Genomic DNA, 70,779 nt, shown 5'->3' with positions numbered 1-70,779 from the left:
GAGAGAGAGAAAGAGAAGACAAAAAAAAATAAATAAAAGGTACAGCACCCATCGATGACAGCACCAGGGGACGGGGTCTGCCATCCTACACTGCCATAACATGCATGACCAAAGCCTGCCACCCGGGCTCCCCGGCAGATGAACAGACTACCCAGAGCACATTAATGAGCGGAGAGCATCCACCTCGGAGAGCAACGAGAGCAATCACACAGCTGAAGACAGACAAAATGGGAAAAACAGAGAGTTGAGACTGAGAGATTAGTTGATGGACCAGAGGAGAAAGTGAAGATGAACAAAGGGACTGTACCTTTCATAGCTCCTCTGCTGCCGGTCGTCCCTCGCAGAATATACTATCTCCAGTAAAAGTCAGTATCCGCAGTCAGGGCGCTTGAGAAACAGCAGGAAAAAGAGAGATAGCAAGGACACGGTAGAGAGCAGCAGGACAGAGAAAGAGTGAGACTGCCAGAGGGTAGGACTGGAAGGACTAGGAGTCACATGACTCCCCACCAGTAACCACGGCCCACAAAACCACAGGGTGGGTTTGGTGTTGACACAAGCGTCGGCCCGTTTAGGCAGCGACAGGCGCAGCTAGAGTCAGCCTGGCATCTGGGAGTGGGTCGCCGATTTATCGCGGACCGAGACGTACACCTGGAGTGTGTCTAACGGCGCTAACGGACATTATGACAGCGATGAATAGAAATGGGAATCTGGCCTAATGAGCTCCAGCGAGGAGTGAGGGTGAAGGGGGCGGGAGGGGGCTGGAGCATGTCACCCAGCAGAGATAGGAAAAGGGGGGAGGAATTCCTTTTTATTCCTTCCAGCGGCCCTGATGAGTCCAACAGAGGGGCCGTAAACCAGAAAAGGCTACAACTCAGACGCGGAGGGAACTACTTTCCCACGTGGCTGAAGACCAACGGCCGTAACTGACAAACATTAGTCCAGTTCCTGCGGGGGATCAGCGAGCTGCATCACTCCCTCTGACAGTTTGAAAGGTCGTTTTCCTGCAGGTCAGAGGTTAAGTAGACTGAACTGGTGCTGTGCTATATATATCAGACTGACTAACTGAAAACGGTTTCTTTTAAAATGCCTGCGAGCAACGTACGGTTGATTTCCAAAGGCCAATATGGACTCAAAAGAGATGACAGGTGACAGAGCACGAGCTTTATAATAATCAATATTATATCATATAATCCCACCTCCAGTGTAGACGGGAGGTTAAACGACAGAATAACGATAGTCGGAGCGCTTCCTTGTTGCTGAAATGCGTGAAGTCAATAGAGGAGAGCAGGGAGCTCAAATATGGCGGACTGGGTGATATCTGACATTTACCAACTGTAGCAGCAGAGAACCAAAATAAGAGTCCAACACTTTTAATCACTTGTCTGAATTGCTCTTGTTTGTGTTGGGAAAACATGCACACTGAGCAGTTTATCGCCTCAGTCGAACTAAGCCGACCAACGGTCCCAAGTGGAGAGAGGCCCAAAGGTAAGCCCTTCAAGAAAAGAGTAAAGTGAATGTGGGGAAAAAACACCATGTATTTACCTCAAACACTGGGCTTTTTCAGCTCTCTGGCAGCTTTGTATTGTCATGTCTATACGCCTTAGATATCGCAGCCTGATCAGGCTTTGACATGAGTCCCAGCAGCAGGAAATGCTTTGGCTGAATCCGATTAATAATAGATACATTGATATAGGTGATGTAATGAGAAGTATTCAGCAGCTCCAACATGCGTACACACCCACAGCCACGCACTCCTACCCTCCCAGGCATTCTGTATGAATGCTTTCCTATAAAAGGCAAGCTCCTAGCTCCAACATGGCATCCGACCAGGGACGATGATGAGCGGCACCAGGTGTAGGTGTGTGTGTGTGTGTGTGTGTGTGTGTGTTCCCGAACATCTGTCAACTCAACATCCAGTCAGACTTTGGCACTTCACAATGACTCCTCTTTAACTCATCACCAGCCTCTGATCAGTGCTAACTGGCTAGACATGAAGGGGAGGGGGGGGGGGGGGGGGTGAGGTGAGCAGCACCTGGAACCATCTGATAACATCCATCATCGTGACCTCACACACGTCGGCTGCAGCGGTGTGTCTGTTATTTGAATCAGACATGGGGTGAACGGTATGTTGCAGATATTCGTATTGGGTGACCAAACCCATGTGGAGTATCAGATGGGTGGGGCTTCCCTTCCCAGCACAGGACGAATAGCAATCGGGCCGTCAGTCAGATGCGACCGAGTAAACTGAATTTCAAATATTTGCACCCAAACAACTGGCACAGCCTATTCGCAACTTCTATTTGATCCAGTGGTGTCATTGGGAGTATCCTGTGTCCGCATGAGTCACGGCTATCTCATTCTGAGGGGCTTCATCAGGAGCCAACTGTGAAGCTGTCATTAGCATATCCACGGAGGGAGTGGTAGATGGATGGGTGAAAGACTGTTCGGTGGACACACAGCACACATATGATCCTAATTTATAGAGAAAAAGAATGCGGGTGGATTTGGCGACGGAGTATCTGTTTGTGTTGGGGGCGTGTCAGTGTGTGTATAGTCCAGAGGAGCTCAGGGGGCCGAGGAGTAAATTACAGTTTGAGAAAACAGAACCTATAGGAAAGTTGTAAATCTGATGTATATCTGGTTTAAGATGTGGGGAGGGGAACACAATGAAGTAACGAAATATATGGTTTTTCTTATATTTATGTACATTTATGTAAATCTAGTATATAAAACAGCTTATAAAAGCAGCTACTCTGCTGCAAGAGTGCAAAAGCTTATGTACATTTACATTTGCTTACATATGTTGTTCATACTTACAGCATTCTTACAATATTTAATAATCGTGACAAAGCAAGTATATAACAACAATTATGATGCAATTGGTTAAATGGCATTTCAATGCACTATGCACTATAAAACACTCATCCTGTCCTTCACTGCCTTATCTTCGATTCATCCCCAGCAAACCCTTATGAGAATATTAGCTGTATCAAAACATAGATTCAATCATTTGTTTTCCTGTCAGGCCACGTGGAGCCCAAACAACCTCAACCAATCAGAGAGTCGGGGCAGCCTGAATGTAGCCTGTGAGGCAAAAGCCAGGAGAAAAAGGTCCATACAGCACGCGATGCTGTTTATGAAGCTTATTGCTAAGAGCAAAATGGTAATAATTGAAGAACATGAGAAGCTTTCATGAGACAGTGGAAGGGTGCTGTTAACAGAGATTTCATTGCGGAAATCAAATTGGAAGTGTAACAGTGGTGGGGACAGAAGCGGGTTTGCCAGTTAGAATGACACCCTTTTGCTGAGATCTGGGAACATGGCAACATTACAAAAGTAGTCCACGGGCAAGAAACCATCAGACAGGTTGTAAATAAGCCAACTGTTCAGCCAGATTATATAAACCAGCAGAAATAATAGTAACAATCCCTCATTCTACAAGAATAAGTGTAAACTGTGATGGATATTTACGATGGACAGTTTTGGTAATCATTTCACTGTTCGCCTCCGTTTTCTCTTCCACACAAGTTTGACTAACCTTGGGGTTTGTTAATCAACCCTATCACCAGAAAAGAAGGCCGACATTGGAGAAGTGGACTGGACTTAAATCACGCGCTGTACAATGTACTTAACCCCCCCCCCCCTCCCCCTCCCCCCTTTAGCTTCTTGGTGTGAGATGTCAGAGTTAGTGAAGTGGGAATAAACATGTTGTCCATCAGTGTCTCCACTAAAGCACTCCACCACTCACTCCCTGCCCACTCAAGCCTTTGTGTGTGTGTGTGTGTGTGTGTGTGTGTGTGTGTGTGTGTGTGTGTGTGTGTGTGTGTGTGTGTGACTTGGGAACACACTGCCTATTGTGTCAACACAGCAGCTGCTGAGGTCTGATCTTGCATCTCGAAAGACATACAACACAAATCTCGGAAAGTCACATCAGTGCCACGGGGGGGGGTGTTGGATTATTAATATTAGAGGGCCGTTTTATCAGTGTTAACTGCCCAACGTCACTACTTCTGTTTTGGAGCAGAAGATACAAGCACACATTGGTCATACAGTTGCGCAGGTGCTCCATCAACCTACACCAAACCTGAAACAAGCCCATCCACACAACTAGCAGCAGGGGCGAGATAAGGCACTATAGGTTTTAACTGGCTAATGTGATTTACATCCATGTATCCATGTAGACACGACTGAATGTCAGCCCTGTAGTGGGAGGGGTTCTGTGTGTGTGTGTGTGTGTGTGTGTGTGTGTGTGTGTGTGTGTGGAAGAGGAAATTGACGGAGTAGACCGGCCAATGGCCAACAATAAAAAACAAAACAGGCTGCTGGGTCCAGTTCCTCCAAGACCACCACACCTTTAGCAAGCAGGGACAGAAATACGGAGGTCCTTTGGCAGGAGATTCCTCCCCACAGTAAACTCAGCTCCCCTCAGGCGGGGAGTTTTGCCTCAGATTCATCTTGTAACACTTTGTGTTACATAAATGTGGTTCCCTAGGTTGGGAACCACATTTATGCATCAGTATTAAAAAAAAATCTAATAATGTCATATATGATAATCGCCACAGGCAAAACCAGTATTTTCTGAAATATCCAGAAATGTCAAACTGTTCCTTTAAAAGACACTTGAAAAGGTATGTTGAGCATCTTGCTTCCATAATAATGAGCCAAAGTGCTTTGGAATAAAGCTAGCCAGTTCAATGAGTGAGTAAACCTGGGGGGTTTCTAGAACGTATAAAAACATAGGATATAATATCTTTGTAGGGACTAAAATAAAAATATATATGAACCATTCTGTCACTTTTTGCGTAAGCAGGGAAAAAAACCACAGAATGATGTGTGGACGGGACATTTCTGGCTATTTCACAAAACACTGAATGTGGAATTTATGTGGATAAAACTATTTTTAAAAAGACTTTTTTGACCTGAATTGCTTCCATTATATCATAAGAATAAAAACAAGACGCACAAACTAAACACGAAGCTGTTTCCATGGCGAGGAGTATAAAGTTTGGCATTGTCTGCAGTCAGGGTCTGTTGTTGATTCACCTCATCCTAGCTACACTGATGTAATTGACAAATGGTTACCACTGACTGGTGGATGTGAACCAGAAAAACAGAGAGAGAGAGAGAGAGAGAGAGAGAGGCCTTGTAGAGGTCAGCTCATGTCTGGCTGACCTCAGGAAAGGAAGGCTGATACCCCCCCCCCCCCCCCACCCCCCTTCCTCCTGTGATCAATGGGCCACGCAGTGTACTGTGTGTCCTCTCGGCTGCTGGCAGCTGACTTTCTGTCCCATGAAACATTCAGAAACTCCAAGAGAAGAATCTGTTTTTATGAGAGGAACAAATGGTCCCAAGCTGATGTACTTACAAGATGACCACCGAGACAGAAGAGTTCAACTTTCTTCCTCCAGTGTCCGGGTTCCTGAACGCCACCTGGTCCTGAAAACAAACGAACGTAGTCACCACAGCGTGTTGGGGATGTCAACATCATATTACAGCTGTGACAGAGTGTTCTTTTCCACTTAGATAGTGCAATGCCTGGGAAAAAATGAGCAAATTCAGACCAGTCCACCGGTATATTTTCTTAAAGGAATAAATCAACAAAACCTTCAAACTTTTGACTGCATGGAGACAAGTGAAAACGTGTTGGACAACAAGCTGCACACCTCCATATTTATTCACAAATCTGCAAGTATCTAGTTAATGTACACAACATAAACTGCTGGACTGGAACAACTACCGACAAAGAATATGAATGTGTGAACCAAACCTTTACAAAAGCTTTTCACATCCGTCCAATGGCCGGCAATTACCGGACAACACTGCAGCATTGTCTCGGTGACCTAAATCAGCCTATATTCACCCTACACACTGCCGACGCCACCGCATGCAAAGGCCCGTGGGCCCAGTGGCCCCCGCAGCCTGTGGTAATGAAGTGGTGACTAGAATGCACCTCGGACATCCCAAGAATGACAGGCGGTGGACGTGGCAACGTGTTCTTATCTGTGGCTCCAGAGAGAGCCGATGGATGTCCTCAAGTGATCGGTTGGTGGCTGAAGGCTACAAATCTGAAAATTAAAAAAAAAAAAAAAAAAAAAAAACTCTGTAGCCCGCTCCTCAGGCTCCAGGCTACATTAGCCGCTGCTAGCAGAACACACCTGAATGTCCAACCTACCAACCAAACCTATTCCAAAGACTGGGGGGCACATTTTTACCTGAAACTTGAAATATTCTAATATCAATAAATACTGCTACTTGTTACTCCAAATAGAGCCGTGGACACGGGCTTTAGGAACTTAAAATGGGCCTTTTTTTACATTTTTCGGACATTTTACAGATCAAAGAAAACAATCTGCACATTTATCCACAATAAAAATAATAGTTAGCTGAAGCCCTATTATATAATCAGTATCGCAAGATTCCATATACTGTGATCGAGGATTTCATTCATATTGCCCACTGAATTTTCACTTACACATAGCACGTAATTATTATAATCTGTTTGTGCACCGCTGCACTTTCCAGCCTGAACCCCCCCAATCCTTCATCCTCAGAAGCCCTCTGCAGTCTCACTCACTCGACAACTGAATCAGAATCCTGGTGCAGTTCCTTCCAACTGCCAATGGAGGCTGATAAAAGGGTTTTAATTACTTAAACCTGCTTTTTGCCTTTATTAGACAGGTCAAAGAAAAACCAACAAGATAGGGAGATAAAGTAGAAGCCTGATAACAAAGAACCTGCGTCACATTTAAGTCCAGTTGATTTTACACACCTTAGACTACTGAGCCTCACAGATGCTCTTACAATAGCAAACTGGGGGCTCTTTATGTGTAGGGAAGGGAGCAGCCACTAAAAAGCATGCCGTTCCAGGCTAATGGGTTTTATTATCTTCATGGTTTCTCCGTTGCTCCAGATCACAGAAGTACCAAAGCGCAAATGACATTTAGTGAATTTTACTTTTGGTTTTTCAAACAATTCTGTGTTTAACTCCAAATCAACCTTTGCCATTAAGTTTTTATTGAATATTTATGCGTTTTCTTCAGATTGATTTACTGGCGGTGAACAAAAGAGGTGGGGCTGTTTTGAGGATTATAGACCTATAAATCATTCCTGTTTTGCATGTTTTCCCTTTGATGTCATGGCAACCAAGCCCACCCAAACCATACTTCCAACAAACGTCAGCTAATGAGCCAACGCTGACCGACAAAAACCACACAACACACTCAAGGACAGTGTTACAGGTGGGACCTCGTCCCATCAACAGCGCCGAGCCACGTCTCCCGGCAGGAGGGACTCACTGAGCATCTGCTTCCAATAGCTTCCCTGCCTCCCCCTCCTCCTCCTCCTCCTCCTCCTCCGAGGGGGTCTTTGGGAGGAAGCGGACCCATCGGACCCATCTGAAGCCTGAGCCCCAGCTCTCCGGACCAGGGCCCCAAAAACAATGATGTAACACCCACCAGGCTTATGTAACTAACCTCTGCCGGCACTTTCTCACTCTGAAACAGAGACGGTGGAGACCCTGGGAACACTCACAACAACAAAAAGTGCACTGGACTGTCATTCAGAGTGTGCACACATGCACTCAGGCTGCACTTGCACACACACACATGTAAGACATTTTTCATCAACACCTAGTTCTATCTAGCCGTGTAGATACATTTCGGTTTTATTCGTCCAGGTTTTGGGTGAACCACCCTTATATAAGCATCAAACCGATGTACTGCAACAGCCCCTGTACGCTGTCTGACAACAGCAATCTTACAGATTCACTGCATGTCACACTGTGCGAGATGGGTATAATAAGATCTTGGTGATATATCGGCTGATATTAGCTCATAGCAGATCTATTGGTATCAGCTGTCGGGTGATAAGTAACAAAAAAACTGCAGTGAGGCAATGCCAAAGATACCTTTAAGGTAGTTTACATAGGCATACACCGTTTTTTCAACTGCAAAATGTACCATGCAGTACACATCTTGGTCACAGCTCTTTTTATGTTCGTAATATTGCTACGGGTGCTTACAATGTCGCTTTATTCTGACGTACACCAATCGGTTCTACACTGATATACTAGCATCTCAGCTTCAGCACAGTGGATGTTCCGGTCCTGAACAGGGATTTTTAGAACGTAATCTCCAACCCTTCATAATGACGTGCAACTACTCTGCTGATATGCCTCTTGCCTTTGGAAGGAACACTTCACATGTTGCTACTGGAGGCTCGTTTCCAGATGGCAACCCTAGATTCGTGAAACTCTCGCAAGATTCCTGCAAACACAGAAGCCGAGTAAACACCGACTTAAACTTAAACCTAACTGCATGCGAGAGTTTCACAAACGTAGGGTTACCATCTAGACACAACCCTGCTGGAGCTACCAGCATGGGTTAGGGCATAGCTGATAAATACTAGCTGACCTTTTTCATTTAGAACCACCACCACCACCACCATCATCATACACACACACACACACTAGAATAAGCCTCCTCACATGAAGACAAGACATCTTATTTACAGACAAGCTTTGTGGGCTAGCAGTTTTGCCAGAGTGGAGATAACGTGCAGCCACAGCTTAACGCCATCGCTACACAGCTAATCACCACAGACGATTACAAAGTCATACAACAGCAGACAGGTTGGAGGCTTAATCATCACTTTGATCATCCATTATTATTTCTTTGTCCTAAAAAGATACTGACACTAATCACCACCCCATCAGCACATCACTAGATACTGCCGTCTAAGGACAATGAGGTGGGGGGGGGGGGTTTTCTTGAAGAGGAATGTTTTAGAACGTTGCTCCTGGTTTTGCAGACTCGGGCTATGTAGGCCGCGAGGACCAGGCTGATAAATGGACCTTCAACTTGGAAAAGCAAATGTTTGGCAAAGGCAGACAAAAGCCATGAATGCACAACTTATGAGACTAAGACTTTCACGCAAGAGTCAAAAACTGTGCCACATTGTGATTGGATGTGGCTACAGCTTGAGTAACAGTATCCAAGAAGAAGAACGTTAACAAAAAGGGAAAGGTTTCCTGTTGATACCGGTTTAAAAGCAGTTTAAACGCATCATTGTCCTCAGCAGATCATATGATACGTGCTCTACCACGGGAAAACAAAGACAATATACCAAAAGTTGGCATAAGGAACGGATTGTCAAGTGTTGTTATCCCTCCAAATCCACTGACCTCATATTTTGAAGGTTTGGTCGAGGGGAATGGCTGCTCATTAACTTCCCTATGCACTTCCAAGTGTGGAGCAAAAACACAGAAGTAGCCCTCCTAATTACCCGCAGGTTATTTATTTTGGCAAATTATGAGCGCCAGACTACCTGCCAAATAGGAAGGCAGGAAAAACACTTGGACAGTGCACTGTGTGTGTGTGTGTGCATGTGAGTGTTTGTTTGTATAAAATTTATAATATATATATATAATTTGGCAAAATGTGCATTTACCCAACTTTTCAGCTGTAGGCATGTTCTACATGGGCTGCAACAGGCACACTTACTGTACACACTTGCAGTGCAATGCTGCGTTTGCCATGCACCGCTGCAAATCATAGCAAAAGACAGTTTGCTTTAAAGACAAAGAAAGACTTAATTATAAAAACATCCATATATTGTAGCAGGGCGTTTGAATTTACCAAGCCAAACAGTATTGTAAAAAAACAGTAAAAACTAAGCTTTTTAAGCTGCTTTGCTCATCATCAATGGCACAGTACAAGCAGGAGATCACTTAAGGAGTCATCAGCACCCTACGGTGAATTCGGCTGTCAGATCATCCTCCAAGCAGCACTTCACTTTAGAATATTCTCAATCTTAACATTTGTTTAGCTGCTGCTGGTAGCCCATCCTTGAGTCATAATTTGACTCCAATAAATGCTGCATGGTGCCTACGATGCATGTCGAAACACAGACAATATTGTACCGAGTCATGCAAGACCTTATGTCATATTCTACTGGCTATGCATCTTTTCCGACAAGCATGGCAACTTTTCAATCACCAGATTTCTCAACGCAGTTCGGCGTTGCGTTCTCTCCCCAACTAGATGCGCAAAGTCCCGACGCAGACCAGCGTCCTCTCCTCTCTGCTGTAGTGTTGGATGTCATGCACAGCGTAACATAATACGGCTATATCTGGCGCCGTGGCCCGCGTTCGGAGACAATGCAACAGTCTATTGTGGCCTTGGGTTAGGGTTAGGGTTGCAGAAGCGCACACTCATAACTCCACCTTTTACTTTTCTGGTGGTTGATGCGATGTTAAACCAGTGCGGATGGTGCCGCCTAATAGTCTCCACCTGTCGGGAGGATGGGCTCACCTGCACGAACGCTTGAATGTTTCGCGGGACAAAACGGCACGCTATGTCTCAGTATCTGAAGAATTCAACAGCAGACAACGCGTCCGTGAAGGCACCACCTGAGCGCCGCAGAGGAGGCTGGGGGGGTGCGATCCGTTAGCGGCGCCTTTTGTTGCAGGTTAGAAGTTCCGCACACTTCTCCCCTGTTGCTCCTGCCGTTGACAAGATGTTTACGTCCTCGCCCGCGTTAGAAAACACACACGGACCTGAAGTTTCATTCACAAACATTGAGGCAAGTGAACTTACCGACGCTGTAACTGCAGGACGCAGCTTCTCTCTCTCCCCCCCCCCCCTCACGATGGCTGTGAAACCACCTCCAGGACAAACTGTTGTAATATCCCGAGGACGCACGCACACCCGACTGTCATTCACACTGATCCGCGGACTGCTGTGAACTTCTTCACTTCTGTCAAATCAGCTGGAGCAACGCAACGAATTACCGACTGGGATTTTCAAAATTAAAGCCTAGTAGAATTTGGGCTTTGGGCTGATCTTTGAGGGCAGTGCAGGTCTGTATTCTAGTGGATTTGTACAGTAATGCTGATTAGAAAGCAATGCTGTACCTGACCTTCTTTTATCTGTGCATTCCTACAGAGTATCCCATCTCATCTTATCTTATCTTGTCCGATTGGTCGATCTTAATTGCAATATTTAAGCTCAGTAAAATAAAGTAACAAAAACGGAAATCAGTACCCGAGTGCTTGCACAACCACAGAACAATGAGTCAATGTCATTTAAGAACAAGCTACACATTTATCTTATCTTATCTTGCACCTTTAAAGAAAAAAACAGACAAAATATTGAAAAAAAAATTGCAGGTTGTAGCTATGTGAGTATTAATCGTCAAACACAGTTGCCAATATTTCACTGATTCCAGTTCTGTATGCCTGTTCAACGGTTGCTTCTATTTTCTCAACCGAGTCATTTCAGGCTTTTATTTTGAAGGCAGGACCCCGTGAGCATTGGTCTCGCTATTCTGGTTGAACTCTGCGGTCTGGCTTGACTCAACTCTTTCCCCTTAAAAGGAACCTGAATCCTCTCTGTTCAGCTACAATCTATTAATTTGTGGTCTGACAACATCTGAGCCAGGAGCAGGTCTCTGCTAAACCTGTACTTTTCTCTTTAGAGCACTGCAGGTCCTCTGTCTGTGCCACAGGTGTATATTTGCAAGTCTTTTCTCCTCATCTGTCAGTGAAATATCCCCCAGCCCTCTCAGTCCTCCCTCTGATGCACATGCACCGACACAAACACATTTAAAGTGTTTTTTTTTCCCCCCCCGCAGCGACTTATGGGGTCAGCCTCAGTGCACTGGACAATCAATTCTCAGTCTGCACTAATGGCAGAGTTAACAGTCCACATATCCTGTCCATTAAAAACAAGCCCGGATAAACATTCAATTTGACCACAGGCCGAGCTGCTCCTATCTCCGTGACTCCAGCTCTGAACTGGCTTGTAAAATGCAAAATGCTTGGAGGTGAATAGGCCGCCTTGCCCTCTCTCTTGCTGCCAAACCATGCTGAAAGGGAGGATGCATCACCTGGAGGTTTGGAGCACGGCGTTCTGTCAGGTGTGAGCCGCTGAGGTGGAAAGGTGACAAGTTGACATGTGACGTTGTTTGACGGAGTTGCCACCTCTGCTCTTTGTTCACTTTGCCTGCTTTGAATGGTCTCCACGGTGGCGAGTTTCAAAGCACGTTGCCAAGGGAAACAGGCCAATTGCAAACAAATGATCCCCAACGTCAGTCAGAATGGCTGATGAGCCTGTAGTGAACATGAAACTCACCAGCGGCCGTATGGAAAACACAGAGGAGGAGTTAGTGGACCCGTAGGTTGGTGACAGATCCCACGAACTTCAGTCCATCTGTTCTCCAGGGTGATGATATTCTAACATATGCAGCATTGTGGTTGCAAATGTATTCCCGATCTTGGTATCTCCACCATGTGTTAACCACGAAAGATAGAGGACTCTTTGTTTACAAAAGAGGATTCTCATACACAATGCTTCTGTTGCTGCGGAGCTGCTACCAAATACCTTTAACAAATTGCTGAAAAGGATTACAGTTATTCCGAAAATGCCAGGAACGTAGATATGAAAGTTGTAAATCAGACACGAAGAAGGCAGAGAGGCAGACCACAGACTGTGACCTTCGGCTGGTTCTTACAAATAGACCAGCCAGCTCAACAGTTCAGTGAACATACTGAACTTGTGACTATTGTCTTAAAAAAACAAATCTACTTTGCTTCCCTTTGTAAAAAAAAAATCTATAGTATTTCTTCTTACATTGATACCTGTTCTACTGATGGACTGAGTCGCGATTTAATCTGCGAGATGAGCTGCGGACAAGATGGCGGACGTATCGGGGAAGTTCTGCCAGTGACGGTATCTCCCACTTGGTAACATGGCTGCAAGGCCACCACAACTGGCAGTTACATCTAAATACGATTCGATATTAAAGGGTCTACGTCTAATGACACCGGTGGACTTTAAGTGAACGGCAGTCAGCATCCTGTTGACGCAGCAGGCGTGAGCGAGCGTCGTGGGCATCGGCCAAAACCTAATTGAGCTTTGTTATCTTGTCTCCAACCAGATCCCTATGTGAGCGGTCCACCAACCATCCTGGGACCTCTCTCTTTCTCCCCACGGTTCCCGACAGTGCTTCATCCAGACTTTTCTGATCGGGCCTTTGTTCTCCAGGAGATTCCGCCACTGTTTTCAAATCGCGTGTTGTCTGCAGGTAACTGCTCAGTCCTCTCGTAGAATCTCTTGTCCCTTGTCTCCCTCTGTGTGAACGGTGTTCTCAAACCTGGATTAAAAGGGTTTATTATCAACATGTAGGTACATCCAGTAGACACAAAACAACATTAACATTCACTTGATGAATGTAAGTCCAATTTTCAATTTTTCCTTTCTAACCAGGGGTCTAAGAATCGAGGGTTTCGTATGTTATATAGCTTGTTAAAGTCTTTTGAGGCAAATTTGTGATTTTGAGCTATATGAATCTAACTAACTTTACTTGACTTTACTAACAGAAGAGTAACCTGCATTTTTACAACAGCCTTTGAAGCATTTTTTTTTTACATATAAATATATACAATCTTATCAAGTCTTATGAGGTTATAGTAACCCTAACCCTAACCCTTTTCTTACTTTGCAAATTATATTTCAAACCATCTGACTTGCGTGTGTTACACATATGTACGTGCACTTTACTATATGCTTGCATGACTCTGAGGTCAACGTTTGGTCAGATATCCCCCATAATGGTTTCTTGGAGTAAGATGAAGGCCAGTAATACTAATTTCACTTTCTTGACTCTGGGAAAGCGTATCATGAGATCCACGTTGTTGTTCCGACTGTAGCCCCTTAGGTCTGACAGAAATACAGTCTGTAATGCTCTTTAAACAGGACCAGGTTCTCCAGCACTTCAGGAGTGGTTTGATGGCAATTCCATTTGGCACTCGATGCACGAGAAACACATGTGGCTCCAGCAGGCCTTTGAGGTTGTGACGTTGCACACATGGGTTTGGCATATACCGAACAGCATGGGCAACCACAGGGTTCTCAAACGTCACACAAAACAGAGACAGGCTGGAGTGGAAGCCATCTGAAAAACATCATCGCATTATCATCGAAGTGCACAGGCATGTCAAAGCAGAAGAGTTAAGAGTCAGTCTGGGATGGGTAATGCCTCCACAGAAGATTTCCATAGCAGTCACTCTAATCTTTACTATTCGGGGGGTTATCAGCCAATTACAGTGTGGGGGGGGGGGGGGGGGGGGGGCTCTCTATGGGCTCATACAAGCTGCCATTTTATTACATCCCATAATTGGATGTGGGGTTATGAACGGATGCTGTGAACAATTCTTAGAGCCTTACCAGCAGTGGGGCTAAAAATATAATGTGTTTCCTGAGGGTGTCTCTGGAGGAAATGCCATTGGGTCATACAAGTAACAGGGTTTGTCATCCTTCCAGCATGAGTGTGCTCAGTATGTTCAATCTTATCCCATTATATTTCGATATTTCTGGTGTGTAAGTGGAAAATTTGACCTTAGGTTAAAAAGGTGAAACTGTACTAAGGCACAGCTAAAATGCTGTCATCAGCATGCTAACATGCGTACAATGTCAGTGCTAACATAGTGGATGTTTAGCAGGTTCGCCATCTTAGTCTGGCATGCTAGTATGCTAACATTTGATAATGAGCGATAAACATATACAACAAATACAGCGAAGGTTTCATTTGCACGTACTAGTACTGGACATAGTGACACTTTGACCCGATGAGGGTGCTAGATGAACAGTCTGGGGATCCAGAAAATCAGTAGGTTTTAGCCTTTGGGGACCATGAATCTCTGTACAAACTTTCATGGCAATCCATCCAAGAGTTGTTGAGATTTTTCAATCTGGACCACAGTGGAAGATCAACCGACTGACAGGCCGACATTGCCATCCGTAGAGCCATGTCTCTGGCGTAGCTTAAAAGGTCATGGGGTCACAAAAAACCTTTAAGGTTCATCCTACAGGAACCATGAATATTCATTGCAAATGTTCAGGGACTCTGTCCTGCAGTTTTTGGGATACCTTGTCAAGGACCAACGTGTTGGTCAAAGGGAGCATTTGACCTGCCAGTGAAATGCATCTCCAGGATCTCGCACTCGTAGCAGGCTGTGCTTCTGTCTAGCTTATTTGACATTACACAAAAATGCCGGAGAGCAAGAAAAAACGATGATGTCATAACTTTTTACATAACATTTGAAATTTACCCTGTCACCCCAAATCTGTTGTACCTATCTGCATGCTCTGCTCACCACTTTTGTTCCCAGTCTTGCACATCATTCGGTGATATTTCGCTTTGTGTGGATTCGGAGCAATGGGAGAGCTGCGTTTGCGTGGGTCTGTCTCATTGCTGCATGCCAAATGAGTGTGCATTCTTGGCATGGGGTTGTCGTGTCTGTGGAGGGCATTTGACTGTGCCGCTCCGCCCCTCGTCAACTCTGTGACTAGCGTAAAACCCCAGTAATGAGGTCAAACTAGCTGGACACACTAACAGGCCCTCTTTCATTCCTTTGTTCTTTATATCTCTGGACAGACCGGACTGGACTCCTTGTAACCGTATTTGTTTTGTCTGCAGAGCTGATATTTCAGATCTCTTCCTGCCATTATTTTTAATTGCATTTTGCATTATCAGTATTGATTGGGAGCAGCAAGTGCTCATAATGGCCATATGAGAGAAACAGACACCAGAAAAAGGCTGTGGAAAAACCTTCTTCATCATCCGCATGCCTAATGATGGACTCCATCAGCCTCAGAGCGGGAAATGACCTGCGAGAAAAACTCTCCTGCTGGAAATTGCAGAGTTGTCAACAATGCACCATTTAAGCGCGAGAGAATCCTCACCCACTGCAATCTATATCTTGTGTTTTAATTACAGTGGACGCCCAAGATAGCCAAATGAGATGTTATTCGGGGCCAACAAGGTACTCTAATGGGTATAATTTCAAATGTCAGAAAATCTTTAATTGTACAGCTCATTGCCTGGATTTGAACTCTGTCCTCCTCACTGTGGCGAGGGCCAGCTGAGGTCCTTTATGTTTGAGAAGAAGAAGAAGAAGAAAAAAAGCTGCTTTTTCAGAGTTTAGTTTCCCACAGCAATCATATACCGTTCTCTCACCAGGGGCCTGTACGCCCCCCTGAGAGAAGCTATTGGATGCGAGCAGCGTAGTGTGACCCCGAACAAACACACTCCGGCCAGGTGAACTTTGCCTCACTCTCGGGGCACGACAGTTAAGCACTTGAATCATAAAAGCGTGTGTTGAAGGTGGTACGTCTAACTCAAAATGGACCACCTTGCGCTTAGAAATGGCACCCGACTGTATGTGCGTTTAGAGATGAAGGCTTAAAGTGTCAGTTCGTCTGCACTTATAATGTGAGAGAGAGGGGACTCTGCTGAACGCCGTGCTGTACTCACGACACAGAGTCTTTTGGCATTTTGGAAAGAATGCCTTTTCCGCTTTCTTGTCGAGAGTTGGATCAGAAGATCGATATATCCACTCTCAAGTATTGAGCTGGAGCCACAAGGTGACCACCTCAGTCTGGCATAAAGACTGGAAACCGGGGCAAACACAAGCTTGCCAGGCTCACTCCACGGTGAACAAATACACCTACCAACACCTTTAAAGCCCGCTCATGAACAACATGTTGTATTCCGTTTGTTTACTTTGAACATAAACGGAAATGTAAAAATTTGAATTTGGAAGCTGGTGTGTGCCCAGCTGCTGTTTGCCAAGAAGTAGTTCCAGATGGAAACCACTCATTTGCGTTAAAAACAAAATAGAAATATGGCAGGTTCATTGGCTTTGGAGGTGTTGGTAGGCGTTGGGCACTTTCTTGAACTTTGGACAGAGCCAGGCTAGCTGTTTCCCCCCTGCCTTCAGCTAAGATAATCGTCTCATAGCTCTAGCGTTGTAATCTCTGCTCATCTAACGCTCAGTGAGAAAACAAGTATGCATATTTCCTTATTTGTGTCTGTCACTGCGATACTTCAAAAGGCCATGTCTTGTAATGCTCACTGGAGTAGAGAGACCAATATTATAACGGTGTGTGTGTGTGTGTGTGTGTGTGTGTGTGTGTGTGTGTGGGATGACCTACTGTAGGATGGATGTGATCCCGGCTGGTACAATTTAATTCCAGACTGACCCCATGAATTTCCTCTACATAGTAAATCCTTGCTAATTACAAGCGCATGCTTTCAGAGGCCTCTGGAAACAGCCTTAGCTCTTGGTGGAGCTGAACTGTAAGAAATGTTCAAGTTAACTTCATTTGTCATTCAGGCCCAGCTAAGGTGGGATTGTTGGACTTGTTGCCATGGTTGTGTCATGTGACGCTGCACAATAAAACTGTAGTGCAGAGGCAATTCAACGCTAGATTTAAGGCCTTTTTAATTTGGATGTTTTTCCACTCAATGTAGACTTTAAAAAGACACGCGGTGTCGATGTACTCGTCTTTTCAGATGTGGACGTGGTTTCATTTTTTAGACATTGGTTTGTTCCATTCAGATTCTGTTCATGTTGTCATTGTAGAAACACTAGAATTTTCACAATAACGTGGTGAACAACACCATGTGACCTCACCACGTGACACGGTTTTGTTCGACAGTCATCCTTTTTAGTGGAAGTAGAAATGAAAAACAGGTGTAAAACTTGTGCGCTATTGAATTAAGGTCAGAGAGACTTTTTTCCCCCCTAGGCTCTGTTTTTCTAAGATTATCGAGACAGACCTGCGATGAGGCCAACCACTGAGATATTCACATCTGCAACTGATTATTGTGAAGTAACAACAAATGATATGAGACGGCTTTGGACGCAGGCCAGCGCGAATGATACAACGCGCAGTCATTTTCAATAAGGTCATGGTTCGTGGACCGCCATGAACATTTACAATTTACCACACATCATGATGTACAACATTTCGTATTTTTTGGGACATTCCCACCTAACAAATCACCCAGTGGCCTCTCTCAGATACACTGGCGGATGTCAAGACCCAATTTCTGTACTTTTTCCTCTCAATACATGTACCATGTAACTCAGTACGTTTTGAGTGTAGGTGATGTAGACTCTGAAATGATGAATCTGATAGAATGGTTATATACAAGATATGTCTGATGTCTTGAAATATGGCTTTTGTAATAGTTTTATTCCTCTATGTACTTTTTTTCTGTGTACTGGATTGAATTGTTAATTGTTTTTGGCTGTTTATCACCCTGGGCGATGATATTAGGGATGTCTTGATACCACTTTTTACAATACCGAGAGCGATACTGCGACCTTGAGTGTCTGCTGATACCGTCTTTTTTCCCTCTCTTAAACACCTAACAAAGCTGAAAACAACTCTACTCCCCAAAAGGAAGATATACACAGCCCACAGCATGACTCGGTTATGGACAGTGAGGAACACATGGCATCTTAATTCACTCTCGACTGAAACTCGAGGCTATTTCACCTGATATCAAGTTGGCTGCATTGAAAACAAAATACATATCTAAGCGTCGAAAAACAAGTGCAAGCTCTAAAGTCTCTTTCACGTGTCTAACCTCTAGGGTTGAAGTTTAGCGAAGCGTTTACGTGACTACATTCAGGCTGATGGGTCGTATTCTCCGATATCCGATCCGGTGATATTGGCAAGTAAGACCGATACCGATACTGATAAGAAATATAGGTGCGGCAGTGATTATGGCAGAAAACCTGCTCGTACCTTTCAACAGTTCAAACATTTTAAAAACTACAACATTAGACACACTCTCAAACAAAACAAAATGTTGGCTTTATCAAAAGGTACAGGAAAAAAAAGTGAGCTTTTTGTCTTTAAACAACTAATGTGATGCAGCTGGATATACTTTCAGCCTGATCTAATGCAAATGGCTGCATGGCATCAATTAACTGTGCCATTTCTGCATCATACTCAACCTATGCAGCCTTCGTGACCCTGCAGACATGCCACGGCGTGTATCAGTATCTATCCAGACACTTTTCCCTCTCCCACAAAAGCAAAGTCACACGGAAAAAGCAAACAATATTTGGGAAAGCATGTGCCTCTGCGGCGCAGAGGAAGAATAATGACAAACATATAAATAATGCAACAGCTCAGCGGGTCTGTGCAGATTAGAGAGAGAACAGAGAGCAATCTGCTCGTTGCTTACAAGTCAGACTTTTGTTGACGGGAGGCTTTGCACGCGAGCGAGAGGAAGAGGAAACATGAAAGAACGGAGGGGATAACAAGATGAGAACAGGAAAAGAGAAGTACGAGTGAGGGATGGCTGTCTGAGCTGATGATGACGGTAGTTATGTGGACGTGTGCTTGCTGCTATTTCTATAATTGTGAGGACCAAACCTGAGAACACACGAATCATCAAAAGTGAGGCAGTTTTCTCTCTTCTGATTTTCTCAAGGTTTCGGCATGTACAGTAATGGTGAGGGTTAAGGTTAAAGTTCAGGGGTTAGACTCTGACTTTCCAAGAAAACTTATAATAATAATCAGACTGACTTGCCATTTTTGTTATCCAGCCTGACATTCTGACATTCGTCTTAGCCGTTTGCTGTTAGGGAGGAGTTATTTTGCTCCAACCAAATCAGCGAGTGATCAGTATCCCTCCCTCTGACGCCATCGCAAGTCATTACCATGCTACCAGTTAACTTAAAGCTGCACTAATCAACGTTTTTATATTAACAATAGGACAAATGTTTATGTGTAAAGTGAAAGCTGTCGCTCACAGTGATGAATCTACAGAGAAACCTTACTGGGACTCAGCTCTACGGAGTGTTTTAGCATCTTTCAGCTCATTTTCTTTTTTTTTTTTTGGTTTTAAGACCCGCAACTTTACTATTTTCATTCAGTCTCGCCGTCTTCATCAAACCAAGCTTTCATTTTGCGCAACAAAAAAAAAAGCTTGGATCAATCCACTGCGCGCTACCTGGCTAGCTGGTCAACATCGGCGACATCTACATTTCAGTCCCTCATCGGTCAGGTGAAGGAAAGTCCGAGGGCATCTGATAGGTGGATGGAAAATGGCAGTGAAGGAGCCTGGGGAGTAGGGAATGTGACTGTGACAGAGTGAATACTGGACTTCCAATCATCACGCTGCTTGAAACACAACTTCAAATGAAGGCTAATGTTGCCCCAGGGTCTGCTGGATGTGTAAATAGTCAACTGTTTACATTTAGTCCTTGTTTAACTTTATGTAGTTTTGTACGCTGTGTACCTCTGACCAAATCAAGTTCCTCCTAAGATAATGAAGTTCATTTGAATTTTGACTTGATAATAACATTCATTAAGGAAATAAATGGGAAGATATTACAAAACTTTTCAGTGCTCTCTGCTGGAGAAACTATGTAATTGCAACACTATCTTTGGCATTGCTTTAGCCACCATATATTCCGATATACCAATATATCTGTAATAATGTAATATCGCCCTGGATGGCAGAGTAAACTGCCATATTGTTCCGTTTCATTACCCAGTCTGAAGTGACCACGTCACTTGCCACTGGCTGGTTAGGCCAGACTTCATTTCTAGACACAACAGAAGGTCCGCCATCGCTCGGAAAAGACTTGACTTAACATTTGTCATGTTTAGCAAAAGAATACGCTGATTTAAGAGTTGTTATTTCTGTGAACCACCTGTAAAGCTGCGTCAATAGCTTCCCAACTTCCCGTCCCCATTCTTAATCCCGCCTACAAGCCTCTGATTGGCTCATTTGTTTTTCTTACCAGGGAAACGGCTGTCAAGGAGGCCAGCACCGGACCTATTTAAATCTGGAGACGTGGGCAGCAATATGCACGTCTGAAATCAGGTGTGTGTTAATGTCTCGTTTTCTCAGTATGCGAATGTTTGCCTGGTTCTATTTTTTGCGACTGTTTGTGTCTCAGTTTGTGTCAGCTAGTTTACGTCTCCCCTGCCTGTGTGTGTGTGTGTGTGTGTGTGTGTGTGTTTGTCAAACAGACAGCGGTCCACATAAATCCAACCACTCTGGCTCCACAGCTGCTGTCACTGTCAGATCTTGTCAGCAACACAACGGCGGCTCGGGCCTTTCTGGTCGCTGACTTTGACTCTGTTGGGTTGCCAGATCCAGGGTGGTCCGTACCACGGCACTCATCCCGCCCTGTCAGCCCTTGTTGTTGGGGGGGGGGGGGGGGGGATTATGCAGATTTAGGAGCACTACCTCACGCCTTCCCTCCTCCTCAATCCATCCATCCATTCTCTTCTCGTTCTCCCTCTTCTTATCCCTCTCTGCCAGTCGTGGAAAGGCCCTTTTCACTGATGTCTTGAGCAGCTGGCTCCTCACGAAGAGATAAAGTTTTCTTTCTGCTTCTGATAAATGCCAAACAGACATGTATGAGAGGCTACTTTCTTCAGCAGACAGTCCAGGAATGTAATATCAGAATAACAAGCCAGAAGGTTGTGATTGATCTCTAGAAAAGGTTTCGTAGACTTGTGGTGCCCTCTAACTGCTGCCACTGCTGAACAACTGATTTGAAGTCAGTGTTATGCAGTACAAACATTTATCAGATTTAAAATGCAATTAAAAAAATCATAAGAAATAAAGTGAAACACAATGTCTTTTTATGCATTTAGTGTCATAATTACATGATTATGGCAATTTCTTAGCTTTTTGTCTGACATTGAACATGCTTTTCATTTACTGACACAATAAATGCATATGTTTTTTTTTGGGGGGGGGGTTTAAATCTTCTATACATTAGGGCTATAATTCTTCTATGGGACAGCCAAAAACACAGAAAATGATTTTAAGTAAAAGAAGGTTTTTGGGTTAGGGGAAAAAAATCAAATACTTGTGGCTGGTCTGCTTCTCTGGCTGAGAAGATAATGGAGGATGGCTGTCATGGTAACTTAATTGTGGCTTAGCCAACTTGTTGAGGTCAGACACAAACAACACGCTGCAAGAGAAAACAGTATTCTTGGCTCTTGCTGCTCTTTACGAACGTTCCCCAAAGTTCATCTCATCACACTGTCAAAATAACCTTTTTCAGGTTTACACCTACTCATCTTCATTTAGCTGAAATCAGCCAAATAGGGTCATTGTGGAGGTTTTTTTTTTTTTTTTTTTCTTTTTTCGAACATTGGTGTTTCTAGAGTGCAGCAGACAGGAACAGGTCATATGATCAACCTGAGGAGGGCGCAGTCAAGTCAACCCCGTCATTGGCCAGTTATGTGGAAAGAAGTCAAGTCCAAGTTTAATGACCACACAGCCACAACTGGTGGTATAGCGTGGTCAGTGCAGCTCAGCTTCCAATGCATGCAACCCACATGAACGCATGATACGCATCAACAGTAGCCTACTGTCCACGCTGTCAAGAAGAATTCGTTCGAGTACATGTATCAGACTGCAGCTCGGAGCGGGCAGTGGGCTGTGATGTCTAGCGGGGGGGGGTTAACCTAAATAACATTCTCTGCTCTGGTTTTTGGACGCAATTTGTCATTATGTGCAGCCGACGCTTTTGACACTGTCGCATAGCAACTTAAAAGATGCACGTATAACTCAAAGGTTTTAAGCTCTTTGACCACAGAAAGACGAACTGCAGGTCAACTGTGTTTTCTGCCGGTTTACTGTAACCAACTCTGGGTTTAGGACTGCAGGCGTCATGAGCAGAACGTCTCTATCATCCTGGGCATTACGATAAAACCAAAACATGTGAAATGTACTGCAGCAGCACAGCATGGCACCGATGCAATAAAGTTTTCTTGTTTTTTCTTTCTTTTTCCAAACCCAAGTTCTAGTGTGGTCATGGGAGGATGTTGCCATGGGACGTATTCCCTCGGGAATAACAAACGTACTGTACGTTAATTTGCAAAGCTATGATTTATGGTGTCGGGAAACCACAGTATTTTCTTTATGGGAAATTCCTTAAGCTGTGACATATGCGTGCACTGTGTAAAAGACGTTGCAGATTCGGAGAAAAAGTTAGAGATGCAGAGTTTTGACAGGACAGACCTGAGTGATCCGTCTCCCTAAACAGACTCTGTAGCCACTAAGGTCTCTCCAATTCATCCATAATTCATGGTTAAGCCTGTGCTGGAAGGCCGTGCACTGTTGGCCCACTGTTAGCCAAGCTGAATAATTAAAGACAGAGGTTTCCTCCATACAGTGTATACCTCATTCATTTACATAATCAGTCAGGTGGAGATACAAAAGGGATGGTTCTTGCAAAATAGCAGCTGGCTATGCAGGACTTGGACTTGGCTACCGTATACTGTTCTCTTAAGAATGTGGCAGCTGGTGTTGGTACACAGTTTGTTATGTAAAGTTTGTCAGCTGGCCAGGCATTTATTTTGCTCATTTGGGTGTACTTTCTCTAAGTGAGGTAATGTTTTGCAATCCGCTCTCCCATAACTCTCAGAGCGAATGGTTTTGCAATGTCATTTCAAGTGGGGTTGTTTTTGCGAGCGTTCACTCACTCACGGAAAATCGAAACAACTCTGTCCTTCGTTTCTGAACTTTGTCTGATCTGTGCCAGATGTTGCCCTCACTCTGCATTTTATCCTCTGCGCTGTCTGTCCAGCTAATAAAAAAAAAAAGGCTTCTCACCAGAGCAACAGACTCTGTGTTGCGTTGCTTAGCCATGACGGAGACCAAACAAAAACAAGTTTTCAGATTTTTGGCCACATGTGTTGGAGAAAGGGTGGAGAGGAGGATGGTGACGTCAGTTACAGGGGTTGGATAGCCTCTTCCCCAAGCCCTTGACCCATTTTATTGAGACGCTAGAATGAATCTGTCATATTCCTCGGTGGAAAGGCCGCAGTGGTTTAACAACAGTTGGATCTGATCTCAGGTCAGGAGCTGAAACACTGTGTACAGAGACCGATAAGTGTGTAACACTGAGGAACTAGCTTTAGTAGACAATGGAGTGGTCCTGCTACTGGCTGAAAAAAAGCATCCTTTGTCGTCAGAAATACAAAATTCCTTTCAGTGGCCTCAGCATCAGCGGTGAAAACGGGACTTCCAGCCAGCTGTACTGTCCAGGTGTTTGGCAGTGAGAGTGTGTTCTCACCACAAGCTCACTGATTTTCACTGATTCCTCAGCCTCCAGACGACATGCGTGTTTACATCTGGAAACATATTGCCAACTCCAGCACGGACGGGCGGATGGAGCCGATCAATCCACGCCCATGGAAGTGGACATAACTGCTGATGAACACAAAGCCTGTGCAGAATGAAGTGTGATGAGAGGTTATGATCATTTCTTGCCAAATTACTGAGGTCCTTTTTACAGCAAATATTTGGCACAGGTGCAATAAAATGAATAATGGCTGCATTCCCTTTATGTCTTCCGGTTCCAGGGCCCCGGTACAGTGCATGCTGAATTAATGGCATGGCTTTTATTTTATTTACTTTTTAAATAATTTCAGGTCAGAAAATGCTTTGATATCCATTTTCTTTACAAATTAGTGACAAAAGTATTTTTTTTAATAGTTTTTTAATAATTAAAAAAAAAAAAAAAAAAGCACAGTACACTCAACCAATAATACACTTACTTGAGGAACTTAAAAACGATGGTCAATGACGACATTTTTGACGTCACATGTAAGAGCCCCCCCTCACCCCCTCCGCCTGGCGGCAACACGCGCAGACAGGATGTGGTCTAATTTATTCAAAAAATAATGACGGCGACATTCAAATGAATGAATAAATACGAAAGTCAAACTCCAAAAAAAAGGAGACTGTGCTGCCCGAAGGCCACTGACTGCCGCGGACTGCCCGGCGACCTGGAGCTCGTTTAACAGGTAAGAGGACTGCCGCAAAGCAGCAGTTAGCAAGCTAACTTCAGCTAGCTTAAGTTCGACTCGTCGTGTGCGTCAGCCCGACGTCTCCTGTACGGAAACTTGAGAGGGAAAACAAGGTTTAGCTCGTGTTTACAATGCTTATGCAGTGTAATAGAACGTTGATAAACTCCCTAGAAGCTATAAACACTTACAAAAGTTCACCCCGTCTCGTACGCTAGCCAAGTGCGTGGGCATAAACGCACTAACACTGACATCAAGAAGCTCTCGAGTCTGCATGTCCTTATCCATGTACAAAGCATACATGTCGCCAACTCCATATGATTATAAAGCAATCACAAAGGTCAAGTCAGTCATTTCTAAAGTTAGCAAGCAAATGGTTGTACTTGATCCCATTTAAGGATCAAAATGCCCCCCCCCCCAGGGGTCAACTGTTCCCTTTGAACCCCCCTGACGGCAGGCCTGACTGCATGTAACTTAGTGGTGGGTTACCTCAAGGTGACTTTTGTCAGAATATGAGCTATTGACTGCCATCTTCTGGCCAAGTTATGGAACTAAAACTGATGGGGGCATTATTTTTTTAATAAACTTCTTATGTGGTTAGAGGAAACAAAATTCAGTCAAATCCTAAGTTTATTTCAGATAAATCAATATCCAAAATGCTTGCTTAAACTGAGCCCTTTAGCTAAAAAATATAAAATGAGAAATTCTGTTTTTAGCAAAAAAAAAGAGCTCAATATTCTGTATTCTTTTCATTAGTATGTGTCCCAAGACCACAGTCCTGCATTTACTGCTTGCTGTGCTTACAGTGTAGTGTGCTTTACTTATGCTGTTCATCATAAACTCTGCATCTTCCTGCTGCTTTTCACAACCCTTAAGTAACTCTTTATTATTTGAGAGAGCAGAGGTTTTTTATTTTAAAATACATCAACAAAAAGTATGGTGCCGTGTACTCAGCTGCCATGAGTTGGTACTGTGTCTTTAGCAGTTCAAATCCTATGCGGATATAATGAAAGTGTGTCAATATTGACTTCTATGGACTAAATGAGGTCATGTGTTTCTGTGGCGGGGGTTGTCGTGGCCGAGTGGTTAAGGCGATGGACTAGAAATCCATTGGGGTCTCCCCGCGCAGGTTCGAATCCTGCCGACAACGTTTGTTTTCCTGTTCTGTCTGCTGGATTGTTAAAGCTTGATCGTTTCAAACAGCTCAGTTGCTTCCAATGCCATCTGGCAGACAACGACAGACTGTTTTGCACAATGGTGGCCAGAAGGAATCTGCACAGTTCTCCACTGACAAAGATGTGAGCAATCCAAGATTCTGCATCAGAAAACAAAGTTCGCTCAAGATGACGTTGTCATTGGGCTTTATTGGGATTGGGATAATTTGTGGTTAAGGCAATGGACTAGAAATCCAACGTCACACTGTTTTGAACTGGCCATAATTCTTACTGTAACGGTTAATTATGTTTTCCCTACGGCCGCGTACGGTCGCATATGTGCAGTGACTCCTGTAACATCAGTTATTACTTTGGTATTCTTGCTGATGTACCTCCCCCTTCCTCTCTCCCACTTCTTCTCTTCTCCCTGAATTCCTGACATAAACTGCTGACTCTGCAGTCACTCTGACTTTGAAGATTTTTTACCTCCTCCCTTTTTTTGCTGCCTTGTTGAATTCCTGACAAACTGCTGACTCGACAGTGTCTGTTTTTCTTTTTCATAGCGATGGTGGTATAGTGGTGAGCATAGCTGCCTTCCAAGCAGTTGACCCGCGTTCGATTCCCGGCCATCGCAAAAGAAGATTTTTTACCTCCTCCCTTTTTTTGCTGCCTTGTTGAATTCCTGACAAACTGCTGACTCGACACTGTATAATATCCTTTTTCATAGCGATGGTGGTATAGTGGTGAGCATAGCTGCCTTCCAAGCAGTTGACCCGGGTTCGATTCCCGGCCATCGCAAAAGAAGATTTTTTATCTCCTCCCTTTTTTTTGCTGCCTTGTTGAATTCCTGACAAACTCCTGACTCGGCAGTGTATAATTTCCTTTTTCATAGCGATGGTGGTATAGTGGTGAGCATAGCTGCCTTCCAAGCAGTTGACCCGGGTTCGATTCCCGGCCATCGCAAAAGAAGATTTTTTATCTCCTCCCTTTTTTTTGCTGCCTTGTTGAATTCCTGACAAACTCCTGACTCGGCAGTGTATAATTTCCTTTTTCATAGCGATGGTGGTATAGTGGTGAGCATAGCTGCCTTCCAAGCAGTTGACCCGGGTTCGATTCCCGGCCATCGCAAAAGAAGATTTTTTACCTCCTCCCTTTTTTTGCTGCCTTGTTGAATTCCTGACAAAATGCTGACTCGACAGTGTCTGATTTTCATTTTCATAGCGATGGTGGTATAGTGGTGAGCATAGCTGCCTTCCAAGCAGTTGACCCGGGTTCGATTCCCGGCCATCGCAAAAGAAGATTTTTTACCTCCTCCCTTTTTTTGCTGCCTTGTTGAATTCCTGACAAAATGCTGACTCGACAGTGTCTGATTTTCATTTTCATAGCGATGGTGGTATAGTGGTGAGCATAGCTGCCTTCCAAGCAGTTGACCCGGGTTCGATTCCCGGCCATCGCAAAAGAAGATTATTTACCTCCTCCCTTTTTTTGCTGCCTTGTTGAATTCCTGACAAACTGCTGACTCGACATTGTATAATTTCCTTTTTCATAGCGATGGTGGTATAGTGGTGAGCATAGCTGCCTTCCAAGCAGTTGACCCGGGTTCGATTCCCGGCCATCGCAAAAGAAGATTTTTTACCTCCTCCCTTTTTTTGCTGCCTTGTTGAATTCCTGACAAAATGCTGACTCGACAGTGTCTCATTTTCATTTTCCTAGCGTTGGTGGTATAGTGGTGAGCATAGCTGCCTTCCAAGCAGTTGACCCGGGTTCGATTCCCGGCCATCGCAAAAGAAGATTATTTACCTCCTCCCTTTTTTTGCTGCCTTGTTGAATTCCTGACAAACTGCTGACTCGACATTGTATAATTTCATTTTTCATAGCGATGGTGGTATAGTGGTGAGCATAGCTGCCTTCCAAGCAGTTGACCCGGGTTCGATTCCCGGCCATCGCAGTTGGACATGTTTTATGTTTGATATATAACGGTTTGGGGACGTCAGAATTGCATCTCAGCTCATTACAGATGATGTTGTTCTGTTGGCTTCATCATGTTATACATACAGCATGTTATATATGGGTTATGAAGTAATGTTGATGTAGTGATCTGATATACGATCGTCAGTATAAATAAATAAATATAAATAAATAAATAAATAAATTGACCAGATGCACTATGCCGTTCCTGTGTCTGACTTCCTGTGCAGACTAGGTTGACAGTTAGATTCCTCACAACTTTACAGAGTCTGTTAGTAGCCAACTGAGCAACTGTCCCTCTGGCTCTCATTGTTCAAAAGATACTGTCATCGGCAGGATTCAAACCTGCGCGGGGAGACCCCAATGGATTTCTCAACCAGTTTCTATGTCCTTTCTTATTGCCACTGTTGGGGGTTTCCAATGTTCTGTCTCTGTCTTACTTATGCAAATATACAAGCTTTGACATGCAAAGTGCGTGTATTTTCAGTGTGAAGGGCTTTGAACTTACACGTTCTTTCAACTGATTCCACAGGAGAGGAGCTTGATAGCTGAAGGCTCTGGCTCCTGTTCTGCTTTTGGAGACTCTACAAACTAACCCCCTTCCTCTCCTCCGTACTTCCTCCCTTTTTTCTCTACCTAGTTGGATTCCTGACAAACTGCTGACTCTGCAGTGGATTTTTCCTTCTTTCACAGCGATGGTGGTATAGTGGTGAGCATAGCTGCCTTCCAAGCAGTTGACCCGGGTTCGATTCCCGGCCATCGCAGAGTGCTTTATTTTTCTTCTGGTTATATCTTTATAGCACAACTACTCCTTTTTCGTGTAGGAATAGAGCTTGATATACATTCCAGTTTTGGTGACGATGCCAGTGGACTGATGATGCTGCTGTTGACATTGGTGTCGTTACTGGAGATGGTGGTATATTGTACTGATGATACGAGACTGAAGGGTAATATTGCTGAGAGGGAGGTGGTGGCGGCTGCGAGGACCAGCCATGGTATGTGGCTGGAGATAGGATTGGTGACAGATGACCCTGCTCGTACGAGGACCGTGTAGGAGTTGGGGTTGTCTTCCATGCAACATGAAAAGGACTGTGATGGGGTGAAATGTCCAACTTGTTCACTGTGCCGATGTGGACCCAGCAGGGCTCCTCTGTCAGACTGAGCCGGCAAATACTCCACAGCAATGTGCTCGCCTTTTAGGACTAGTTAGGATTTGAGTTAGCGGGCTGGTTGCTGAAAGGTCGGGCCACGACAACTTGTTGTTTCTCCCTCTCCATCTTTACACATTCGTGTCCCACCAATGCATGTTACTAACTTTATATCTTCCCCTGGAGTTTCTTTGTGCTTTCTCGTCTCACAGGTTCCTGTGGATTGTGGTCCTGGTACACCTGGCTGCTGCTGCCAAGGGCCTGCTTGACTCTCATCGCTACAATTATTATTATTAGTCATAGTTCTGTTATTATTATAGCTGTTATTGCTATTATTGTCTGTGTGTGTGTGTGTGTGTGTGTGTGTGTGTGTGTGTGTGTCTCTCTCTCTCTCTCTCTCTCTCTCTCCAACCCAACCGGTCAAAGCCGATGACAGATGATAATATTATAAAGAGTACAGTCTAGACCTGCTCTATTTGTAAAGTGTTTTGTTGCGCTATATAAATAAAATTGAATTGAATAAATAAACCCCCCTAGTCGTAAAGATGTGGCTGGCACAAGCCGTGCTGATATTTTAAGTGTTATTTAACCAGGTTGGTCGTCTCTGAGATCTTTGATGTAATCTCATTTCTGGTTGCTCATTACTCCAGAGAGTCTGTTTCACTTAGTACAAACACTCTGACGTTGGCAGCAGGACTCGAACCTGCGAGGGGAGACCCCAATGGTTTTCGAGTCCATCACCTCAACCACTCGGCCACGACAACACGTTCTGTTTGCAAGATTGGTAAAAATTGGTAAAAGTCGACCATTAGGCTGGCTTGTTACTTTCCGTGCCTGCGAGGGTCTGCTTTGGTCTGCTTGATGATTAATTGCTTATAAAGAAATTATATTTAATAAGTTGGGGATTCTGTTTTGTTTTGTTCACTAACAGCAGCATGTGTGTAACATTGACCACACTAATGTACAGCATTCCGTTATTCATCGGACCTCATGAGTTAGAAACGCCTGCGTTACATCCAGTGGTTAAACTGGCCCGGGCTCAGCCCATCTTCAACAAAGTAAATATTTTTACTCTTTTCTTGGTCTTATTAAAAACTAAGGACTCAGGGAAAGCCAGAGAGCTCCCTTCCTCACCTGTGGAATAATGGGCAAGTAGTCGTGGAGCCCAAAAATCGGGAGGCGGTGAGCTACAGGGCCAGAACTGGCTCGGCACATCACTGTCCTCATACCTGTAGGGTCATCCACCACCACCACCCCATCTCCTGCCTGGTCCTTGTACGAGCAGAGTCACATAACCACCACCGCCGTGAATCACCTGCAGCTTGACACCAGCAAAATGAAGGAGTTTAATCCTTAGTATTTCCATGTGGTTTTATGTTTACAGTACCTCTGTAGGTCAAACTGTTGTGGTTTCATCAGTTGACAGTGGCAGTCAGCTGAATCAACTGTGAAGATCAAAGTACTTAAAAATCCATGCTTTAACATACTGTAGAGGAGGATGAGATGATAAGAAGCTACTAAAACACAGCACCACCACTAACTGCAGCCTCACAAATGACAAGACTTGAATTAACACCTCGCTGGCACACTGTCAACGAGACGCCAGAAGTTATTGCAGGGTTGTTTGTATTCGATTGCATTAGATTATGCAGGTACCCAATAAACTGGTGAGTCAGTGTACAGTTGAAACAATCAGTCCTTTTTGTGTACAGTAAAAAAAAAAATGTAGATTCTTCTGTAATAGGAAACATGGTGAGTTCATTCACTAACAGCAAGAAGTACTCACAAGACAGTTGTATCCGCTATTACCAGCAGATGGTAGTATTTGCCTTTCACATTGATAGGGAAACCACTGAATATCACCATAAACACTGCCGCCTTCAGATCAGACTCCGAGGCAAGCCCCGCAGCAGCTTAGCTCCACGCCCACTCACATGTGACGCTTTTAGAAAAAGGGAAGAGTGGGCCTGAGCTACAGATAAGAGGAAAAACACGTCAAACCACTTTGGTGTCCCCAATGCAAAAATCAGTAGTAGATACTGCCAGTGACTAAATATGAACAGTCAAAAGTAATGTAGTAGAGGGCTTAGCTAAAACCTGATTCATGCCTCATCTATGCGATCTAGCTGGGGAATCCAGGAAAGCCCACATTAAGCACCTTCCAAGGAAATGTTGCTTTGTGGGGTTTTCAACATTTTATTGCTCTTTCCTGCTGACATACTGTAGACTGTGTAGCAGGGACATTATCAGTGTCCTGTAGCAGCTAAACATACAAAAAATATGTTGGATGCCTGATGCCTGCAAAAGACAGTGGCGGAAGAAGTATTTCAGATTTAGATGTAGATTCTTTACTAAAGTAAAAAACAGTAATACAACAATGTAAAAATACTCCATTACAAGTAAAAGTCCTGCACTGAAGATCTTGCTCAACTAAAAGTACTAGAAAAAGTTAAAAGTAACACAAGAAAAGTACTTCTTGTGCATTTTGCTTTCTCAATGTAATACATGGTACAGGGGTTTTTTACACCGTTGTGTGTTTTTGTTGCTAAATGATACAGTTTTGGGCAATTTCGGTTTCAAAAACCTCAATCTTACAAAGACATTTCTGGGAATTCAAAAGATACGTGAAAGTGAAACATATCAATAAGACCAGAAATGGTTTGTTAAATGGTTTGTGAAATGGCTCTTTACTCACTGGAGCAAAGCCAGTTTAGCCATGGTCCCCAGAGGATGAATCCTACTGACTTGGATGATCCCGACTTTTTCTTTAGCGCCACCATGAGTTTGACATTTGTGGTTTTATTTAACGATGTTATTGCATGTTAGCGTGCTGACATTAGCATTTAGCTCACACTAAATGCACCACTGTGCTTAAGTACAGCCTCACAGAGCATATAGAATGGCTGTAGACTCTGAGTCCTGATCTAAAATCTTATTTTCTCACATAGTGAGACTCACATAGCCCCATGCCAGAGTCCACATGGGTGCATTATGTGCAGAGGCTGCACTTTCCAGTAGGCTGGGTCTGATTCCATTGACTTTTAACAGTAAAGAGAGGGAGCGAGAGGGGAACTCAAGTGTTCCCCGCCCACTCTAATGCTACCATGGAACCATGTTCCCCAACTAACAAACAAAGCTCTGTCCTTTCCATTAAAACTAATCACTGATCAAGACTCAGTCATTTCTGTATCAAATACCAAATCTTTGTATGCCGCTTTACAGCTGGAAATTATGAACCTCTTGCTCCTGAGAGATAATGTCATTTACATACTGTATGTCAGCGATGCCAGCACAGAGCACTTACAGTCAGGACATTGAGGTAGAAAAAGAAAGGAGTCAACAGACTCAATGTGAAACACCGTGACATTGTGAAGGTTTTAATTTCACGGGAACCTCTCTCAAAATGAGTCATCTGTTTAAATGACTACTTGAAGTAGTAGTGAATTATCACAGACAGTGTGGGATTTTCATTTTATTGCATTTATTGCATAATGACTGACATTCTTTTCTCTGGGCAGTTTCTATGTTCAATACTAAAGAAAACACAAGTAACAACTGCAAAAAGCACAGAAGGCCTCATCTCACTGGATGTACAAAACACAAATCCGGTATCACATGCATTCCACAGAAGCGTCATTTGCACAGCATCATGATGCTATTACTGTTCCACAGGAATTAATAAGAGGAAGTCCATAAAGAACTAAATACGCATGTATGTTGCATAGTGCACACATACTTTTAGCAGATAGCTTACATATTTTTAGTGATGGCGAATAATTTATTTTGAAAGACTATTAAACATAGTTTCATTAGAAAAATAAAGAATACATGATCACTGTGTTAACTACCACGCTGAAATATAGCATGTACAAGAACCCCATAGGGAGCACTGGGAAATTATACCAACAGCAAACAGTTAATGCTCAACAATACACAATGCATCTCTTCTAACCACTGTCCTGCAGTGTTGTTTAGTCACATCAGTCCATTTCAGCGTCAAGGCCGAGCTAATCCCATTCGTTAGAAGTCATCTTGAGTCTTGTAAACAATTGTAGTTCATCAACGAGCCATGTCGCCTGCAGCCGTCCATCTGCGTGAACTGTTCATCAGTCCTCCGACAGTGCGAGTGAGTGAGCCAAACCATGAAAAGGGCTAAAAAGTAAATTATCATTTGGCTTCCATTAAAGCTCAGCCGCACAAATGGTGAGCTGTGGTCCGGTGCTAGCCATATTCTGATGTGGGGGGCCCTGTCACCAGTTTACAGTAACCTGACAAGGCCCCCAGGTCGATGTACAAGGAGCCCTTCCTCCTCATGTGGCCGGAGTCCTCAGAGTACAGAGAAGATTCTGCAGAAAAGAGAAAGGAGTATATGTTTAAATAGGGCTTGTTATTAGTTACTGGAACCAAATTGACCCTTAAAACCCAGGTCCTTACCCTGTGTGGTGTCGTGGTGCTGGCTCTGCTGACGTAGCATGGTGTGGGTGGCCTCCTCCAGGGCTGAGTCAAGGCTCCAGCAGCGCGGCTGATCCTCCCTGGGCGGGTTGATGGCCTCGTCCTTCAGCAGCTCCGAGGCAGAGCTCCGCAGAGCTGGGTTCCTCTCCAGGGCTCGCTCCAGAAAGGAGCGCATGGCCAGGCTGCAGTCCTGCGCTATGTCCTCCAGAGGGGGGGCCTGTTTGTGGATCTGTTGGGAAAGAGATAAGGCAAAACTGGCGTTAGAAAACTGCAGCGTGTGAAGAAGTCGCAAAGACAGTCAAGGCTTCCAAATAACCAAACACAACAGGACACGCAGAACTCCAGCAGCTTTGACCCAGTTTTCTCTTTTGAGTGTCGCCGTGAGTAGCAGCTTGTAAAACAAGTTTGGCTGTGGTAAAAAGGAACAAGGACAAGTAGCAGAGCTCAGCCTGTAGAACTGAATCAACCATGTAACGTTACTTCTCCATGACAGCAGTTTCATGAGGAAGTGAGTAATTGTCTAAATCAAAAGAGCTGATAATCATTTCAAAAACAGAAACGGGACTTCTTGAAAGCAAAGAGCCCATGTCATGGAAACCCTTTAAAAGAAACAGAAGTGGTTGACTGTCTAAATGGGCCATCAGTCACATTGAGCCTTTTTTTTTTTTTTTTTTTTTTTTATATCTCATGATGATCTAGGCTGTGGAAGACCTGAACAAGGTCATGGAAAAGTGCATCACTCTTTCACATGCGGCAAGATACAAGATACTGTCTATCTCGCGCCATGTGTCGTGTTAATAGTTATGCTCGGGGCTCTGTGCGGGTGTGATGCTGAATGCAAAGAAAACCCAACTGTGGTTTTTGACATTTAGCAGTTGTGGTGAAGTTAATGTGATAACTGGCCACAAAAAAAAGGTGCTTTGCAGCGAACAGAAATTGATCAGGCGTGTTAGTCGTGTTTGTGTCCGCCTGATGAATCTTTAAGCTCTGTTTTGGTCTCTACTGGGGGAAACATCTTAGCTGCTAGTCGCTCCGCCATGTTCACCAGCTAACTTTGTTTGTCTGCCGTTTGGAGCTCTTTCGCTGAAAAACAGCTGCCCCCTGGGGCTGAAAACAACACTAAGAGACCGGTCAGGAGGTAAGTCAGTGGATGTCACCCTCTGGGGACCATGAATGTCCGAGCCAAAGTTCTTTGCAATCAAAATTCAGACCAAAGTGGTGGACCAACTGACCAAAACACTGACACTAGCGTGGCTCATAAGAACTGTACAGTACTTACAATGTAGAGGTAGGATGGGTAGGCAGTGCGTGGGTATCTCCGGACCCATGGGGGACTTCCAGTCTGCATGTGAATGATGGTGGTGCCCAGGCTGTAGATGTCGGTCTTGGTGTCATGTCCTCGACACAGAACCAGCTCCGGACTCATGTACATCTAAATGAAAGAAGGGTGACATAACATGAATTAGATTTAACGGGGCTGCAGAGGGTAACGGCAGGAGAAGGTGTGAAAAGTGGTTCCTCTTTATTGGTTTCTAAAATGAATGTATCAGCAAAAAACGACAAACAGGAAAGGGTTGTTCGGTTTCAAGGAACAAGCTAAACTTTAGACCCGCGCTGTGTGTGTCAGGGTAAGGGCAGTGCAGGAGTGTGGAGTGTGAAAAGTCAACACACTACCAGAGTTCATCTGTTTCTCTGCTGGAAATTCCAGCCTGCTCTCCCATGTCAATATAATGCCTGAGCAGCCCAGCGTGTTTGCTAGCTCTGTCTCTCGCATTATTACTGCTATTATTACTGCTGGGTGTCTGCCCTGGGACTTTCCACAAGCCAAGCCGCGAGAGGCCCAGGGTGCATGTAAAAAGGCCTACACAGACTGCCACATGAACAGGCCAAAACATGGGAAAGCTAGGCAGGCGCACGATGGGAGAAGAGTCTTCTTGGGATTAATCCTAAAAATTTCCCAAGTGCTGATTACATCTGCTCTGAGAACCCTAAGCACAAGCAGACTATTATTAGCCTCAGTGAGGTCAATAAGAGCACTGACTGCTCTGCAACAAGCCTTGCCAATCATTGACTTTGTATAATCATTTTGGAACAGACGGAGACGAGTACTGACAAGTCTGAAGACACATTTCTTTAAATCCCCGGGGACGGGTAGCCATAAGTCAAGTGCTGCCTTTTCTAGTAAACAACACACGCTCAAGATCAGAGATAGAAAAACAAGTATTGATTCGACTAAGCAATTACAAAAAAAACAACAACAACAAAAGACATGTTGGGTTCGTGCATTCATTGCAGCCTCTTGGCTTGTTTTCTTACCTCTGTTCCTCTCAGGTCTCTGGGAATATATACGTCCTCTGTCATCTGCACCGTCAGGCCAAAGTCCACCAGCACTGCCTTGTCTGACATTAGGACAATGTTACTGGCTAAAGAAAAGAGAGAGAACAACAGTTAGGATCCACAGATTTTGCAGAGCACAGTATTTTAAGTGTTTACGCTTTGCTGTGCAGGTTGGCATTGCGTTGGCACTGATTTCAAGTGGGAGAAGGCCACTGAAGCCTCCCAAGAAGAAGTCACATGCTTCTAGCGAGGGAATTTGACAGATAATTTGAGGGCGAGCCTTTCGTGAAAAGTCTCATCCTTGCGCTTAAAAAAACCACACCGACGTGTAATTACATATTTTGATCGCAGGCAGGAAACACTAAGAACCACAGCAACGTGTCAGAGGGCCAGGCTGGCCATTGTCGTAAGTCACTTGCCTCTCTGGACCCTATTTAACCCCGAGAGAGCACGAGAAGCAGGCTGGAATTTCCAGGCAACCAAACAGCCTTTAGGCCACGAGGCTGACAGACTGTGCTCCGGAGAATGCTTTGATCCCAGCTGTGGTACAACCAGCGCGGAACTACCTCACATCAAACCTCAGCCGAGCCCCACCCACTGTAACTAGCATGTCTTCTTGTAATCTAAGTCACTGGCCCCAGATTTCTTGTCAGTGTGACCTGGCTGCCTTTGAACACATCAAAAAAAAATGTGTTTGTCAAACCTAGTGTGTAAGATTGTCAGCGTCAGATTCCTGTGGTCTGTTTGGTTTGTGGCTGTTTGAACTGATTCACCTCTTTTCTGCTCAACACTGAAGACTCTCTAGAAGTACTGTATCCGTCTGTGGCTGACGCAAAGACAACATCATTTCCTGACCCACTTGTACAAGCTTGGTACAATGTGTACATCCATCATCAACACTCAACAAGTGAAAGGCGTTTTTTTTTTTGTTTTTGTTTTGCTCTCACGTTTTATGTCATGGTGGATGACGTTGTGCGAGTGCAGGTACTCCAGGCCGCGCAGGGCTTGCTTGGTCACCCAGATGATCTCGAACTCCCTCATGGGCCCACAGCTGTCCAGCTTCTCCAGGACCGAGCCGCCCTCTCCGGCCTCCATGAACAGGTGGACGCTCTGGTCCCAGAACAGAGCGCCATAGAGCTCAGCGATGTTCTCGTGGCGGAACCGGGCCTGGAACTCCACGTCGGCTGCTTTAAAGTTCTCCAAAGGGATCTGTGAGGATGATGACGAGATGTAAATAAATGCGTCATCACAGGTCGATCTACTTAAACCAACAGTTCGACATTTTGGGAAACATGCTTATTTTGCTTTCTTGCCCAGAGTTAGATATGAAGATTGATACCACTCTCATAGCTATGTGGTAAACATGAAACTAGAGCCAGCAGCCAGTTAGCTTAGCTTATCATGAAGACTGGGAGTAGGGGGAAACAGCTAGCCAAATCCACCTACCAGCAGCTCAAAAGCCAGCTAATTAAAATGTTACATCTTCTTTGTTTAGTCTTTACAAAAACGCTTGGTGTTATGGGTGGCTGTGCTGGGTCATTTTTTGGCCAGGTGTACTAAAGGGACATGAGAGTAGCACTGATAAAGCCAGAGCCAGGAGATGCTTAGTTTAGCTTAGTATAAAGACTGGGAACGTGGGTTAACAGCTAGCCTGGTTCTGTCCAAAAGGCACCCCTGCACCTCTAAAGACCACTAATTAACACATTTTGTTTAATCTGCACACAAACAGTAAAAACAACAATTTGTGGTTTTAGGAGGTGCTGTCTCCTTAAGTTTATGACACGATGGACCAACTTCTGAATGATGACTGACTGATGACACTTTAATAATCTGCTGATATCCAGGAAACCTATTGTAACTCAGGTGCCAAGCATAACAGTGATAACAGTGTGTACAATACACTGAGTCTACATAGCATTCTGATGATAACATCCGACTAGGACACCTTCCTCGTTTGTTGATGTTTTCCTTGTAGAAAAGAGTGAAAAAAACAAACACTGTTCACCCCTCCTCCAGGTGAAGAGTGCAGTATCAGATAGATTAGAAAAAGAACGGGATGTGTTTTGAAAAGTGTGCCAGGAACTGTAAGAGTTAAATCACAAAATTCCATTTTAGTGCAAATCTAACATCGTAACAAACATCCAGAGGAGCTGTGGGAAGTTACTGTTAAATGTCCCTTCTTGCATTCATCCGGGCCCATTTTGTAAGTTTGTTACGAAAACCTGGTTCTTCTTTTAAGAGCACTGCTCTTAAAAGAAGAACCAGGTTTTCTTCCATTACTCCTCCTTTAAAAAGGGAAAACATACCAAATGTCATGTTGACATTATCACTCATTGTTCAAACACAGGAGTTGCTGCCCTGTGAACAAATAGTACTTGGCAGGTGCAATATTAATATGGCACCTAGAGCAAGCCTTCCGAGAAGTCAGCACAGGCTGGATTCCAGTCGCTGCTCAGCAGGACTCACCAGTTTGCAGGCCATTCTCTTCCTGGTGGTGGTGTCCTGAGCCAAGTGGACTTTCCCAAATGAGCCCTTGGGCACGAGGCCAGGGCCGGGATTCTTGTAGGTCAGTTTCCATGGAAACAGGAGCACGTCCATGTTGATCTGGTAGCGGCCTTTTTTTACAGCCATGTCCTGTAAAAAAAAAAAAAAAAAAAAAACTTTAAAAAGAGAAAATACTTTAATGCAAGTTTTTTTTTTTCTAAGCCGATCAAAATGTAAACACAGTGAAAGACTAATTTCCTTGCACACACCTTGTTCAGCAGGACTCCCATCTCCTCAGTCAGGTGCTGGAGGGCTGCCGCCTGCATGTTGGAGAGCAGGTTGACAAAGGACAGGAGGTCTGTGACCGTCCCATAGCGAATGCCACCAACCCCGTCGCCGTAGTCCTTCTGCTTACTCCCCGAGCCCACGGAGTCCCCAGCCTCCTCATTCTCATCCATCTCCTCCTGGGAGAGACCTTCCTCTTCGAATGACAAGCCTGCTTCCTCTTCCTCCACTTCCTCAAGCTGATACAGGGTCTCTGCAGCGTTGATGATGTCTTCTATATTCATGTGAGCCAACAACAGTTCAACTCCATCATCATATTTGTAATCCATCGTGACGCTTGACTTGTGGTCCTTGATCTAAAATTTTAAAAAATCAGGATGTCAGTTTATGAACATCTTTCTGCTCAGTTCAGTTCAGACTTGCAAGAGAGTTCATCTGGAGCGCAAGATGTACAGTGACACTTCACTGAAGCATGAAGCCGGCCTGACACAGCTGGGAGGGGCTTAAAAGACTGTTTTCCAAGCAGATGAAGGGAGTTTCACAGCAAAGCTGGGAAGCCCCCAGGAAAGCTTGGACCTTATTTTACATCTATAAAAGACCAACTGCTTATAATCTACAAGAAAATAAAAACTCATTAATAGTCGTTGGGCTGCAAAACATTTAAAAAATATATATATTTTTTTACAGACAGAGGGATTTCCCTGCCCACCAAACCCCATGATAAAATTGAACAAATAAGTCACTGAGTTACATTTATTTATCACAATCTAAAATTGCAAATTCAGAATACCCGCCCTCCAGAAAGAAAATCTTAACAGTAATAATTCGGGATGTTGTACAGAAGTTACAACCAACCTCGAAAACATTTAGCTGCTATTTTTGGATTTGCAGCACATTTCAGCGCACCTCATCATCGACAACGTCAGATGAGGCACAGTAACGAAGAAAGCACGCCGTACTTGCCGTAATCTTTGAGTCAGAAGCTTAACGCGACATGTCGTCTCTCCATGGTGCGTCTCCAGGCGGCCAACACCGTCTGACTGACTGCCTGAGAGACGGCGGGTTGGGTTATGAAGGAAGTAAACAGAGGAAGTGCAGTCGGTCGACGCGTGGGTGGCGTAGGCTCTTAATGTCAGGTGCCGTCAGTGAGGTCCTTCTCGGTCCCGGCGCGTTAACGTTGCTCTCCGTAGGTTTCGTTTTCCCTTTCTTCTGTTTTTCTCAGACGGAAAAACAAATTTCACGCGGATCCGTCGCTGAAACGCAGGGTATCACCTTCCCCAGAATAGCTGGGTGTTTTCCTGTGGGAAAATGTGTTTAATTGTTTTTTTGTTGTTGTTGTAAAAGCAACTCTTATTAAACAATGGAAATATAACGTATTAAAGACGTTCATGACACATAGAATAAGTGGCCTACTTTGTACTGTGAACATTTGCACATTCCCATATCAGTATTTTGCACATCCATGCACAGCGGTACAGCTCTTTCATTTAAATAACAGTCACATTAACAGTCATTTTTTTGGTAATGTTTTTTCGTCAAACGTGATTCTGATTCTTCATCGCCCGGATTTGATACCTCTCAGTCGCCGTAGACAGAGCCGCGCGCATGCGCCTCTCCGCTTCTCTCGGGGCAGCAATGGCGTCCTCCTTCGCAGTGTGCAGGTTACAAGTGAGGGGAAGGGGCCGCCTGGTGAAGTGTCTACAGAAGGTCGATACATGTCTTCACAGGACTATTGGAACAAACGTAGTTGCTGTGCCAGGGCCGGCGCTTCGGAAAGACGAAGCGGGTTAGTATATCAAGCCGTCAAACAAACCAAGTTGGCCATCGCCCTGATACATAGCGCTGTCTCCAGTCATTCCAAACTTCGTTCAGAAATCTCTATGTTTTCGGGGGTAGCCTTGGCTATGGTACAAAATGCGTGACATATTTCAAAGAAAGTTAAAAGCTTAAGAAATACTTAGGGTGTCGGTGCAATTCGGCATTTTGTTTGCCCACCAAGGAGTCCTAGTTCTGTAACATTACAATCCTCTCCAAAAGTGATTCTCCCTGTCATTTCAGATAAGATTTGATTTTCATAGATGCTGCTTTATGGATGATACGTATGCCGAATTGAAAAGTTGTTTCTAAGAGTTCATAATACGTCCTATGTGACGTATGAAACTTGTGTCTGTGATTTGTGGTATGCGTATATTTGCTTAACAGTGCCACATACTGCAAAAGTCTCGGGCACAAGTGATGCTAAAGTCTTCAACAGCTATTTCTGCAAAGATTGTCTGACAACAATATTATGCTAACTACGCAGGGACATGGACTTGGACAGTGGTGAGAAATAAAAGTCTTCCACAAAGAAAAACTTCCAAGATGTTCATGTAATTGTTGAATGTTCTGCTTCTTTGTTGTCAGATGAAAAGGATGGACACAAATCTTTGTATGCCGTCCAGGCGGAGAGACAAGAACAGGCACAGAGATCTGTTCTTATCAGCTGCAACCCCAGAAACAATGAGAAGAAGTTCCTTAAGCATTTATCAAGACATGGAGATATCAAGAAATGCTTCTTTTATGAAAGCTATGTAAGTGAATGAGCAAGTTCCTCTGATGAATAAGCATCCAACATATTTTGAGGTGCACAGTTGGATGAGGGAATTGTGTTATTCTCCAGGGCGTGTATGCTGTCGTGGAGTTTGCCGACCGGGAAAGTGTTGGCTCGTTGCTTGAAGAGGCGGTCATCCCCAGCGTCAACCATGAATCCATGGTGCCTTTTAAATCGAGACTGCTGTCACTGAGGAGCCTCGGCTCGGCTGACTCGCAGAGCCAGCGGTCAGACCAACTGTGCCACCCGCAAACCACCATTCCCATCAACGAGCTCATTCAGAGACTGTCCCGAGAGGAAAGTGTAAGGCTGGCCGGGCTATCACACCCAGATTTAAGGACTAATCCAGGACTAATCCAGTCCATATATATATATATATATATATATATATATATATACTACTACCATTTATACCTGCATACATCACAGTATGTGTGTGTATTCTGTTCTACCTGTTCTAGCCTTTTATTCTTCCTTATCATTACTGTACACCTGCAACTGCAGTATCGTATTTTATTTTTGATATATTATATTATAGATATTTTTTACATGCATGATTTTCTTTTATATGTATAGTTTGAGCATTGTTGGAGGGAGCCGGAGAGTTAAGAATTTCATTGCTAATGGCTGCGTCACTGTAATTGTTGTGCATATGACAATAAAGAGCTTGAAACATGAGATATATGCTCCAAGGATTGTGTTAACCGTGGCCTGTCTCCTCATTTCCCCTCAGATAGACCAGCAGGCAACCTCCCTGACGGAAGCCTACCAGCTAACAGAGGAGAACAGCCGGCTGCGTTTCCTCGTCTGCTCCCTGCTCAACGACATTGCCGCTGCTTATTTCCCAGAATGCACCATCAAGCCATTTGGCTCGTCGGTGAACGGCTTTGGAAAGCTGGGCAGCGATCTGGACATGTTTCTGGACCTGGATGGCATCAGTGGCAGAAAAGCAAAGACGGTAATAATGGGAGTTTGGGGTCGTCACCTAGTAGTTGTCTTTAGACTAAAAAACCAACGCCGCCAGCTGACAAGGGATGATTGCATTCATATTGCCAGACCATAACATTTTCAGTTTGAAAAAGAGAAAGCTGTGCTTGATAAAACAGGGGAAACACATCTGCCAGAAAGAAATATCTGCATTTTTTGGTACTTGGTGACACTGATTCGGACCACATTGAGCTAGACAAACTAAAGCACCTCTTTCCACCTGCAACAGCCAAGCCTTTCCAGCAAAAAGTGAAACAGCTACCAGCTGCTGTGGCCACGGTCACTTTCCACCCTTTGAGTTTTGTGAGGGCTGAGTTCTGCAGAGTGAAACTGAAGATGGCTATGAACGACAAAGACCAGAACAGGTTTTTAAGAGCTTTTCTTTGAAAATCTTTGAAGCTTTTACTTTGATATTTAAAAAGCATTATCTTGGTAAAGGACATAAATTCAGTTACTGTTGCCTGGAATTGCAAAATTGTATAATGTTAGCAGAGCTATATGTTTTGAAAGTATCAAAGTCATTTGGAATTAAGTGGGCAAATAAAATGAGACTTGTACTCTACTTCATAACCTTTTGCAGAAGGAATAGTTGCAATAATGGTAACACACTTTAACCCCCCTGTTTAGCATTTGTAAGCAATATATAAATGTGTGTGTGTGTGTGTTTTTATATATATATATATATATATATATATATATATATTGGTTTATAACACACTATAATGTAGTTGTAAGTAGATATAAGTGTTTATTAATGTATTTATAAATGGAGGCTGGTACATAAACCGATAATGAATGACAATATACAATAACACATTGGATAATAAAACATAGGAGAAGTTATAATCCCTGACAAACACTCATCTGCTTGCAACTACATTATAGTGTGTTATACGCCAAGTGTTTGTATACTGCTACTGTGTTCTTTTTTTTTAAGGTAAAAGTACAGCCATTTAGTCAATTATTCTGCAACTATTTTGATAATCGATTAAGATTTTAAGTCACATAAGTCACATTTCAAGCAAAAATGTCAATTGGTTCAAGCTTCTCAATCGTGGTTGGGGGGGGGGGGGTTTGCTTTTCTGTGTTTTATAACTAAGAAATATCTTTGGACTGTTGGTCGGACAAAACAAGACATTTGAAGACGTCACCCCGGGCTTTAGGACATTCTGACACTATTTTATGACCAAACTCTTAACTGAGAAAATAATCTGCAGATTAATTGAATGTGAAAATGACACTTGTGATCAGTTGTACCGTTTTATAATTCTTTTGGATTACCACGGTGGAGCAGTTCACGCAGTGGACCCAGGTTGAAGTCCCTGCTGATATGTGTGAACATAATGAAAACCCAATATGGGAACTTTGGAGGGAAACAATATAGTGTAGTGCATAGATTGAGAGCACATGGTGTAAAATAAATATAGTGCATTAGGTCACAAATAGAGAGGGATTTAGGGTCATTAAACATCTCTAAACTCTGTGCGTGCAGCCAAAGTCAGGTCTGTCCCTGGAGTACCAGATGAAGAGGGCCAACTCCGAGCGGGCCGTCACCCAGAGCATCCTGTCCGTCATCGGGGAGTGTGTGGACCAGTTTGGACCTGGGTGTGTGGGGGTGCAGAAGATTCTCAATGCACGGTGCCCCCTGGTCCGTTTCGCCCACCAGCCCTCTGGTTTCCCGTGTGACCTCACAGCCAACAACAGGTATCCACCCTGCGTACATCTATTGGTAACGTTAACACGTTCAACGTATGAACAACCATTTGTCGTGGCTCTGGTGCTGCAGAGGTTTCTGAATGGGTCAGTTTCATTCAGTCGAAAGGGTCACGTCTCCAAATGTCAATTTGAGTTGGTCATCATGGGCCTCTCGCTCTACAGAAACTGCTACGTTTGTGTCGTCCTGAATATCGTTTTGGCCACACTGACATCGCAAAAGCCCCAAACAGAAACCACCCCTCAGGCAGGAAGAGCTGTGATGGTTCAGTTGCACGATTGCCACAGTGAAACTGAACAAGAGGGCCAGAGAGGGGGGATTGTTTGTGTTTCACTTCTTCCCTTCCAACCTTAAAGACATTGTGGTTTCTGCTGATGGCACAACACAACTACACAAAACACACCTGCCAACGAACAGAAAACCACACTCCAGTTTCTAAGGAAATGGAGTTGAACCACCCGCTGTGGGTGGATGTGAGGGGGACTTTTCTCAAATCGTGCTCGAGATCTTTGAAGCGCAGCACTTTCCTGCCCGAGGTGTGTGTGTGTGTGTGTGTGTGTGTGTGTGTGTGTGTGTGTGTGTGTGTGTGTGTGTGTGTGTGTGTGTGTGTGTGTGTGTGTGTGTGTGTGTGTGTGTGTGTGTGTGTGTGTGTGTGTGTGTGTGTGGCAAAAACAAAGAAAACTGACTGAGGCAGTCGCTGTGATAAGCGGAAGGCTGCTCCCTAGTGGTGGCTTTGCTGTGCTTTTAGTTTCACTGACCTTTCAATTCAACATAATACAGTATTTTACTTTCTGAACTCAGGAGGCTGCGAAATGTTGGGATCAAATTGTTTTTTTTTAAATCAGAGTTCTGTGTTCAGTGTTTCATACAAACTGCATTTTCTTACAGCCCTACGGTTTTCAAGTAAAGAGCAAAACAGAGAACCGGTGCACAAATATACTTAAGGGCTTGGACTAGCATCAAGTTTACTCGTGCTTTATATAAGTATATACTAAACAAAACAATAGTGGGATGCTTACACTACTGGTAAAGAGCATTGAAAATATGATTCCCTTACATCATGACATATTTAACACAAAGGGTCGACATGCTAAAACAGGTAGTAATCTGAAGGTAGCCCACTGACTGTTCCAATCATTTTCTACTGAAATCGAGGCACCAGCCAAGAAGGGAGAGAGTCATGACGTACAGAAGCACAAACACATATATTACAAGCAGGTCATGTGCAGTTTAAATGAGACAAGAAGCCCATGTGGGGACACCGTGCCCAAGGGAGCATCACAACGCAGCTGCTGCTGCTGCCGCCGCTGTGTTTTTCAACATACTCCAACGCTGAAATGAATAGCCACAACAAAGCCCCATCAGGACTTGCAGCGCAGGAGAACAGTAGTAGTCATTCTGTATCCTCTCCACAGGGTTGCGATGAAGAGCACAGAGCTGCTGTACCTGTACGGAGCACTGGACCCGCGGGTGCGTTGCCTGGTGTTTACCGTGCGCTGCTGGGCCCGAGCCCACGGCATCACCAGCAGCATCCCAGGGGCCTGGATCACCAACTTCTCCCTCACCGTCATGGTGCTCTTCTTCCTGCAGAAGAGGGGCCCTCCCATTATCCCCACCCTGGACCACCTCAGGGACCTTGCAGGTACCCCTCAGCACCACCTTTCATTCGGGGGACATCTTGTCATTTTCTTTCAGGCACATTCATTCATCCTAGCGCATCTTTGTTGTTTTTTGTGATCAACCTTTCCTTAAAAGACACACCGTGAAGTCCGACGCGACAATGTCACGGTGCCATATAGCAACACATGCATTGCATCTTCCCTCATCTGCCCCCATTCCCACAATAGTGACATTTACACTGACCTCAGCCCCTCCCCCATAACCTCAGAATAGGTCTCAGGTGGGCGATATGATGAACTATGTATCTATATATGTGGCTATGGTCTATGCCATAGTATGTTTTTAATATCGATGTATTAGATCATTGTGGGCAATGATACAAACAATTGGCACAACTGCTGTCTGGTAATAATCAAAAACAATAACTCTATAAGGTCAAAATCTTATATCTGGATATTCAGGTTATTACCAAGAATAACTTGATTTAGCAGCATTTCAAGGTCAGGTGTGACCCAGCAGCCTAGAGTAACCAAGCACGTCCTTTCATCAACAGCCCGGAGTGTCTGCAGGTGCTTTGTTTGGTCCTACAATCCCAGTGGTCTCCATTTTGGCTCTGTAGATGACTGAAGAGCATACCTTACCTTTTTTTATTACCATGTATACATTTGTAATGAATGTGTCCTGTGATAATGCAACCACCAGCGCACCACTGCAGCCCCTCCATCTCTGTCTCTCTCCCCCTCTCTGTCACCTTGGCTGCCTGATAATTGCCTTCCAAAAGCAATCTACCCCCCCCCCCCCCCCCCCAACACTACCCCGCCTCCTCCCTCCTCCTCCTCCTCCTGCTCTGCCCCGTTTAGCGCAGACTCTATCACACTGAGTGCTTACAGGACAATAAAAGGCCTATCACTCTGCGAAGGTCGATGACCCCGCCTCCTCCGGACACACCAGCGGAGCATACAGCCAGCTATTTAAACAGTGGTGTAACACACAGACACACGGACACACCACCTCCACCAGCCTCATCGTGGTCAAGGAGACTGGTAACAAGGGCATTGCTGAAGAAGTAAACCCTCCAACAAAGACATGATCCGTGCTCTTGTTTCTTTCTTTTTTTTTCTTAAACCACCTTCATTTGCACTCATGTAGATGCTCCCTCTTTTCTGTTTCCTCTCCATGAGCGCACCCACGGCATCCATCTGTGTCTTGTTTATGGCCATCGTAGGCCTGTAAAGGCGGTCATTTACCTTGTACCCCCCCCCCCCCCCACTCTCGTCCCACAAGGTCCCGCAGACAAGAGCGTGATTGAGGGGAACGACTGCACGTTTGTCAGCGACTTCAGCAAGATCCAGCTCCAGGGCAACACAGACACACTCGGTGAGTGCAGAATCGGGGGCCGTGAGGGCCACATTCTACTTTGATTGATATCGATGTTTACGTTTGCGGCTAACTTCACTTCTTCTTGCTTTGTCTCAGAACAACTGCTGTGTGAATTCTTTGAGTTCTACGCCACCTTTGCATTCAACAAGATGTCCATAAATATCAGAAAGGTATGCACGATTATTCCTTGACACAAGTGAGTTAGCCCAAGGATCGCGACTATCTTTTGATTATTTAGCTAATCTCAAAGCTGGTGAACATAGTGGAGCATTTAGCAGCTAGAGAGCCGGATATTTCCCTCAGGAGTTGGTGGAGACCAAAAACACAGAGTGAATGTTGGCCTTACATTCATCAGGAGGACACAGACGCAACTCCAAATGAATGCTAATGTAGCTCTGTAACTGCTTGATGTGCAAATAGGCAACTGTTTGCCATAAAGTCTGCCATGTCAACTTGTCACTGTCCTGTTCAAAACGTTAATTGCAAGTTGAAAGAACCGGTAACACAGTACAAGTCTTAATTGAATGCTGTCAAATGAACATAAAGGCTGCAGCAGCACAGTTAGATAGTTAGATATGCACACGTGAGAGAAATTTAACGCATGTCATGTTTGCCTTATTAAGAGTACTAATAGTACTTGATTATAATATCGTATTCTCACAGAAATGTTTAATGAACCAGGAGACTCTTTTTATGTTTTTCCCCTCGCGGTGCGGGAAAAAAAAAAACCTTTTTCTTCATCAAGTTTCATCCTCACAATTAAAGCTGCACCAATAAATTGGCCGGGCCGATATTGGCTGATAATCACTCGTTGCAGATCCACTGGACAATAAGTCAATGACGATAAGAAATGTCAGCGCACAAATGCCAAAGGTTTGAAACATTGTCAACATTATTTAGTTTGCCCACCAGAGAGCATTGATCGTTCTTTAAAAAGAACAAATTTAAGGGATCCTGGTTAAAAACGTTTGTATATGTTATGTGTTTATGTAAAAAAAAAATCTGGTACCTTTATTGCTAACATCCTCAAAATAAATGCAGTAGCAGTCTGTCTGTGAGTCGGCGCCGTCCAGCCTTTGGGTCACCCTGCTACTTGGATGGCTTCTTGAAAATCAGACCGTTGCATCACTGAAACCTGAACAAGACAAATCTATTCATAAAGGACTTCATCACTCAAGGAAACCCGGTTCAGCTTCCTCTCAGCGTTTCCTCCAAGCCCCAGAGCTGAGCTCCAGCAGAGAAATCTGTTGGTAATAAAGGCAGTGTTTGGTGGAGGGCGTCTTCCCGCGCACACAGAAGACAGCTGTCCTTGTCATATGTGATTGATGCCAGCCCCACGGGGCCCGGCACCCTTGAGCTGAGATCCCAATTAGAAGCTCCACCAGGCTAAGTGTAAACAAACACATATTTATTGTATTTAGACCCATATTCAGCCTGTTGTTGCCTGCTCTTTTTTCCTCTGTAGCTGCGCAGGAAAGTTAAGTAAATAACCGTAATATCCTTTTTATGACCTATTACTTTTGCCCCCAGAAATTCACTTGATAAAGTAGGTGTCGATGCTTTGGTGGCACATTATATGAGATGCAGGGACTTTGCCGGTGCTTGAAGTTTAATGAATTGATGCCTCTGGGGAAGAGAGACCCTGCAGCCTAATATATGAGACTAATATCAAGTTTGACACTGCAGAAGAAACCTGCAGGTAGACTGCGGCCGTGACCCATGCATATAGGCTTTCACCAGTGGAGCCACCGCCATAAATCTGCTTTACTGTGCTACAATTCTTTGGTTCGCTCCCTTCTCTGACTGATGGCTTTATGTTGCCATCTTCTGTGCCTCCCGCACCCCCCCACAGCTCCATCCCTTTATCCCTCCAGCCCCTTTACTGTCAGGCTTTAGGCAGGATACGGCATGCAAAGTACCATGGCAGGTTCTTGACTTCTCCCTGACCCACATATTGATGGTTCATTTGATGGCCACGGCTTCTAGACAGAGGTACAGATCACATAATGCTTCCGTCGCTAACACGTCCGGTGTGCATAGCTGGCTGTCATATCAGCTAGCTCAGTCTTGCCCCTTTTTTTTCTCCCCTTTCCAAATTCTTGTCCCTTTTCACGACTCAAGTCAAAATGCCTTCCAGAGCCGTGTCCACGTCTCCCCCCCTCTCCCATCTGCTAGCCTGTGGAGAAGTGTTCCAGTCAACTCCGAGTGCCCCAGATACAGCAGCAGAGAGCTCAAACCATGACCAACAAGATAGATGGACCATAACATACAGTACATACAGGCCTTACGGCTGCTGCTGCTGCTGCTGCTCAGGAATGTGTTTTCATCTGCCCCCCATTGTCACCTTCCCTCTCTCCAGGGCAAAGAGCAGAACAAGCCGGAGGTGGCCCCGCTGCACATCCAGAACCCGTTCGAGACCTCCCTGAACGTCAGCAAGAACGTCAACGCCGCGCAGCTGGACCGCTTTGTGGCTTTGTGTCAGGAGAGCTCCTGGCTGCTCCAGCAGAGTGAGACCAACACCCCGAGAGGTGGCAGTGCAGGCAACTCTCCCACACCTTGGGGACTCGCTACCCTCCTGCTGCCCTCTCAGGTCGCCGGGGTCAAAAGTCGCAAGAAAGGGAGGCGGGAGCCGGCCAGTGAGAGGATCAAGAGCTTGCTGGAATCCTTGAAGAATAACAATCAGAAAAAGAAAAGCTAGGACTCTGGTGTTATTGTCTGCCGCCTCACTGAGGAGCTGAGGAACAGCTTTTGCAGTGGAATTCATCTGCCGGACTTTTGTTCCAAACGTGGACACTGGAGGGTGTTACTGAGGCCTGTATGTGCATATGTTTGGGAGCTGGAGTAAGGGAATGATTACCGGGTACTTTACTGTACCCACTCTGTTGGAATTAAAGTCAATACTGTGGAAACTGACGCTCATGCAGGAGCTAAGACTGTAGAGTCATCGGTTCGTTTGATTCATAATCTGTTGTGCATGGATGTTATAATTTACACTGATCGCCTACATAATCTGTTTACACCTCAAACACAATAACTATGGATATATTTTTTTGTTATTAATTCAATTATTATTGCATTTATTCAGTCAAACTTTTATTGGAAATTGAAAACACTGGGTTCGGTTATTATGGCGTTAAAGGGTATCAGACGTGTCAAAATATAACTGAGTACATCATCAATTGTTTGTGATAACTGAGTCAGCAGTCAGCCAGCCAGTTGAAAAGGCTGGTTCTCAAGTGTGCTTAGCTGCCTGTGTTTTCGGGTAAGCCAGCAAGCTGCACAGTTTCGTTGCTGCTGTAGTCTGATGCATTTGATCACAAGTGTTCCTTGTGGCAATAACTGATTACACTAAGGCCCGAAAGCACAGGAAAACACTCAAGCAGTTAAAAAGTCAAATGAGCTAGTGAGAGACAAATAGCGGAGTAAAATAAATACAGTTTTAATGTATTTCATCAGCTCATTGGGAAAACAAGGAAAATAAACAGAAGGTTATCTTTTTTTGCCAACTAATTGGGGGTTATGAAAGTGTAAAGCTTTATATTTCTTTTTACACTGAAACTATTTCACTTATAGTATTGTTAAGGTATTCACAATCATTTCGACTCGTCTGATAACCTTACTGCCTTCTGTCCCTTTCGGGGCTCTATTGCTTTTTAAACAAATGATGGTTAAAAAAAAAAAAAAAAACGGTCCAAAGAACACTCCCAACAGCTCTTTCTCAAATGTTACATCTGGATTAAAGTTTTTAGCAGCAAATGCTCTGAAACGGTGACATAATGGTGCTAGCGTGCGTTACAGTTATAGTAGAAGTAGAAGCCCATCAACTTGGTCACCCAGTTCATTGGAACCAAAGTCAGCAGCTTTGTGGTGAAGTCTGCAGAACAGATTGACCCTTTCTGAAAACCCACTGGTTGATATGTCATGTAAATATGCTGGAAGAGACATGTCACTTCAACTCTTCTCGGTTCAGCTTCCAGCTTACGATGCCTGTGTCCGCTAATCGCACTGCTCGTCCAAACCGAAGTTGCCAAGAAGTCGAAAACACCAAAAAGGTCATTCTTTTCACAGTTACGTAACCTGTGTGTGTGTGTGTGTGTGTGTGAGAGACGGAGGAAAGAGGACCTTAGGGTGCATGTGTTAAGAGTGCATGTGCAGGTTCACATCCTCGGAGTGTGTTTGTATATGTGTGCTTCGGGCCCATGGGACAGCGTTTGAGGAGTGGGGAGTGCGCGGCCCACAGCTGTTTTTCCGCTCATTGCCGCGGGAGGTCAGGAGGGTGAGAGGATAGACTTTTAACTGCCTCCTCCTCCCCTCCGACCACCCGTCCACCCGCTGCCACGGGGGCACGGATGGGAGGAAAGGAGTGAGGCGGCCTCACACCCCCCTGGGTTTGAACTTCACTCACTCCTTTCTCTTTCGAATTCAGTGTGCCTCTCCTTCTATCTCAGTCATCTCTCCTCTCAGAGCGTTGTTTTTTTTTTGTTTTTTTTTTATTATTATTTCCATGAGTGAGTTTCTGACTGATGGGTCTGCTCTGAGCAACAGAGTGGTTGTGAAACGGCGGTGGTTAGAGAAGCATTGGGTGGGGAAATCAACACCTCTGGAGAATTTGATGAAATGGGACTGCTCGGTATTGTGGGGTTCATTTGAAAGAGCTAGATGTCAGCGCCATGGATCTTCTGATTCGCATTTGGTGGTTTAGAATGTGCTGTGCTGCTTTTCTTTTATTTATAGACCCCTCTAGGATGGCGCACTCTCCATTTATTGAGCAGTTTATGGGGTAATTACAGGGATAGATAGAAACTGTGGCCACTTGCCAAAAGGTTGCCACAGGTCAATGTCAAGGTTAATCGTGTTTTTTTTTTTTTTTTTTCTAACTCATCCCAACCATTGCAGTGTCAAGGTTTTATGTGACCGTCCCCCAGTGATAGAGCACTTAAGTCTGCAAAGGGACCAAGGTTGTGTTTGGCTAACCTGCCCAGCAGTGACCTTCCTCTGGGGTGGTTGCAGGCGGCACACTGTGAGCTCTGATTTATTAGGAAAACTGGCAAAAAGTCAGATGGATTGGCCCCCTCTCAGGAAGTCCAGAGGTTCAGCGGGGCGATGGCCAGAGTTTATGTTTCTACCTTTTTCTTGGCTCCTAATGCGCCTTCAGAGCCTGAAAGAATGTAAAAAGATGGCCCGAGGGTTTGAAAAATATGGGAGGGATTTGAGACACGGTGAGGGAGGAAAAGTTGGAAAAACAACAAGAAATGAAAAAGATATTGGCATGCATTTGAGGTTGAATGCCCCCTGTTAGCGTTGGAGGAAAAGGGTTTTTGCTCCTGGAGAACGTGGTGTTTGATGTGGAGGCCTTATCAGTTGGAGCACTTTCAGAAGTTATTTTATCAAGCCATCCGATCACCCCGCCACTCCTTCCACTTACCTCCACCGACTCCACAAAGACCTTGGGAGCAGTGTGGAGACTGTAATCTCCAAAGCATTTCCCCCCGCAGTTCCACGAATTGTCCCCACAACATTGTGAGAGGTCATTACGCTAGTTTCTTGGCTGCCCCCGGGGGGAACCCAGGTTCCCCACTCATCAACACCTCAGTTTGTTTTTTTTGCTTTGGATAGGAGGTGGTGAGATGGAGCTATGTGCATCTCTGGCTGCAGAGCTTCTACTGTGTAACCGCAGAGGTGTGTACCGGCTGAAAGAAATGTGGTTATGGAAAGTAACATTCAAGTGACCCCAGGCAAAATGCAGCAGCCCGTGTCTCCGTGTCTCCACGTCCCGCTACAATGAAAACATGAGGTAAACTATTGGCGTCCAACTCTTATGTGTTTGCGCTGTATGGGAATGCCTGGGACTTACTGTACCCACCAACAGTACCATTGTTTCAGTGTAGGACGCATGGCTGCCTAATTGGAGCCTGGCACAGAGTTACTGGCAACCAAAGCCAACCTAGTGTCACCGACCGTGGTGGTTTGCACATTCTTTCTCCTACTGGACAGTAGAGAGGCTACATCCATTCAGCACCGGGCCAGGTCGGGCCCCTGCTGATCGGGCGGCGACGGACGATGAACTGTCACGCGGGTACGCCGCACACAAGCACACATGGCCACTGTACCGCTGCCATCAGGACATGGGGCGGGTACCCATGGATACATCCACAGCGCTCCACCAAGCTCTCCTGGGTGCCTTTACGCCGCGGGTGGAGAATGCCTGTGTGATGCCACGTATATACACATGTGATGCGGGTCCCCAGAGCTCCGGCTGCTGCATTTAAACCGTCACGTGTGCTTTGTTGTTTTGTCAAAGCTGCCGCTGTGCCATGAAGAGGCTGAAACGGATTTGATGTGCAGTGTTTAGATATACGAGTTGAGAGTTTCTCACTTGAACTAGACATAAATAGGCTGATGCTTTATTGTACAGGTCTGCAATTCAATACTCATTACAGGGAACACGGAAACATGTTTTTTTTTTTTGTTAAACTTTAGTTAGCATTAAGTTTATAAGAGGCTGAACTGCTCATTCGTTCAGTATTGGCAACCTCATACATATATTTCAGCTGTTCAATACATTTACCATAAGTGATGATTGTGTGCAGGAGCTGCTTTTTGTTAAGTTGTGCCAATTGTGTTGACTTTGCACACTTCAGCTTCACCAGTGAGCTGGTGTAGCAAGGAAGACCTTTAACCAGGGGCGCTTCGTCCGCGGATCACAGGCTCGGAGGTTCGAAAAAACAAAACTGATATAGGACCTTCAAATGTACTGGTGATGTAACCCTCATTCAGCTGAACAAAGCAGCAGTGAGCCCAGTGTGTAGGATACGGACCCTGAACTGAGCACCAGGCCTGTGTCCAGAATGTTTGGCCTTCTGTGGGCGGCCCCTAAAGGAGGGTATAGACGATGCTATTCCAAGAACAGTGGGACTGGAAATGGGGTTGAGGGTACAGTGTTGGAGCAGAAGAGATAATAATGTTGGCCCTGTGCTGGTCGGGGGGGGGGGGGGTTAATCACTAACATCCCCCTCTCCCTCCTCATCCTCACGAGCCAGATTTCTCCTCCCTTTTCTATAAGAGCTTAATCTACAGTCTGCACCACAGCCAGAGAGGGGCCTTATCAGCTGTGTGAGAGGCCGCATGTCAGCTCCAGCCTTTGGCTCCCTTCACCGGACAGACCTGGCCGAGCAGATACACACTCATATGGAGCCGCGTATGCAGCCACAAGGCTACTTCAAGTTCACGCTCAGCCCGGACAGGACTGCAGCAGTATTTCACGGAGGGAATAGATTCAGAAGTGATGAAGGCTACAGAATATATATATATATATATATACAGAATAGTTTATAGTGCTGGTTCCTGGTCCGTGAGCAGTGAGCAGATCAATCAAAAAGTGATGTTCCCTTTTAGAGGTGACATTCTTTGAGCATTCCACAAGAAAAAAAAAACCTGTTTCTGTCTGAGAAAGAGACACTTATTATGTGTAGCATGAAGGCTAGCGGCATGGGTCTAAGGGTGGCAATGTGTGTCTGTGGGGCAAGTCCACCACTTTGGTCCAGATTGAAATGGCTCGACAGCTATCGTGTGGACTGCCATGACATTCATGGTTCCCAGACGATGAATCCACATGCCTTTGGTGATCCCCCGACTTTTAACAAGTACGACTATGCACTATGCACTGTTTCTGTGGGCGTGTCGCCTGGTTGTCGCTCGCATTCCGTCAGAGGACGTTTGCATGAAGTTGAGCTTTTTGTCAACTTTCCGCTGTTGTGCTGCTGGGCGTCTTTTTAAAGAGGTCTCCAAAAAGAGTTCATGAATTCATAGTTTATTTGGTGTGACATCTCCGACAATTCTGCGGAGCGACCTGATTTTGTATCCCAGTGAAATCAAATGGTTCGCTCCGATTACTCGTTTTAACAAAGTTCACCAACACTGAACACTGTGTTGCAGCATAAAAGGAATCCATGTGCATATGTTAAAAAAGGGGCGGCATACCGCTTTTCAGGCCACACTCCTGCCTGTGTTTGGGTTCCTTTGGCTCAGATCCATTCAGACGTAATGGCATTCATTCCGGGAAATCATAAAGATGCAATTCAGAGGCTCTGTTTTTATAATCAGAAACTAGGGGCTCCTCTTTTTTTTTTTTTTTTTCTATTATTTTTCCAATCAAAGCCGCAGTATTTCATTCCCCCTCAGTTTAAAAGATTGTTTTCCTTTGGTGGTATTGCTCATGCAATATAGACTGCGACCTCCGCACTATTTTCTATGGAAAATACCCCCCCCCCCCTCTACTCCTCCACGCACAATTAATTTCAGATGTCACTTGTAGGTGGCTGGTGAATTCCTGAAATATTGGAGTGTGTGCGTTTTTTTTTCTCCGCCTCACTGTATTCCAGTAAGTACAAATTGGAGATCTGTTCATGAGAAAGACTGAAAACAAGCCTCATGCTGCCGGTGCCCTACAGAGAGGGACTTATTCAAACTCGTCATTAGCCTGCTGTTGGGAGCTGGGACCACAGAGGCGTATTAGAGGCAGGATAACCGTCCAAATGCCACACTCAACTTGGATCATCAGCATTGTTTTGGTTGCATCCACATCCACAGCCACCGTGACAGCAGTCAGATGTCTGTGCTGACCTATAAAGGCAAAGATCAGTTTATTAGAGAAAAGCTGGAATGTTCAGGCTGAGTGGAACACACTGATAGGATGTAATGCCTTTCCATCCATCATGTGTTAATAATCACTTGGAAATGAATGTATATATTGCATTTACAGTAGGCAGCTAGGGGGACAGCTTCTCTGATGCTCTCATGCTTTAGCTTAGGGTTAGGGTTAGGGTTCCTAACCCTAAGGCAGCATGAAGCAGTGCTTTTTCAGAGTCCCTGGAAGGTGGAGATGCTTCAAGGGCAGGACGGAAACAAGCACTTAACGCGGTGGGCTCAGCTCAGGACAATATGGACGAGAGGGTGGGAGCCACAAAGGCAGCTCTGTGTTTCAGCATGAGCTCTGAGTGGCTCTGCTGGCAGGCACACATAGATCAGCATTGTGTCTGTGGATAGTCCATGGAACCCAGTGTTCAGTCACACCCCCACAGTGTCACATGAACTCATCCAGATGTCTTGAGTGTGCATCGCAAAATGGGAATCAGATTTGTGTTGAAAGAAAATGCAAAAATGGGGCAATAGTACTGTATCTCAGTCATCACAGCATCACTACGAGTGGCTGTTGTCACAGCGAGGAAGGCCTACGCCTCGTATTTATCTCTGCAGCTAAAATTGGGGGCGCAGATCTCGCGTCACCTCTTGCACTCTGACATGAAAAATCGACACCGAGAGGTTGGATAAATATAGGCCCTGAACTAACTGTGGAGGTATCCACACTCAGAATCAACCCAAATTCCTAAACATCTGAAAACGCCTGCTTCTGTCACACATCACAGCTCCTCGCCTCAGACGGCTCCTGATGCCTGCCATCGGCACAACAGGATTGAGGTTAGCTCTGCAGGAACGAGAGAAAAGGAACAAACGTAAACTCATCCTCGGGAGTATTATCCTATTTTTGCGGCACATTTCCATTCATCTCTCCCTTCGCCTCCACCTCTGATTTCCTCAAGATCAGGGAGAATAGCGGAAAAGGCAGAGATGAAACACAGATTACCGCCTCTCCTCTCTCCTTTCCCCCGCCCCCCCCCCACCACCATCTCCCACCTTCCTCATTGGCTCCAATTAAACTGGCCCTGGTTCCTCTTGCGTAATAAAACCCCAATAAAACCCCCTATCGGCTTCCTGTGCAGGTTCATAGTGTGGTTAATGAAGCCGCTATCAGCTCGCAGGGCTAGACGAGGTCTTATTAGAGCCAGTGGAATGTGGCGAGGCCCACTGGATTAGAGGCTCCCAGCTCATTAGAGAGCATCTGTAGCGGCCCACTTACATGGGAGACTGACTGGCTGACCAGACTGATTGACCCGTACTTTTTTTAACTGCATCCACTTTCTCTCAGTGTGCCTCGTTCACTTCCGTTTCTCTTGGTGATTTCTAGCCAGGGATGGGCCAAAAATAATCACCTATTCTGGTTGATCAGTCAAAATCCTCAAAGACAACGAGGTGCTTACTTCATTAAAGCCCCCTTGTCTGGACTTTAAGTGGACTGTGGCTTCTTTAAAATCATTCTGATGACATGTTTTTGCTGTGTGTTGCTTTCAGTTCAGTTATTCATTTTTTGACCACTAAGGGACAGTGCGGTAAACGGCTTAACACCTCGTGAAGCTGATGTGGCAAACATGTTGGACAGACAGTTGCGTGTTAACATACCCAACAGACGCAGAGCGACATTAGCTTTCATTTGGAGTCAAATCTTATCTTCCTTGCTAATGTTATTCCAGTTTTCACCCTTTCAGCTCAGTTTTGGTTACCACCAACTCCCGAGGGAAATACGTGAAGTTGTATTCCATAAATACAACTTTACTGTATTTGGTTGGGAGATTAGTGCAGATTTAAGCTAACCACATGCCGCAGTATGTGGCAAATGGCCCAGTCAGTTGCATCTTGGAACATTGCCCCGTTTTTGACAGAAGGACAAACTTTAATGTCAGTAAGCGGCCAGAGTGAGTGTGACGTAGAGGTGGCACACAGGAAACCAGAGAAAGGTTATTATACTATCAGACTACAGAGGGACACTCTCACAGTCACTGTACATCGCTGATACTTTGAGCTGTGCTTACCTCAAAGAACAAAAAGAAGAATTGTGAAAGCGTGAAAAACATGAAAGCAACAGCTTACTATTCGAAATATCCAGAGATCCCTAAATTGAGTGACACGACCAGTCGAGGTGTCGTCACCGCAATGAAGTCGACGTTCACAGGACATGGCGCTCCAGATGTAGTCATTAGTGATTCAACATGTTACTTCCAGTCCGGGGCACGCTCAGTCAAATGGACTAGCAGGGAGAACTGTGCAAACTGTCGAGAGCATAATCAAGAAGGCACAGAGCAGCAACGGCGACCCTTACATTGCTCCGCTTGAGCTCCGCGAGGGTTCTCTGCAGTCCAAGCTGCCAACATCCACAACTCTGCTGACTCCTGAAGGTAAAGCTCAAGCACACGGCGATCTAAAGTACAGACATAGGAAGCAAAAGAGCGACTCTGACAGACAAACAAAGACAGCTGCCATGATTTGCAAACAGGTAAAAAAAAAAAAAAAAAAAAAAGTCAGAATACAGTGAGGAGACACATGGCAGCCAGCTGTGGTTGTGAACATCAAGAGCCTTCATAGTTCGCACACCAGATGGAAGAGTCTACAGGAGGAACAGAAAGCGTCTACTGAAGACAGACTGTTTGTATTATAAGATACTATGTAGCATACAGAGGCATTATTTTGGTCATTAACAGTGTAATATATATATATATATATATATATTTGGGGAAAAAAACATCTTGAGAAGGTGGATGTAATGTGCTGTGTGAGTATCTGTAGCGTCAGAGTGCATATGGTTGTCAGTCTGCAGAGTCAATATAACAGCCAATAGCTTCTTCACACGTGACGTTTAAACCCAGCTGCAGCTTGCGCCTCTCACGTATCGACATCTTTTTTTGAACCATAAATCCTCAACGATCTTTGAGAACCCAGAAGGTTGTTTAACAACTCCTTGTGAGGTATTTCCCGATATCTCAAAGGCTCCTCAGACCATCTGGATGATAATTCAGATTTTTTTGACCCACTTCCCAAGGTGCATCTTTAATTCCTACTAATGAAGACTGTACTTGGAGAATAACACATTTCCTTGCTTGTTTTGTATGACACGCGTGTATGCACAATATAAAGACGTTATTTTATAATATAAAATAATGGAAAGTAACATTAATATAGACAAATACTGGTCATTTCACACCATTATGCCATTATCAAGAAATACATTTGCACCTTGGGAAACAGGTAAATAATCTTTCTAAATCTGTCAGATTTAAATCTGCTTTATGCTCCGTCTGAGCACACCTTGAGAGTGTCGAAATATGTGACTTTTGCACTTCCGTTCCCTTGAATACCTTTCAACAAATGGGTATGAAAAAGTCATTGGCGAGTTACCGAACACACGGAGGAGGACAGCGCCAATAACACAGTAAGTGCAAGCATATTTTTCCAGTGCAGGAAAAGTGAGTCACGCCAATCGCTCCAAACATGTCTTCTGACTGCACATTCTGCAGTGCAGAGTCGGCGGAGACACTGATATCTGCCTTTTTTGATGGATCATCAGCTGCTGAACTCGGTAACGGTTTTTTTCCTGGAAGGTGAATTATTCCCTTTAAGTACCTGTGGTGGGTGAAGCTGCCCTGCAATAACCAACAGTTCAGAAAGCTAGTGCGGGAACGTTGCTCTTTAAAGATTATGCCTCGGCAATGAATCACTCAGTGAATCAGCGGAGCAGTGAATCAGTATTTTATGTGCTCGGTATTATCGCTGTAAAGCCCTTAAATATGGCTGTAATATCACCATACTTAAACATTTCGCTCCATGGCTGCTATGTTTAATAGTAGCAGTCACTCTCATGCATTATTTGGCCTTGCATGCTCCCCTCAAGCAGGGTCAATAGGGCACATCGACAAAGGTTACGAGGGTCAAGCACCCTGGGGCTTTCATGTCAAGCAAACCTATTAACCAGCCTGTTATTGATCATTTCAGTCCTTTAAGTTATGTTTAGGCTTTGCATGTCTAATACCTTTTGGCCCGGTTGTCCTTTTGCACGAGGAAGCATCCCTTCATCCCATCATCGTCCGAAGGGGCCCCTGAAATAGAGCATCATTGTCTGGGAGTTTGGAAGAGGCCGTGTGAGGTGTGTTGTGTTTCCGCTGCTGCTGAGGTCGGAGTTCATTACAGTTCTCTCTAAGCAGCAAAGGAACGACGAGAGGCTGGGGAGGGGGGGGGGAAGCAGTAAGAAGAAAAAGAAGAGGGACAGAGATTAGTCGAGAAGTGAGAGGAGGGGATCGGAGCCGGACTGGGGGCCCGGGAGAGACGGGCCTTTTCCTCTACAGGAATTCATTATGGTAACACGATAGGCCTGTCTGGGATAATGGAGCGGAGAGGAGAGGAAGAGGCCATGCGGGCGAGGGCCCGAGAGCAGCGTGATGTTGATGCCTTTTTCCTGGACGGAGGCCGCGCTCCGCAAAAATCCAGCCTCAAATGCTCTGTAACAAGAGCTGTGTTGTGGTTTCGGAAGAAAGCCCCAAAAGCTGTTGTGTCGGGGACGGAGGGTTCGTATGAATTCGGCTGATGTGGAGGCAGATAGGAGTCCTTGGAAAGCGGTTAGTCTCTGGAAGTTGGAGCATGCTGAAAGCTCAATTGCTACAGAAGGAAAAGCATTTGCTTATTTCAGGGCACGGAACACCCAAAATACATTATTTTCTTATCAGATTTCATTATCCTTCCATATGGATGAATATGGGGGGGGGGGAAAAAGGAAATTCTGTAAAAGTATTTACTCAAACGTTCTTTTTTTGATAACAATTTGAGCCAAGAGCCGTATTTTCATTTGGGTTCATGTTCTCAAACATAACGTACGAGCTGAGTGCAGGGCGTGCCTTCCTCTGCTGTGTTTAGGTAGCAGGCGTGGGGGCAAAGAGACATGGGCCAGAAGCCTCCACGCTCCAACAGCAGGTTTCAATTCTCCACCAGCGAGGCAGGTTAACTTGTGCAGACACCAATATGTGAATTTGGCCAGGTTTATTTTCTTTTGATTAAATAGGCATTTGGGGCATGTGCAGCCGGGCTTGAGCCTCTATAATGCCTTTATTCTCCAGGCCCTCATCGGGAGGGGGGGGGGGACGAGGTGAGCGAGGATAGGGGAAGCCTCGGTGAAGGAAGAAGTGGTAGTCGATGGTTTCTTTCTGCCACTCCTCTCCTCGATTCCCTCTGACATCTTCGCCCTCCTCTCCATCGTCTCTTCTCGCCGATTGTCAGAGCTCTGGCATGAAATTCCACACATGCCTTTAATTTGGAACGAGGCGGCTCAGGAGTGAAGTTATCTTACCGCTGTGGAATTTTCCACTCTTGCCTCCGACGTGAGCCCAGAAGCAATTAAAGCGGAAAAGGAGAGGAGTGGGGTGTTATTATCGGATTGGGAAAAGCCGGGGCGATGGCTGTCCGTGAATGGAGGCGAATGCAGCGCTCGCTTCTGTTTGTTGAGGCCGGTGTTACGCCGGAGAGCGAGAGCGAGAGTGGCAGGATGGGGAGATAACGACGAGAAGGTGAGAGGTGACGGAGAGATAAATACTGCAGTCCTCTCTGGGGTCCCTGTGCCAAAAGGGGGGCCACAAGCACTGAGGATGGATTGAGAGAGTGTGGGCGTAAGAATATTCATCTTAACCTAGATGACCCCTGGCTCGTTATCTCACTTCCCCCCCCCCTGCCTTCGCCCATTCAGAAAATGCTCGCCCATTACCCCTCACATGATGAGCTGAATCTCAGCTGAGTCATGCCTTTTAATAGGCTTCGCCGACCCGACAGAATAACGCCCGCTGCTGCATGAAAAGACAACACATTTTCCGCATTCCCGCAAAACAGCACCCCTTCCGTCTCACCCGTCCCCCCTCTGGGGAGTCTTCCGAGCCGCGGGGAAGCCAATCACCGACCGCGCGTTGGATCTGTCGGACGTGTCAGATCCGTGGCTCTGCGTTTGACCGCCCGGCCTGCTTTTGTACTCACGTCCTTGGGTTTTGGTCTCTGCTCCTTTTGTCTAACTGCAGAAGAAAAAGCTGGGTTATAAAAAGAAACAGTGACGGAGGGCCTTTGAAGTTTTCCGCGAGAAATTGCGGAGAGGAGTGGGGAAACAGTTGGGTCCCTTCTACTTGAAATAGTAATTATGCTAACGCTTTGATATTTTGGATACCGGGAGCACGCGTTCAAGCCTCCTATTCTAGGCGCTGTAACGGAGAGAGAAATTTCCCATTCTCCTCAATAATAACCACACTGATGTTCAGAAAAGATCTGTATTCCAAAGCGACTTCAGAGACGTGTTCCCTTTTTTTCTTCTCTCTCTCCCAAAATCTGAGAGAAAACCTCCTTTTCAAGCACTAATTGATATAGAATCTAATGACCAGCTTCTTCTTCTTCTTCTTCTTCTTCTTCTTCTTCTCTCTCTCAGTTAGTGGCACTATGCCAGCTGCACAGCTAAAAAGAGAATTCACTGTGCAAATCGGCGTCGAATGAAATATAGGCTACGCTCAGGCCCTGCTCTAGTTTCTATTTGTCTAGGTCATAATCTTAGAAAAGCTCTAGAATGTATTGGATCTGCAAAAGGGATTCTATCTTACAAAAAGGAAGGGGATCCTCAGGGTGCAACGGCGCTTTGGCAGTCAGTCATCTTCTCCGTCATCTGCAGTCGAGAAAATGTGTGACTGTGCTGCAGTGACCTATTAGCAGGAAGCGAAGAGAGTACGACTCTGAGCCCTTTGCACCAGTTTCTGTTACATGAAACCCACCCGTGCTCTCCCCGCCCTGTGCTGCAAATGAAAACATGGGTGTGTGCTGGAGAAAGAGGGAAGGAAGGAAGGAAGAAATAGCCGTCTTTTTTTTTTTTTTTTTTTACCCCCGTCTGGCTATTGAGGATATCCAGAGATTTTAAGAAAACCTCACAGAGCGATGTGATGACAAGCCAGTTTTTTCATCACGTGCAGTCATGGAGACAGAGAGTGGAAGATAGAGAAGATGACAGTAAGAAGGTAAAGGGCTGGGTGAAAGCTAGAGGCAGAGGGACAGTGCAGGAAGGAGAGGTGAGGCCGTCGTGCAGCGGGTTGTCTGGGCCAGCTAGCGGCTCGTTGAGAGTCTGTGTCCTCTCCATGAACTCGGACGCAGGGAGGTGACACTGCCGTCTGCCTCCCAACAGTCAATATCAATAACCGCACTGGACGTCACAGGAGGAGGAACTGAGGAGGGAAGAGTGGACGCTCTTTGTGGGATGGGTAGCGGGTGTGAAACCTGCACTTTTTCTAGTCTTGTCAAGACGTAAAGAGGAGTTTGAATGATTGGGGGGTGGGGGGGGGGGGGGCATTTAGAGACAGTTCACATGTACTGCAAGAAAATGGAACCAGGAGTTCATTAGACTTTAACAAAAACTATGGACTACTGAAGTCCTTCAAATGGATCAGAGGAAAAGAAAAACCTTGCTGTTACTGGCTGCATCCTATTTAGCAAGTCTGCCAAGAAAAAACAGAACATGTTTTGTGTTTGACCTTGGAGCTTCATCGGGATGGTGAACAGTGGATTTGTTTCATTCAGTTCGTTACAGCCTTCAGAACGCACTTGTCTTCATTTAAAAATGACTTCCCAGATACCAGTAGAACAGACACAGATGTACGTCTTCTCACTTTTAAAATAATGGTTTGGTTCACGGCAGCATGGTTTATGCAAGCACGGGGGCGAATTCATGTTTTTCTGTCACAAAATGAGTTAAATAAGTAAGTAAATTTCACTTTGAGTCTGTTGGCTCAAAGGAGAATCGCGCTCGCCTTTAATATTTAAATGTTATACGCGGGGTCGAACAGACCCAGGAGAAATGGCAGGATTCAGTGGAAGCACGTGGTTCGGGGAGCGATGGATTTAAACACTCAAATATCCTTGGGCGCTTATAAAACTAAAAAAAAAACCCCAATCAGAAATGTAGTCTTTAGGCACGCAGGCTCACTGAACTGTACCATTCATCTTGCCATGTGGCGATCATCCAGAATCCGGCCCGTGACCCGTTTCAGGGCCCCGAATTGAAGTTGAAGAAGTCCTCTGCTGCGAGCGATACGGACAGAGAGAGTTGCCCAGTGTGAACTTCGCTGGTTCAGTCCAGACTGGGCCTGCTGATCCGTGCTCTGGCTGTCTCACCAGACCCTCAATGCACCGCTCCACTCGCCTGCCTGCTGGGCTTCCTGTGCTGGGGAAAGAGAGTTAGAGCGGGAGGCGGGTGGCAGGCAGCCAGGAGCCAGGAGCATGTGTGAGCAATCTGTAGAGTCAGACCAGTCGAGGAGGGTGTGCGTGTGTGTGTGTGTGTGTGTGTGTGTGGAGGCTGCTGTGTGTTTGCAAGGGTGGGGAGGGGTTGCCATACCTGCTTTGTGTAATCACGTCTTAATCATACCTTTCCGTGTCACTCTCTGCATTTAGCGGCACACGTGCAATCTTCCAGTAGACAGTTTGTGATGAGAGGTTTCAATTTGAGGTGCAGTCTTCTGCCGGTTGAGGTCTGAAACCTGATCACCGTTTATTTTGCTCTTATCTGCGCGGGGAGAGATTCTCCCCGAAATCTCATTTGATTTCCATGTAGAACACAAAATGTACAAAAGGCGGATTTCTCTCCGGAGGGCCTGTTTGTTTGTTTTTCTAATTCCCAGATTAGTGTAAAGTGCGCTGTTGCGCAAGCACACAAACCAGTGACCCAGATCCCTCAGGGTCTGTCCCCACCACCACCACCACCACCACCCCTGAGGCCTGGAGAGCCTCTGAGCCCTGACCCATGAAAGTGACCGCCAGGCCCTCTGAGATTAACCCCTGACCTCCACCTTCACTAATATTTGACCCTCATCAAACCCCCACCGAGACACAACAGAGCCCCATTCAGATGAGAGACTCCCTGGGTGCTCGTTAGACAGACAGACACTCAGGGCGGTGTGGGCTCGTGTTCGGGCTAGACCAAACATTGCACTTCAGATCGCTTCCCTGAGACGCACTTTACAGTTTACTCCAGCATGCGCGAGCTGCAGCGTTTGAGACTTGACTCCGCTCTGTTTGTCCCAGAGCAATTTATTAGTATAATTTCCTCTCCACCTCTGGGACGGCAAACTCCCTTCATTTCATAACTTAGCCGAGCCCGTGGATCACAGCTGATCCAGTTCCCCCCCCCCCAAATAAGGAGCACCAACAGTTCGCTGAGAGACAGAGGGGCCTGTTAGGCAGCGGTTCGTTGTTTACGGAAATGCTTTTTTTTTTTCATCACTTGGACGCTGGATGCAGCGCACGGTTGCCAACTTGGACTTGGCACGTAAGCTTGAACTCCTGAAGTCAGTCTTTACGGGAGTAATGTGTGGAGGTGTATTCCAAGAAAGTTGATTGCTACATCAGCCCAAAACAACACGCTCCCTTTTCCCGACCTACATGGTAGCCTATTAAACTGACATGACAAATGGCACGTCTTTGCTCTACAAACAGTCAGCATGTGGGTGTAAACTTAAAAGCGCACGCTGTAATTATGACGGATGCCTTTTGTTACTGTACTTCTTCAGACTCGCTGTCAGTGTAGCGCTCAAAGGCAAGAACTGCCTATTGATGGAATCAAGCCGTCTTGAAGCCTTGTATTTATAGTGCGTTATCAGGTTTGTTTTGGAGTGCTATCACAAAGACCATGCTATCGGTTTTCCCATGCTGCTATCTCTTGGAATGTGGATCGCCTCTGGCGGGGGTCCCACAGAGAGATGGGATGGGTGTGTGTCCCACCGGAGACGCTGTCCAGGGCGAGCGAGGACGCTGCGGGAATCACAATTTTGCCTGGAAATCAGGCAGAAGTGGCATCGATGTCGGGACGCAGAGGCAGACTCCACCGAGTGTGTGAGATAAATACGGGGGGGGGGGGGGAGAGAGGGCTCGGTGCAGAAAGGAATTCATCTTTAATTAAACAGCATTCTTCTTTAATACACTGAATTGCATGAGGGAAAATTCCACCTTCAGTTTGTGATGCTCAGTGCATTTCATGAATTCAATAATTCAAGTAGCCGGGATGGTAGCAATACGGATTTCCTAAGTACAAGCAATCCCCCACCTCCCCCTGCAGACCCCACTATCTTCTTTAGGATGCTGTCACATTAAATTAATTCAACTGGTCAAACATAACTTTTGGTAAATATTATTGTTTATTTAAAAGCGGTAGCGCAGAATTTCTCCGCGAGTCTAACTGCCATTTTGTAAGAGCGTCCAATGAGCCTACTATTAGAGTTGCTTTAATACTGCAAATCAAACGTCCCCTCAAGGGACAATGAAGACGTTTAGGGCGTTCTTGCTGAGAGCAGCTGCCTGCTGTAGCTGCTGGAAGCAGGGTTGATGAGAGCCGTGAGACTGAACCAAAACGGGAAAGATGGAGGGGCTGTAAAACCAAGACAATGAGCTGGAAGACGCTGAAACCCTCTGAGCTGAGGGGAAACTGCCTGGGTTTGGTGGGAGGGAGCCCTTTCACATTACACATATCATATCATTTGATGCGTTATTAACAAAAACATATTGACTCGAGCAGCTTTAACTTTTAAAACGACAACTGCTTTTCAGGCCTAGAATAAAAATGCTCAGTTGTTAAATTGGTTATACAAGTTGAGCTCTAATGAAACTGAGCAGTCGGTGCTTAATGGTGACTTTACAAAGATCTTTGTCTTTGATTAATCTGCGTTTGGTCAGAGAGAATAAAACCAGAAAAACACGACGGGCATGTTACATCACCAGCAGCTGTTTGCAACAGTGTTAAATGGCGGATTTTTCTTTGAATCCACTATTTAACCTGCAGGTGTCCAAGCATTCATCCCTGCCCCCACATTAAAAAAAAAACTAAATTGTTCTCCAGGAAGCATCGTTATCACAAAATCTACCTCGCTGCTGACCTCTACACCAAACCACTTGGGTCAATATTTTCCTAGTTGTCTTTAACCTCGTCTCATTTCCGCAGACATCAGCGAGGTTGATGCGGCCGGGCGGTAAAACCCTGTAATACCCACTAACTGGGGGAGGGTGGGGAGGCGTTAGAAAGCGACCACTAAACGGGCCCTCCAAAAGGGCCTCACTACGTTGGTGGTCCTCCCCGCCTCAGATTTTAATGGCGCAGTCAGTGCTTTCGGGGCTTTCTTGGATGGCAAAAGGGGCAAGTGGAATGCTGTAATGCGTCGCATGTGGGGAAGCACCCCGACGCGTATGACGGTCCATTCTTCTTCTGTTAAACAATGATGGCACTGGAGCCTACTGTAAAGCAGGCACTGCTTCTCACAGCTGACACAGGGCCAGCTGTTGTGGGATGACTGGCTCTGCGTGAAATTAAACATCATTTTTAAAAGATGAGGAAAACCAAGAAAAAGAAGAGTTGAAAAAAAATGTTGAAAACGATAATGCTCAGTAAGTGGAGGCAGATTGTGAAGCTGTTATAAATTATTAGCAACATTGTACACGATCCCATCTCCCCTTGGCTACAAGTGTCGAGGCTCCATGGCCGCCTCGTGTCCCTGACTCCCACCACTGTCCCTGGGCTGCAGCTGGACTGCAGATTACGGCTGTTTACAGGGGAAGAGGGAGGTGGTGGAGGTGGCTGGTTGGGTAGCTGGTTGCTGGCTTCAGATCACAGGTTGTGTGCGTATAAACCTCAGAGCAGAGCAGGCTGTGCCAGGTTTTGCCATCTGTACTCCTATATGTAGAGTAACTACACCCAACAGTGTGCAGTATAACCATGCCAGAACCAGAACCGTGACGTCATGGTGCGCTGACATCCCCGGAGTACACCTATGCATCACTGCAGCGAGGGCAACATTTTAACCACAAGAGGTCAGCAATTTTTTCAGCTCTTGTTAAGCCCTGCGTTAAAAACAGCGCAGGGAGGGGGGCTGCGTTGTTGATTTGTTCGAGGTACAGATGATACAGGAAGTCCAGTTGGAGTAAAAGATTAAAGCGTTTAAAGGCAACCGTTTTGTCTTTTGTCGCGACGATCGCAAGGTGAACAGTGGAAACACACTTTAATTCTAAAGGCTAAAAGTGAAACATAGACAACGGGGTGTGGATACAGCTGATACACAGGGACCGCACCGCATTTAGTGGAAGTCAATACATTTGTGCATTAGTCCCACGTCACAGCCTCCTCCCCTCATCATGTCCCTCCACCATGGTACATTATGTAATCACGGTGGTGATTAGAGGTCTCAGTCGAGGAACAACACATGTTGGAAACAACTTGATACTCACCGTACATGTTCCCCCTATAGAGCAGAGGAACTGATTAGATAATGGAGCACCTAGATGCATGCATTTGCATACTAATGAAAGCACTGTATCCCCTTAATGCTTTAAGATCCGTTTGTATTAATAGCGGCCATGTGACTAGTTACTGCCTTAATTTGCTGAAGTAATGACTTTGGCATTACAGGTTGTGTTTAATATATCGACGGTCGGCAGCTCATGTGCTTCTGCATTATACTGTAGAGCTGAATAAGCACATTTTAGCCCAAATTTCATGCCTACCAATGAACTCGTGCATAGATTATACTGCATATACACCCTGGAAAGTGGAAAAGTGAGGAGTTCAGCTTGAGGTTGGAGCAGTTTGGGAAGCGGTAATTCACTACGGCAACATCTGTATTCTGCAGCCTTGGTCTTACGGCTCTGGGTAAACTCTGGAAGAATGATTCGGCGGCGATGCACTGTGTTTGACCGCGCGCGCTGCCTCCAGTCTGCGCTGATGGACTCACCGTGAACTGGGCAATCGCTGATAATGTTAATAAATGAGTTGCTGGCAGTCGGTGGAACGCGGCGAGCGCTGTGCTGCTGCGTCGTAGGAGGTCTACGCGGCGCTGATTGGAAGCAGGGCTATGTCGCGGGAGGGGAGGGGCTCGCAGCACAATGGAGGCATCCAGATTTAGTCCCCGAGCTTCCTGCTGTCCCCTGTCACGTTTGTTTATGCGTACACAAACCAGTGGAGAGGAGCAGTCGGCCAGATGCATGAATTATAAATCTAACACAGATGACACCCCCACCCCCCACCCACCCTTTCTCTATCCTACAAGCACGCAGCCCAGGAGCAAATATAATGAGGCAGGGACGGGCCCTTGAGAGTTGTGGATTGAGCCTTTAACTTCATCCTTGAGCGACTCGCTGCAGACCTCCAGCGTTGCACGGAACAGCACGGAGAGGTTAGGTTCCACTCAGGATCAACACGCTGAACAGCAACAAACGCTTTCAGTCCTCCCTGGCTCAACCTCCGCGCTCACGGCTTTGCCGAGGAGCGCTTGCATTGGAGCTCGGCAAAAAAATAACAGTGTCATATTTCCCTCGCCCCAAAGTGATTTAATGTTCAATTGAGCTTGAAAAAGCCGGGTTTTGTTTTGATACACTCGGGACACACCTCTCCCACTTACTCCTTCCCCATGCTGTGCCTCTCTGTGCTTTTTCTGCTTCTTTCTTTGTCTTTAATTCTATTTTCTTTCTTTCTTGCTTCTCTCAAATTTCCGCACCAGATCAGGCAACAACCTTCGCCAAGGAGCTCCAAATGATACCCGTCGGAGCCGGACACACAGGTAAGCCTTTAGAGTGCAACGGGACTCGTGTATTATTCCGAAAGTGCTTTTCCTGCCGTCGGCTCCCGCTCCACTCCCACAGAACCCAGCCATTAAAATAAAAAGTAAGAAGCGAGTAAGAGATGCGAGTTGTTTCCTGCATCCAGTAAGAGTAGAGCTGTGTTAGCTATAGGCAAAGGCCAGGGAGTGTGTGGAACAGCTGGGTGTAGGAATGGGTGCAGATATGGCTGACGCTATAATTAGTCAGTGGAAGGGTTCCGTGAAAAGCTAACAGTGGCCGCTGTGAGTCCTCGGGGTGGAGGAAGAGAGTTCCTTATCCCTGAGCAACATGTCAAAAGAGGGAGGGAACCTGCTGAGGAATCCCAACCATGTCTACTCTGTGTGTGTGTGTGTGTGTGCACGCCCACTCTCCATCAACCTTTCTCGCTCAACCGTCTCTCACGCCCGTTGGCCCCCCACAGAGCGAATGGCGCCGCTAATGTCACTCCCGGGGAAAGGTGGGCGACGTTTTGTGCGTTTGGCGTACACGCCGACGTGTGTGTGTGTGTGTGTGTGTGTGTGTGTGTGTGTGTGTGTGTGTGTGAGCGAGTGATAATGGAGGACTTTCGCATAAAGGCTTTGCAAGAGTTTTAGTTCAACAAACATGTTATCATCACCCTCGGCTATTTTGGAATTCCGCTTCAGTTTTGATAGGAAAGACTTCACCGACGCTCTGCAATCCTGTGGTTTTGGTCAGTTTCAATGTTCCCTCTCTGCCTCTTGTTAACTGAACCGCTGCTCCGCTCGCACCGCTGAACAATGCGTAAGGAGAGGCCCAGTGTTGTAGACTAGATGGAGAGGTTTTCTCAGAGAGAGTATAAGTTTTACAGCTGACTCAAATGAGGCTTGTATTTTTTGTCCTCTCTCCAGCGCCTTTGTGACTCCAGTGAAAACTGAACAGAGCCCCCGTTTGTGGCTCCAGCTGTGAGTTATCTCATCCTGAGTCAGCGGGCCCGGCATGCTCATCATCACCCTCCTGCTGGGGTGTGTGGACTCAGTGGGGGGAGGAGGGTGAACTCGGGGTTGGTGGTTAGAGACGGGTGCCAGGTACTGGTCAGGGCAGGACTTGCATCATCCTCGCGGTCAACTGAAATAACAAAACAAAACAAAAAGTGTTGTTTCCTTCTGATGGTAGCGAGCCTTGCAGATAGTTTTGGTTTGTTTTGTCCTGGTTTATCTCTCTCTCTCTGAGATTTCTGCCTCCACCCCAACAGGAACTTCAGAGCTCTAGAAGTCAATACATTCAAAATAAGTTAAAAATAGGAAGCAGCAGGCTCCAGAGCAGCCTCTTTCCCCAGGCTGCGAGACTTTTGAATTCACCCCCCCCCCCCCCACCCCGCTCACTCCATCAAAATGAATAGTTTTTTGTTATGTTTTGCGCTGTGTTGTTTGTGTGCGTGTGTGTAGTATAAAGGGACTACAAATGACATTGAACCTAAACTTGAACCCTGGAGAGAGATTGCGTTAGCTAGTGGAACAGCAGGTAGCCTGGGCGACATCAGGACTACTTCGGGTGTCTAAATAATAAAAAGGTGAAATGGAATTTGTAGTGCTTTGAAAAGTGACGTTTCATTTTTTTTTTCTCTTTCCAGAAACAATGTCTCTGTTACTCTGGAACACACAAACCACTTCCAGAGAGACGATTTCTTTTGGTCGACAACGGTTCCAGAGAAAACTGCTGACAGTGTGTTCAGTGGATTACTTGGAGTGAC

The 70,779-nt window shown here is 45.4% G+C and overlaps 2 protein-coding genes and 11 non-coding genes across 13 annotated transcripts; 12 read left to right on the top strand and 1 right to left on the bottom strand.

Moving 5' to 3' along the window:
• Nucleotides 1-25,712: 25,712 nt before the first annotated feature.
• On the top strand, nt 25,713-25,794 carry trnas-aga (transfer RNA serine (anticodon AGA)). Its single transcript has one exon. It is a non-coding gene; the product is annotated as a tRNA-Ser (tRNA).
• Nucleotides 25,795-26,360: 566 nt separating this feature from the next.
• On the top strand, nt 26,361-26,432 carry trnag-ucc (transfer RNA glycine (anticodon UCC)). The gene has a single exon. It is a non-coding gene; the product is annotated as a tRNA-Gly (tRNA).
• A 92-nt stretch (nt 26,433-26,524) lies between these two features.
• trnag-ucc (transfer RNA glycine (anticodon UCC)) lies at nt 26,525-26,596 on the top strand. The gene has a single exon. It is a non-coding gene; the product is annotated as a tRNA-Gly (tRNA).
• A 93-nt stretch (nt 26,597-26,689) lies between these two features.
• Nucleotides 26,690-26,761, top strand: trnag-ucc (transfer RNA glycine (anticodon UCC)). The gene has a single exon. It is a non-coding gene; the product is annotated as a tRNA-Gly (tRNA).
• Nucleotides 26,762-26,854: 93 nt separating this feature from the next.
• Nucleotides 26,855-26,926, top strand: trnag-ucc (transfer RNA glycine (anticodon UCC)). Its single transcript has one exon. It is a non-coding gene; the product is annotated as a tRNA-Gly (tRNA).
• Nucleotides 26,927-27,018: 92 nt separating this feature from the next.
• Nucleotides 27,019-27,090, top strand: trnag-ucc (transfer RNA glycine (anticodon UCC)). Its single transcript has one exon. It is a non-coding gene; the product is annotated as a tRNA-Gly (tRNA).
• Nucleotides 27,091-27,182: 92 nt separating this feature from the next.
• Nucleotides 27,183-27,254, top strand: trnag-ucc (transfer RNA glycine (anticodon UCC)). The gene has a single exon. It is a non-coding gene; the product is annotated as a tRNA-Gly (tRNA).
• Nucleotides 27,255-27,346: 92 nt separating this feature from the next.
• On the top strand, nt 27,347-27,418 carry trnag-ucc (transfer RNA glycine (anticodon UCC)). The gene has a single exon. It is a non-coding gene; the product is annotated as a tRNA-Gly (tRNA).
• Nucleotides 27,419-27,510: 92 nt separating this feature from the next.
• trnag-ucc (transfer RNA glycine (anticodon UCC)) lies at nt 27,511-27,582 on the top strand. The gene has a single exon. It is a non-coding gene; the product is annotated as a tRNA-Gly (tRNA).
• Nucleotides 27,583-27,674: 92 nt separating this feature from the next.
• Nucleotides 27,675-27,746, top strand: trnag-ucc (transfer RNA glycine (anticodon UCC)). The gene has a single exon. It is a non-coding gene; the product is annotated as a tRNA-Gly (tRNA).
• Nucleotides 27,747-28,458: 712 nt separating this feature from the next.
• On the top strand, nt 28,459-28,530 carry trnag-ucc (transfer RNA glycine (anticodon UCC)). Its single transcript has one exon. It is a non-coding gene; the product is annotated as a tRNA-Gly (tRNA).
• Nucleotides 28,531-32,373: 3,843 nt separating this feature from the next.
• Nucleotides 32,374-39,480, bottom strand: map3k8 (mitogen-activated protein kinase kinase kinase 8). The gene is given in 9 exon segments (XM_070928260.1): nt 32,374-33,260; nt 33,349-33,595; nt 34,646-34,798; nt 35,683-35,789; nt 36,651-36,912; nt 38,170-38,337; nt 38,457-38,828; nt 39,432-39,461; nt 39,463-39,480. Coding segments are annotated over 9 exon segments (1,470 nt in total). The 5' UTR covers nt 39,469-39,480; the 3' UTR covers nt 32,374-33,135.
• Nucleotides 39,481-40,077: 597 nt separating this feature from the next.
• mtpap (mitochondrial poly(A) polymerase) lies at nt 40,078-50,493 on the top strand. Its single transcript, XM_070928269.1, has 9 exons — nt 40,078-40,258; nt 40,876-41,042; nt 41,132-41,365; nt 41,796-42,020; nt 43,542-43,753; nt 45,179-45,405; nt 46,668-46,760; nt 46,860-46,933; nt 49,123-50,493. The coding sequence occupies exons 1-9, from the start codon at nt 40,078-40,080 to the stop codon at nt 49,459-49,461; spliced, it is 1,752 nt and encodes a 583-aa protein (XP_070784370.1). The 3' UTR covers nt 49,462-50,493.
• Nucleotides 50,494-70,779: the final 20,286 nt, after the last annotated feature.

Source organism: Enoplosus armatus, chromosome 21, assembly GCF_043641665.1.
Source record: "Enoplosus armatus isolate fEnoArm2 chromosome 21, fEnoArm2.hap1, whole genome shotgun sequence".
NCBI classification, from domain to species: Eukaryota; Metazoa; Chordata; class Actinopteri; order Centrarchiformes; family Enoplosidae; genus Enoplosus; species Enoplosus armatus.
This window is presented reverse-complemented; position numbering and strand designations above follow the sequence as displayed.

Excerpts from the sequence above, each read along its gene's own strand:
- mtpap (XM_070928269.1), top strand. The coding sequence starts at position 40,078 with ATGCGCCTCTCCGCTTCTCTCGGGGCAGCAATGGCGTCCTCCTTCGCA. Across the intron at positions 41,043-41,131 it reads GCTTCTTTTATGAAAGCTAT|GGCGTGTATGCTGTCGTGGA; the intron begins GTAAGTGAATGA and ends GTTATTCTCCAG. Across the intron at positions 45,406-46,667 it reads CCACCTCAGGGACCTTGCAG|GTCCCGCAGACAAGAGCGTG; the intron begins GTACCCCTCAGC and ends TCGTCCCACAAG.